Source organism: Salvelinus sp. IW2-2015, linkage group LG4q.1:29 (genome assembly GCF_002910315.2).
Source record: "Salvelinus sp. IW2-2015 linkage group LG4q.1:29, ASM291031v2, whole genome shotgun sequence".
Classification (NCBI taxonomy): Eukaryota; Metazoa; Chordata; class Actinopteri; order Salmoniformes; family Salmonidae; genus Salvelinus; species Salvelinus sp. IW2-2015.
The window spans coordinates 18,915,562-18,987,650 of record NC_036842.1 but is presented as its reverse complement, the minus strand read 5'-3'; the positions used below and the strand labels follow the sequence as shown (position 1 = coordinate 18,987,650).

Sequence of the window (72,089 nt, the reverse complement as noted above, 5' to 3'; positions counted from 1 at the left end):
TGTTCTGCCTGCGGTTATGGAACCGCCACCTGTCCCGGACCTGCTATTTTCAACTCTTGATGATCGGCTATGAAAAGCCAACTGAAAATTATTCATGATTATTATTTGACCATGCTTGTCACTTATGAACATTTTGAACATCTTGGCATAGTTCTGTTATAATTCTCCACCCAGCACAGCCAGAAGAGGACTGGCCACCCCTCATAGCCTGGTTCCTCTCTAGGTTTCTTCCTAGGTTTTGGCCTTTCTAGGGAGTTTTTCCTAGCCACCGTGCTTCTACACCTGCATTGCTTGCTGTTTGGGGTTTTAGGCTGGGTGTCTGTACAGCACTTCGAGATATTAGCTGATGTACGAAGGGCTATATAAAATAAACTTGATTTGATTTGATTTGATTCCTAACATCAAGACAGCAACAGCCCTTGAAGTGGCTCCACAGCACCTGGACATGTGTTGGAGGCCCTGCTGTAAGCTTGGACAGGGGAGGAAGCAGGCAAAATGCATGGGAACCCTGCCAGGGCCTCATAACGGAGAGCCCCTGGTACTATTACAACTATTACTCGGTACCCAGAGCACTAGGCCCTGCAGGATCTCCTGTCCTTCCCACATATGGTGATGCTCACTGGTTAGAGAAAGAGAGCACTGGCTGGAGGCAGGCAGCTCCTCGTGTCCTCATTGCAGGATAATGTGGGGTAATTAGGCAGTTACAGCTGTCCCACTGGTACCTGTGGCATCATATATACAGTATTCATATGTAGAGGATACCGTGTATAGAGGGGGGAAGACAGCTATGGGGATACTGTGGAATAAACGAGTAGGGTGTATGATGAATGGCATTGATTTCAATAACAGTGCAGAGATATATATATACAGTGGGGCAAAAAAGTATTTAGTCAGCCACCAATTGTGCAAGTTCTCCCACTTAAAAAGATGAGAGAGGCCTGTAATTTTCATCATAGGTACACTTCAACTATGACAGACAAAGGAGAAGAAAAAAATCCAGAAAATCACATTGTAGGATTTTTTATAAATTTATTTGCAAATTATGGTGGAAAATAAGTATTTGGTCACCTACAAACAAGCACGATTTCTGGCTCTCACAGACCTGTAACTTCTTCTTTAAGAGGCTCCTCTGTCCTCCACTCGTTACCTGTATTAATGGCACCTGTTTGAACTTGTTATCAGTATAAAAAACACCTGTCCACAACCTCAAACAGTCACACTCCAAACTCCACTATGGCCAAGATCATAATATTTGCTTAAAACATATATTGTTTGCGCTCAATTTGAACCAACACATCAGACTGACAACAAATGGGCATGAGTAATGGAAAAAGGCTTATATTACAAGGGAGGAGATATGAATTATTGTGACGATATACCAGACAGCTTATTTCTTATTCCCTTACTTCAGGGGTTCCAAAACTTTTTGGGGCCGTGATCCCATTTGGATATCCATTTTTTTTGCAACCCCACAATTTAATAAATCAAATCAAACTTTATTTGTCACATGCGCCTTAATACAACACGTGTAGACCTTACCGTGAAATGTTAACTTACAAGCCCTTAAACCAACAGTGCAGTTCAAAAAGAGTTAAGAAAATATTTACCAAATAAACTAAAGTAAAAAAACATTAAAAAAGTAACACAATAACGAGGCTATATACAGGGGGTACCGGTACCGAGTCAGTGTGCGGGGGTAAAGGTTAGAGATAATTTGTGCTTGTAGGTTGGGGAAGTGACTTTGCACAGATAATAAACAGCGAGTAGCAGCATTGTACAAAACAAATGGAGGGGGGGGTCAATGTAATAGTCCAGTGGCCATTTGATTAATTGTTCTGCAGTCTTATGGCTTGGGGGTAGAAGCTTTTAAGGAGCTTTATGGCCCTAGACTTGGCGCTCTGGTACCGCTTGCTTTGCGGTAGCAGAGAAAACAGAGTATGACTTGTGTGACTGGAGTCTCTGACAATTGTATGGGCTTTCCTCTGACATCGCCTATTACATATTGGATTGCAGGAAGCTTGGCCCCAGTGATGTACTGGGCCATACGCACTACATTCTATAGCGCATTACGGTCAGATGCCGAGCAGTTGCCATACCAGGCGGTAATGTAACCGGTCAGGATGCTCTCGATGGTGCAGCTGTAGAACTTTTTGAGGATCTGGGGACCCATGCCAAACCTTTTCAGTCTTCTGAGGGGGAAAATGTTTTGTCGTGCCCTCTTCACGACTGCCTTGGTGTGTTTGGACCATGATAGATTGTTGGTGATGTGGACACCAAGGAACTTGAAACTCTCGACCCACTCCACTACAGCCCTGTTGATGTGAATGGGGGCCTGTTCGGCCCGCCTTTTCCTGTAGTCCACGATCAGCTCCTTTGTCTTGCTCACATTGAGGGAAAGGTTGTTGTCATGGCAACACACTGACAGTTCTCTGACCTCCTCTGTATAGGCCGTCTCATTGTTGTCGGTGATCAGGCCTACTACTGTTGTGTCGTCAGCAAACTTAATGATGGTGTTGGAGTCGTGTTTGGCCACGCAGTCGTGGGTGAACAGGGAATACAGGAGGGGACTAAGTACACACCCCTGAGGGGCCACAGAGTTGAGGATCAGCATGGCAGACGTGTTGTTGCCTACCCTTACCACCTGGGGGTGGCCCGTCAGGAAGTCCAGGATCCAGTCGCAGAGGGAGGTGTTTAGTCCCAGGGTCCTTAGCTTAGAGGGCACTATGGTGTTGATCGCTGAGCTGTAGTCAATGAACAGCATTCTCACATAGGTGTTCCTTTTGTCCAGGTGTGAAAGGGCAGTGTGGGGTGCTATTGAGGTTGCGTTATCTGTGGATCTGTTTCCGCGGTATGCGAATTGGAGTGGGTCTAGGGTGTGAGCCATGACCAGCATTTCAAAGCACTTCATGGTTACTGACATGAGTGCCACGGGGCTGTAATCATTTAGGCAGATCATTCCTTGGGCACTATGGTGGTATGCTTTAAACATGTAGGCATTACAGACTCAGATAGGGAGAGGTTGAAAATGTCAGTGAAGAAACTTGCCAGTTGGTCCGTGCATGCTTTGAGTACACGTCCTGGTAATCCATCTGGCCCCGCGGCTTTGTGAAAGTTGACCTGTTTAAAGGTTTTGCTCACATTGGCTACCAAGAGCGTTATCACACAGTCATCCAGAACAGCTGGTGCTCTCCTGCATGCTTCAACGTTGCTTGCCTCGAAGTGAGCATCTGGTAGGCTTGCGTCGGGTAGAAGTTATGTGATCAAAGGCCAATGTTTAATTTAAAAATTTGGGCTACGACAGTCTTTTACAATTCATTTTGACAGTATTTCAATCTGAAGACAGTATAGTTTGAAGTGACTGAAATGCATCAGAAAGGTATTGGGAATTCCAGAAGATCATCAGGTAATATTTTTGTTACAAATTCTGAGTAGAAAAGAATATCATCAGAATATCATCAGAGATATATCCCAAAGTCTGATTAGTGCCTGGTCATGTCCACTCGGTTCCAACGGCTTGTGGGCATAGTAGAGAGAAACAGCACGTATCTACATGTTCCTGAGACCCTTATCTTTGAGTGATAATATTTTGTAGCTTAAACCATTCAAAAGATAGAGCCACATTTGTAGGAAGAAAACAGAAACCGCTCTGTTTATTACAACCACATCTAGCAGCTACCGGAGGTTACTGATATAACCCCGGTTCTATGAACCACGCAACCCTATTTTAACATCCGGTGACCCCACATGGGGAATGCAACCCCTAGTTTGGGAAACCCTGCCTTACTTCGTCTGTGGCTTTATGCTTTAACCAGGGAATGAAAGCATCTCTTGCTTTCTCGCTCATGGCATAGTGACACAGTCAAAATGTCTCTAGTCATTGGAATCGGAAACGCGGAGACGGCCTAGTTGCTCAGCACAGTGCAAGACAGATCAACACAAACGCTAGCAACGTTTTAAACATTGATCACCCCTGACAGGCAGCACAGGGAATGATGATACATTTATGTGGATCGGGTGGAAAAGTGACACTCAGCTCTTCCCATTTCAGCAGAATGTCTACTGCTTTATTTGTACTCTGAACATTAAAATGGGAAAAATATTCACATTCAGATTTTGTCTGTGTTGCAAATCATACTCGTGTTTCAGTTAAAGTTTGGCAGCTTTTCAGCAAGGGAATTTTACTCTGTAATCTTGTACACTAAAAGGCTCTGTTCAAGAAAACAAACCTTCAGCAGTTCATGCAATCTAGCCTCTGCTGTATGATACATACAGTGGGATCCGGAATTATTGTAAATATTATTGTAAATATTATTGTAAATAATACAAATACTGAGCTATATTGTATGCAAAAAAACGACAAATTATATTATTTTATACTAATACAATTGCTCAGAGAAACAAAAAAATCTCAGAAAGATGGGGGATAAAATCATTTTGACCCGTTTTCAATACTCCAGCACCGTCCCTTTGCGAGGATAACAACACTGAGCCTTTTTCTAAAATGTTTTATGAGATTGGAGAACACATTGGAATGGATCTTAGAACAGTCCACTATACAGAATCTTTCCAGATCTTTCATATCCTTCGTCTGCACTTCTGGACTGTCCTCTCCAATTCAAACCACAGGTCTTGTCACGTTCCTGACCTATTTCTGTTAGTTTGTTGTATGTGTTAGTTGGTCAGGACGTGAGTTTGGGTGGGCATTCTATGTTTTCTGTTTCTATGTTGGTTTATGGTTGCCTGGTATGGCTCTCAATTAGAGGCAGGTGTTTGGCGTTTCCTCTAATTGAGAGTCATATTTAGGTAGGTTGTTTCACAGTGTTCGTTGTGGGTGGTTGTCTCCTGTGTCAGTGTTTGTCGCACCATACGGGACTGTCTCGGTTTTTGTAGTCTGTTCCTGTTCGTGAGTTCTTCGTGTTTATTGTAAGTTCCATGTCCAGGTCTGTCTACATCGTTTTGTTATTTTGTTAATTATTCAAGTGTATTTCGTTTTCGTGTTTTTCCGTCTTTACTTTAATAAATCATTATGTCTTCACAATCCGCTGCATTTTGGTTCAATCCCTGCTCCTCCTCTTCGGATGAAGAGGAGGAGGAAAACCGTTACAGGTCTTCAACAATAATAATAACTTTTTGTATAGAGCTTTTCAATACAAGTAACAAAGTCCTTCACATCATAAAATATAAGTACAAACAAAGAAACAAATACAGGAGGAAGGAGAATTATATAAGATAGCTAATTAAAATCAATAATAAAAAGCATCTTTATAAAAGTGTGTCTTCAGAAGGGATTTAAAAAGAGGCACTGAATCTGCAAGCCTGATCTCCACTGGCAGACCATTCCCAATTCTAGGGTCCCTCAAGGCAAATGTCTGGTCTCCTTTTGTTTTCAACCTAGAATTGGAATGGTCAACTGCCAGAGGAGCTCAGGCGCTATAGAATGGGGCTAAACCAAGCCAAGCCTTAAATGGGATCATTCAAATGTTTCCATCTGTTCTACAAGTGACTGGTAGCCAGTTTAGATAAGTTAAACTATGTGTGATATGGTTACATTTCCTGGTGCCTGTTAAAAGTCTTGCTGCAGCATTTTCAACGAACTGTAGATTGAGACATGTATACTGTACAAAGAGTTACAGTAATCTAGGAGTGAAGAAATAAAAGCACTGGGGTTCAAGTCCGGAGACTGAGATGGGCCATTGCAAACTCTTGATTTTGTGGTCAATTAAGCATTTGTTTGCGGATTTTGATGTGTGCTTGCGGTTGTGGTCATATGAAATGAAAATAGAGGTCTCTGCCGAGGCATACCAGCGGTGGGTTTGGCCTTCGAAAGAACAATGCATATGCAGAAAATACCTCATCCCTACTGTAAAATATGATGGTAGATCTTTGATGTTGTGGGGCTATTTTGCTTCCACTTGTCCTGGGACCCTTGTTAATAAGGTAAACGGCATCATTAGCTATCCTAACTTCCAGAACATTTTAGCCAAAAACCTTGTTGCCTCTGCTAGGAGGCTGAAACGTGGCCTCAAGTGAATCTTTCAGCAAGACAATAATCTTAAGCACAAAGAAATTGTTAACTGACCACAAAATCAACATTGTGCAATGGCCATCTCAGACTTGAACCTCATTGAAAAACAGTGGTTTGAAATGAAGAGGGCAGTCGATAAGCACAGACGAAGGACATCAAGGATCTGGAAAGATTCATTATTTTGTAAAAACATATTTTGCATACAATATAGCTCAGTATTAGTATTATTTATTTTAGGCAAAATAAGACTGTATGTCTTTATCAAGAGATCCAATAATTCCGGACCCCACCTTATGTGTTATGTACCCAATGATCTACAGAGCTTTGAACACATTGCTTTACAACAGTTGTAAATAGCCAATGGGAAACTTAAACCACAATTGTTTGCTATGTATTTATCACAGGATGCGAGTGATATATGCTTGTATGTCCCCGAGGAGAGAAAAACTCTGTTGTTTAAACGGCAATAAAGGCATTGCTGCTGACATGGCTTAATGGATGTGTTGTGAGGAACCTCCATTCGTCTTTGGAAGTGAGATCAACCCTTTTCTTCCCTACCAGCACTGAGATTAGCCAGCTGAATATATTCTCCCCATAGGCTTATACGGGCTTGACATTTGATAGGCTAATGTTAGCGAAGCTATCATGGTGTCTGCTGAAATACCACCGCTGTATATTCCCTGTAATGATGTCAGGGGAATATTCATTCCTTTACCTTTGCTCATCATTTCAAGTGAGGAGAGAGAGACAGAGAGTGTGCAAGAGAGAGAGAGAGAGAAAGAGAGAATTGTTTCTTATTAAGCAGTGTAATTTGAATCTGTCCAAGAGAGACGCCAAAGGGAATAGGAATGGACATAACAATTTTGACTGTGACAAAAAAAAAATGCTGCTTTGGCTGCAAGCGAGCTCAGATACTGTCAATATTGTGCTGCAGGAACGGAAGGCACTGCCACAGTGGACTAATGTGTTTATTTGGCATGTTGTAATTTAAATATCTCCCTCTAATTCAGTGGCTGACTGCTAGTTCTCTCCTTTCTCTCTATTCCACAACAACAAATCATTCAGTCCTTGTCATATGTTCCTGTCAAGGCCCAAGCAAAGCCTGTAAACAAACACTACCAGGGTGTAAACAAAAGTGTGGAAGCAAGTAATGCCTTTATTGACTGCCAAACTTGAGCTCGCCACCATTGGCTCGCACTCTGACCAATGGCACACAACAGCTTGTCATTGGCTGCAGTATTGATACCATTCCAACTTCAATGACTGATATAGTTGCCTTGATGCTTCTGAATTAAAGACAAACCCTAAAATGAAAACACAAGATGGCCGCCATAATCCTATCCATCTACAATACAAATGTGGAGGCTAACAAGTCATTTAATGACATGTCTTACCACAGAACCACCCAATTTAGAATGTCACTGAACAAATATATAAACACAACATCTAAAGTGTTGGTCCAATGTTTCGTGATCTGAAAAAAAAAAGATCTCAGAAATGTTCCATATGCACAAAAATCTTATTTCTCTCAAATGTTTTTGTTTACATCCCTGTTAGTGAGCATTTCTCCTTTGCCAAGATAATCCATCCACTGCCAAGATAATCCATCCACTTGACAGGTGTGGCATATCAAGAAGCTGATTAAACAGAGGAGTGGAACAACATTCCACAGGCCACAATCGACAGCCTGATCAACTCTATGTGAAGGACATGTGTCGCGCTTCATGAGGCAAATGGTGGTCACACCAGATACTGACAGGTTTTCTGATCCACACCTCTACCTTTTTTTAAGGTACTTGTGACCAACAGATGCATATCAGTATTCACAGTCATGTGATATCCATAGATTAGGCCTAATGAATTTATTTCAAATGACTGATTTCCTTATATGAACTGTACCTCAGTAAAATCTTTGAAATTGTTGCATGTTGCATTTATATTTTTGTTCAGTATAATTCAGTCAGATGAAGAGTAATTTTAGGCATAGGTCTGAAGGACAATTATCTCTTCTGAGTAAATCACTTTCCTAATAACACTTCATTCTAGAACTTTACACCCCCGTCCCTTTCAGCTGCTGGCTACTGTGCCTGTTTAATTGATTGATTTGGTATTCATGACGCGATACCATGCACATTTGTAAAATGAAAGGAACCGAAAGGTGGCCGGAACAATTAAACATGGAACAATTAAAACAGAACAATAATTGAATCTGTCCTTGCCCATTATGTCAGCTTGTTTCGGTAAAGCCGCAATTATGGGCAGACACTGTGTGTGTAGGGACCTGTGAGCTCTGTATGCCTTAGTGACCCTCCACTCTCTGACCATCGATCACCACTGACTGGTTAATAATAAAGTGGTGGTTCCTAGCATGTAGGGTGCTCTTTTCCTCTACGCATATCCTGCAGGAGAGTGATGATAAGGATACTATTCCTATACCTTTACACATTAAACGTAATATGAAAGAATGAGCCTAGGAATGGACGGAGTGGTGTGAAACTTTCACCAGATTCATGGTTCTAAAAGAGAAATTAATAATAGTCTGCAGTGCTTGTCTAAAGGGTAGCGTTTCACACATATCCATATTTATAGTATACAAATGGATGCCTTTTCGATTTCTGCTTTGGAAGATACTGTATGTACACTCAGCACTCATGCCAAGATCTAGTCACTTTTACCCCTACCCACATGTACATACTGTATTACCTCAATTACCTTAACTACCTCATAAGACTACATCTGGCCTTTATATTTGTCAAATTGAATGTTATTGTTACTACAAAACAGGATACAAAGTCTTAAAATAAGTAGTTTCACTCACACAGCTTTTGGCATTGGCTCACAGAACTTGTTCTGATACATCCGCCCCCCTATGTTTCTGACCAAGTCGGAAGGTTAATGAAGCTATATGTATGGAATTATACAAATCTAGTGAAGATAGAATGCTGATTTGGACAGGCAGTGTCACATCCATAATGTTTTTGAGATAAGGTTGTTACTGTGGACGCGTTTCGAGTATGATTGTATGCAAACATTCTGTGCAAGCTAACTTTCAACAGTAATTGTTCTAAGCTTAACAGATGTGACCATTACGGACGGTTCATAACATGATCAGTGACTCACTAGTCAGCATCACTGCATAACGAAATCATGATAAAATGTTAATGCCCTTCCTACTGCTTCTGAAGTGTGTTTATGTTAGCAAACAAGCTAGCGGGCAATCTTTATCTGTGTGTGTGATCTATTTCGGGTGTACTCAAGTTCTCATATGAACTGCAATCATACATTGTTCTGCTAACTGGAGCATTGCTCATGATCACATTGCATAATAAAGGTCTTAAAAATCCACGAGCAACTTTCACCGGTCATGTGGAGTTTGTTTACTTCCTTGAGTAAGTACGGGTATCCGCCAGAGTTATAGCCGCTACTGTTATAGCCTCGCTAGTTATTTTTCACTGTCTTTTTACTGTTGTTTATATTTCTTTACTTACCTATTTTTCACCTAATACATTTTTTGCACTGTTGGTTAAAGCCTGTAAGTAAGCATTTCACTGTAAGTTCTACACCTGTTGTATTCGGCGCACCTGACAAATAAACTTTGATTTGATTCTGGTCTGTATATATGTAGTCTGAGGTGATTTATAATCTGTCTAGAAATGTCTACAAAGTACAAACCCTGTGCAACTGGTAGTTTATAATTCAATTAAATGTATTTGTTTTACCATTTCACATAAAGAAAATGAAGAAGTTTAACTCTTTATAGGAAAGACATCAGCATAATGACATTTGTCAAGATAAAGTAGAGATAGTGAGGAATGAGTCCAGCAAGCTAAAAATGAAATGAAATGGGTGTATGAATCACTGAGTCTTGGGTTAGAGGTACAGTGCATTCAGAAAGTGTTCAGACCCCTTCCTTTTTTCCACATTTTGTTACGTTACAGCCTTATTCTAAAATGGATTAAATAAATGTTTTGCCTCATCATTCTCATCAAATTCAATTGATTGGACATGATCCATAACGCTGGAATTGTGTCCCATTCAGTACACCACCTGTCCTCCAAATGAACCCAAACGTGTCATTTATGTGAGAAATGTCCGCCCTACCACCACTATGGCTGACAACAAATAGTTTATTTTTGAAACTAGACAAGAGGATCCTTACTATGCCAGAAACAGATCTACACTCTACATACCTAGTCCTCATATCCTTATACTCCCCACAGTCTTAGCTCAAGATTCCTACATCATGAATGGATTCTGTTCTGGCCGGAAGGGAACAGAAATTGCTTTTGCTCTCTCTCTCTCTCTCTCGGTTGCCGGGTGGTTTTGTTTAATGCACGGCGCAGTACATCTCGCAGGCCTGATCAAACAGCCACTGCGACTCTTTTGTGGCGGCAAAGTGGTTAGCACTAGGTGTTAATAATTCCACGCGCCGCACTTCCTTCTCTGGCTCTGAGGGGGAATGTAAAAGGATCTGTCAGAGACTGCTTCATCACTATCGATTCCATTTAATTCCTATGTGTGCATGAATGGCTCTGTCAGATGGGAGGGAAAACATTCTAAAGTACGCTTTTGTTTCCTCTCCTTCCATTTCCGTCTCTTTTTGAGAGCCCAAAATTATAGCTTGGCAATAGTTGCTCTTCAAGGTTTTCAAATGATCTCCTCACAGCCTTTGCACAATAATAGAAGTATGAAGGCCACCAGAGCAACTGGGTTTACACATAATGCCCAATTACTGGTAAATGGAATGGATCAATGGTAATGACAAGGGAGTGCAAAGCAAGCCATCCTCTTCTCAGTCCCTATGTCAAACCAACCAAGGTGCTTCCGAAGCTATTATTACATGTTAATAACACAGTAGTGGACTGATTTCCAATTAGCTTATTCAGGCTTTATAACTATAGGTCAGTGTTATCTTGACACATGTCAGTAAACGCCCCAAGGTAACCACCCAAAGAGGAGTGAAAAACAAAAGCCTAGCCGACCACCAATACATTCAGTGTGGTACCTTTAATGCGAGTGTTTGATAACTCGACGTCGAGGATGAGAGCAAAAATCAATGGCGTTCCATAAAGCCCTCCAGGCAAGGCTGCTGGAACAAACACAACATTAGCCATGCAGGGAGCGGAGCTGCTGTAAACGCTTATGTAAAGGGAGCAGACGAGTGCTGGCGCATGCTAATGTTCCCCCATACAACCAGACGGTCTCGGACCAGGCCAGACGGGGGGGGGAGGGGAGTGGCTGAGGCGTGGGAGGTCATGACGGGGGGTCTGAGTCAGGACTGATCAAGCTATGGGCTCTTAGTCTGACTGATCCTGGTTGACCAGCCTCATAGCACAAGGAAAATTCTTGGTAACGGCAGAAAAGTTTCCTTGAATTAATAGTCAATGGTTTTAAATATGCCAGTGAGCACTCAATATAGAGCAAAGGAAAACATGGCCATCTTGACCACATTTCTATACTGCATACCAATTCAAAGGTATAAATACATTTTTCCTGAGGGGCCATTTCTCTAAAGGCGTAATTTATGCATGTGTCATGTACCCTTTTCCCTAATCAAATCTTTCCAAATAACTAGAAAAGTTAAGAGAGGCTAATGAGAGAAGCTGGTGGTGGAAGCACAGGTGGGAGCCAAATTAAATCACATTCTGGGCAGCTAATGGCCAGAGGGCCACATGGTTGAGACCCATGATCCGACTCTACTTTTTCTTCATTGAATAACACAACATTTACCTTTTGGCCCTCATGTCCGTAATTTTAACAGCCTGTATTTAAATCCCTTATTTACTTATGAGTAAGAGGAAGCTCATTATCTGAATCTCTAGCTCATACAGCTGCCAGCAGCCTATCATCTGAGACACAGCGAAGGTCTAAGTGAAACCTATAAAATTATCATTATCCTGGCGTGCTTTCGCTAGTTCGACATGATTGACAAGCCAGCCAATTAGAGAGGAAGAATGAAAGCATGTCCTTGTTCCTTAAGTGAGTTTAATGCGACGCCCGAAGCTTCTTGAAAGCAGCTTCAAGTTTAGCATTTTGTGCTGTTATTGGGATTGCAGTTCAAATAAGGGAATATGTATTGGGGGGGAATAGTCGTTGGATGTTAATGTTAAGATCATATACCGCATGTCTATGTTCTTATTGATATGGTAATAGGGATATACAAATATTAGCTATGATCACTGTAGTGCTAAAGTTTACTTTGAAAACAAGAGTAATTGTGTTTGTATTTAGCACACGAAACGACATATTTAACTTGTCAGAGTTAAAAGGTACGCGCTAGAAAACTTCACTTTGCAACTAAGTTGAACAGGAGGCAATGTTTCTACCGTCTAAAGATCTCAATCACTGCCCTTCACTGCTATTGTATAAAACGGTGGTCTTCCATTAACGGGTACGGTAAGTAGAAATGCAAGGTTTGCGAAGGAGAGTTGTTATAAAACCCTGAAGGTCTGCTGAAAGTAACGCATCCCCTGGGGCAGGAAATGTGCCCTTGTATGCTCCATACTGCACATTATTTAAGGTGATATGACGCTTAATGTGAACCCACTGTCCTTGAATAAAGACACATGAGACCAGGGAAGATCTGACCCTTAAACATACACATTAATCCGGGAAGTTACTAAGAATTTGTTATTATATTGTATTACATACGTTTTAACCCTGAGTCAATATTTATTTTGGAACTTTTGGAACTTTGGAACTTTTGAATCTAACATAGCATATAGACAGCAAAAAGTGCAGAATTGAAAGAGTAACATTGAGGGTATATTGGTTTGTCAATTATATTTATACAGTATATATTTCTGCCATTGATTTAATGTGGGAAAACTCCAGAACACACAATCTCAATGTAATTTACACAAAAATGTTATATTAACACAAATAACAAAAGCATTTAAATTCCAAACAATATGGATGATCTACACAAATCAGAATAAACTGCATGATCAATCAACTTATCAGAGTTCCATGTCAATAAGATGTCTTTATGTGTCAGTATTGAGATCTGCCTCTCCCTGACAGAGACGGTGATGTCCACAGCAGGCTGAGGGAGGCCTGTGATGGAGAGACTGAATGGAGGAGGAAGGGAGAGAGTGAGAAATAGACAGCTCTATGCCAAAAGAATAGAGTGCCCCGACTTGAACCTGCCACAGAACTGACAGAATTACACTTCATGACGCTCACTCAAAGAGCCAGGAGACATCCTAGGCCCAGAGGTCACATGTGTACACCTTGACTCCTCATCCCAGCCAGATCTACACTAGATGGGTAAAAGTATGTGGATACCTGCTTGTTGAACATTTAATTCCAAAATCATGGGTATTAATATGGAGTTGGTCCCCCCTTTGATGCTATAACAACCTCCACTCTTCTGGGAAGGTTGTTCACTAGATGTTAGAACATAGCTGTGGGGACTTGCTTCCATTCACAAGAGCATCAGTGACGTTGGGCACTGATAGTGTGCAATTAGGCCTGGCTCGCAGTCCGCGTTCCAATTTATCCCAAAGGTGTTCAATGGGGTTAAGATCAGGGCTCTGTGCAGGCCAGCCAAGTTCCTCAACAACGATCTCGACAAAGCATTTCTGTATGTACCTCGCTTTGTGGATGGGGGCATTGTCATGCTGAAAAAGGAAAGGGCCTTCCCCAAACTGTTACCACAAAGTTGGAAGCACAGAATCGTCTAGAATGTCATTGTATGCTGTAATGTTAAGATTTCCCTTCACTGGAACTAAGGGGCCTAGCTAAAAACACAAAAAAACAGCCCAAGACCATTAGTCCTCCTCCACCAAACTTTACAGTTGGCACTATGCATTGGTGATCTTAGGCTTGTGTGTGGCTGCTTGGCCATGTAAACCCATTCATGAAGTTCCCGACGAACAGTTCTTGTGCTTACGTTGCTTCCAGGGGCAGTTTGGAACTCGGTAGTGAGTGCTGCAACCAAGGACAGACAAAGTTTACGCGCTACGCGCTGTGAGCTTGTGTGGCCTACCGCTTCGCGGCTGAGCCGTTGCTGCTCCTAGACATTTCCACTTCACAGTAACAGCACTTACAGTTGACCGGGGCAGCTCTAGCAGCGCAGAAATTTGACAAACTGACTTGTTGGAAAGGTGGCATCCTATGACGGTGCCACGTTGAAAGTCACTGAGCGCTTCAGTATGGGCCATTCTACTGCCAATGTTTGTCTATGGAGATTGCATGGCTATGTGCTCGATTTCATACATCTGTCAGCAATTGGTGTGGCTGAAATAGCCGAATCCACTAATTTGAAGGGTTGTCCACATACCTTTGGCCATGTAGTGTACTTCCTCCCCCTTCCTTACTATTCAATATCCTTCCCCCATTTCACAGATGATGAGATTCCACACAGACACACATGCTGCCATTCACATCAAGTCCCTGTAGAAGTATCAAAAGAAAACCAAGAGCGGTGACTGAAAGCATGAAATAAGGTCTGCTCTGAGTCTGAACCCCCTTTAGATCACACAACCAGCTGGCCTGGAATAACCTCTGGCTCATCACTCAGTAGAGTGATATCAGTAGAGCCTGCTGATGTTTATGCCCCGGAACAGTGCTGTGCTAGTCAGCAGCGGAACACACTGAGGGTGGGTGAGAGATTTGCAGACTAAAGCATATCAGTGCATTGGACAGCACGGATGGATGAGACACATGATACAGCAGTTCACCTGAGGACAGCGAGTCAAGGAGGAGAGAGTGGTGAAGAGGTGGTAAGAGAGAGAAAGAGAGGATGTGGAGAGATATGAGGATGGGGTGTTGCGGGGTCAAGAGGGGGTAAGAGTGTGTGTGTGTGTGTGTGTGTGTGTGTGTGTGTGTGTGTGTGTGTGTGTGTGTGTGTTTCTTACCATAACAGAGATGTGAAGCAGGTGCATGTGTTCGTGCAGGACATGAGCAGGCTCCTGGGCCGTGGGCACGGTGGTCTGTATCAGCTGCTCAGAGGTGCTCATGGACACGTGGAAATACAGAGTCCCATTCTCCAACCACTGCTGCTTCCAATGCACCTGAGAGATGTCTGCTCCCAAACCTGACATCTCTACAGATAGGAAGAGAAAGAAATAGATTTTGTGACAACCTTAAACAACTGACACTTTTAACCATTGAAACACATTTTTTTGTAGGTGTGTGTATGTTTGCATCGCTATGTGTGTGGATGCGTGCATGTTTAGCTGCTGTGCTGTGTCTGAAAGAGGCACATGAGTCTTTGGGGAAATTGAACGGAAAGTTCAGGGGTGACTTAAGTCTTTGATAAGTTTGCATTAACATTCTAGTGAAGTGCTTGCTCTCTCTTAAGGTCAAGACTCAGCTGCTCCGTAGAGCTAGCTGTATCAACAGACACTCTTAGGAGGGAAAAGCATACATTTCTGTGCAATCCTAGAGGTATTTGGGAACTGAGTTGAATTTCCAAGCAGTTTACATGATATCTGTATAATGATGACTGCTTCCTAACCAATAAGTTAAAACTCTGCTGTTAATCCAAAATTGATTGATCAAAACCTCTAGGTCAGTAAAACGGGCCTAACAAACAACATTAATCATCATGGTGGATAGCTTCGACCTTTGCTTGCACGCTCCCTGTTTGTATGAGCAGACTTAAAATCAGTAGCGTCCTAACTAATGGGGATAAGACAATGGGTATGCCATTCTGTTCGCTATCTGTCACCTAGGATTCAATTTTATTGTCAATAGCAGTTGAGAAAACGCTGCCTCGCTGTGCTCCGTCCTCTCGCTATCTCCACAAATCATCAACAGTCCTGTAAACCTAATGAATACATTAGCGCGAACAGGCCGTCAGCATTAACATAAAGAGCTACGAAACCAGATGGGAAGTGGATCAGTTAAAAAAGGAAGAAAAAAGTCTCAACCTTGAAAAATGTAAACGAAGCCGGGTGAGATCGGACTCAGAGGGCAAGTTGATGGGAGAGAAATAAAGCAGGCAGGGAAATAACCAAGCTGGCCAGATAGGGATCAAAGCACAGGACTGTGATGCTATCGACAACTGGGGCTCTGCGGTCGCTGGGTACCGAGACAGCCTCTGGGAGTTATGTGCTTGATACAGTATTTGTCAGGGGTGGGTGACAAGGTCAGGGACAGGGGGACGGAGCTGCTCCCAGGCTAGTGGCAGGTACAGTATGAGGGATGGCATTCAGTGGCGCTGGTCATTAACCTACTGACTCTGGGGTCAGTGGACACAGCAGGAGAGGATTGCTCTGTGAGCTGCCCTCGTCACTGCCGCTCGAGTACAGGGCACACACATACAGTACATCAGGAGCACCACAGGGCTTTAAAGACCGGGAGAGAAGCAGAGTCACTTGATATGGTACAGTATGATAAGGAAGGCTGACACCACCGGTCTAGACTTCGACACAGACAGATTTGTAGACAAGTTGTTTACTACATTTTTTAATGTATAACCTCACTTCTTTGGAACTTTATTAACAAAGAGAGCATGATCTACCAAGAACACTACAGCAGCAGTACAGTCCACAGTAGATGATAATAGGACAAAAGTTATGGGCTAGGCTCCTCATGGGACAATCAGGTGGAAAACATTTCAAAAACCTTTCAAAAAGCAAGCTTTCAGCATCTTTCCTTATCATAAAAGGACAGTGTGGTAACAGTTCTGCTGACTGTACTGTCGTAGGATCAAAATGTGTAGGCTGTGAAACGTCAAGCACTCATCTAAAAGAACATCATTGTGTGTTATCTGCAGCTTGTCATATTTGGAGAGTGGGCTATTGACCTTGACAGAGGATGTGCTCCTGTGTGCAGGTCTAAAAATGAGGTGGCACTCATTAGAGGTGGCCATTTTAAACCAATAGAGGGGGACAGATATAAGAGAGACACTTTGGTTGCCAATCACTTGCTGACTTTAGAGCCTTATTTGGACTTTCTTTTGTATGCCTCTTCTTGGGCAAATTTAGTGGGCGCTCATGGTGGGTGTCATTTAGGTTCTAGTTGTTGTTGCTAGTCGACTTTCAGTGGACTCTCCCATGAGTGTCTTTCAGAACCCCTCCTTAAACATCACCTCCTTTCCGTTTGAGCAACAATTTTTGGTTTTCTTGCTGGGGAACGTCACAAAATGCTATGAGTGTTGTTATTGGGCAAACATCCAGACGTTCACAGGATACAGAGGTACAGCCGCAGGTCCTTTCGCCATTAACGACACACTGGCGTGCGTGTGTGCGTGTGTGTGTGTGTGTGTGTGTGTGTGTGTGTGTGTGTGTGTGTGTGTGTGTGTGTGTGTGTGTGTGTGTGTGTGTGTCTGGAAAGATGTTGTTGAAGCATGTACGCTCCCAGCAAGGGCATCAGGGATGGAATGTCTACCCTGAGGCGTGCCATTGTACCCACAAGCCACTGAGAGCAGGGGAGAAGCGTGGCTAATTTTACACAAATAGAATGACAAAAGGTTCAACCACGAGAACAACCTTCTCAAGACCTCATGAGTGTGGCGAATGCCTTATCACGTCAATAGCAACCAAGGTACAAATAGGTACGAAGGTAAAAGCTATTGGTTATTCATGCGACAAACCGAAAACAGACTAAAACTGAGTTACTCCATGGCCTTTTTTCACTTTACCTTCTCTGTTAACTCGTGATCTCATTAAGCTTGCAGCACAGAGGGGACGGGATTGTTTGGAGCTTGCCCAAATCCTTGATAAAACCCTGTTAATCTTGGCCGAGGCATCGGAAGGTAGCCCAGATGTCCCTGAGTGAAATCTACTGAACATTGCTGTCAGCATAACACTTATTACCAGCACTGTGTACCCAAAGTGTCTCCCCACGCAGGACCCATTCCCCAGTCTCGGCAGAGCTGCAGTGACTGTATAATATTGTATTTCAGGTATTCATTTCCATTTTTCCCTCATGTTAGTGATCTATGTTGGGCATTTTGGAGAGATTAAATTGATCTAAAATCAACGTGCAAGATTTAATTATGAAGGGAGAATGGACAAATACACATGTATTATTTTAAACTGAGTTTAATTTAAGATCGTTTTCAAATGTAGCATCCAATTGAACTAATCCCTGATGCCTCGGCAGCAGCTAATGGGGATCCCTAAAAAATACAAATACTGTGACCTACATAGCTAAAAGAGTCTGGGACTGTGTCCTCGTGTCTGCTAACTTTACATCATTTACTCTATTCTGGGCTAAAATGAAATATCCTTGATCACAGCATTCAGTTTGTCAGCAGGCTGGCCTTTGTTTTGATGTTGAAATATGTTGGATGTTAAACATAGGCCTGACCTTTAGCATGCTTAATGCAATTGAAATGTCATTTTACAGTTAAAACAGTGACAGCAACTAAGTGAGGATTGGGTGTCATGTAGCTGAGGTGGATTCTGAAGAATGTGTGTTAAGGAATTGTAAATATTAAGGACTATTCATCTATCTCTTTAGAAAAATTAAAACCGGTAGCCCACATGCTGTAATGAAATACTATTGTTTTAAAGCAGATAGGTTGTGGTTATAAACACACACAGACAAGACAGATATACAAATGGGAGTGAGATAAACAAAAACTAGCAGATGTTTGTGAGCTCTCTCTCTCTCTGACACACACACACACACACACACACACACACACACACACACACACACACACACACACACACACACACACACACGCACACACACACACACTCCCCAAAGGTCGTTCTCATCAATTTAAAGGTGATCATAGCTGCATGTAGTCAGTAACTGTGTGGCCTGACAGCACTGTGACAGTTTGTCAGTTCAGTAACAAGGCCGTGTCATCCCCGCTTACCCTGATGAAAGTTGGCACCCTAAAGGCACTTTGCGGCTTGTCATTGCCCATGTGGCATGGCAAGCCAGCCAGCAAGCCTTCCGATAACGCTGCTGCCTAGCCTAGAGCCTCAGCCTGCCATGCCTGTCACAATATTACGGGCAGCTGTACATTTAATCATTCATAAGCGAGGACAATGATAGACTTCATAACCTTTGAGATTAATCTAAATATATCAGCTCCAAATGCAGAGGATAGAAGACGGTGACAGGCAGTGCCTCATCAGTACTGTCAGAGGCTATTACAAAATTGATTACACATACCAAACACATCTCACTGTGTTTAGGCTTTGACCTCGATAATGTCCACTATGAATGGCCTCACATTTGAAACAGAGTATTTAGAGTAAAGTCTAACACAAGAAAACTTCCCCACATATTAGGGGGAAATGAATGAGCTCGTAGAAGTACATTTGATTAGTCAGTCACCAAATGGAGGGATGTCAAGTCTCCCATTCAGAAAATGCTAATGCCTGTAAAGAATGTACCAATTACCATTTCCAAACAAGTTGACGTGAGATATTGGGTATTTAGGCAAATACGGCATTACCGAAAGGCTGCTTCCCATTGAAATGAAACACTTAGCAACTTAATGTCACCCAGACATCTTATTATGCTCCCTAATTAAATAGTTGGCATTCATGGATGTAAAGGTCATTAAAAATGCAAACAATAAAAAGTGTATCGCAAGGAGAAGTAAGGCGCATGTTTCAAGGCATTGTAATATGCTAATTTCGGCTGGCGCCTTGGCACAGTCGGGTCATAACGTAGGGATCCCTAACACTGTGTGTCTGTGACAAAGGACTTATTGTTAATGAGGGTGGAGCAGCAGGGCTTGATTGGCGGAATATTTCTCCACAATGAGTCACCGCAGGACCAGGCCATTAGATAATCTACCATGCCATCTATGTGAAGAGAGAAATCATATCATCCCAGCCAGGACTGAACAGCTAATAATGTTACCCAGGGAGGGAGAGGGTGAGAAAGCGAGCGAGAGAGAGAGAGAAAGACAATAGAGATGAGGGAGGCCATCAATGTCATGTTCAGGTCCTGCCTAAGGCCTACAACTGGCATGGCAGTGTCATTAAAGTCAAAAATGGCGAGTCATCATTAATTAAGAGTCATCGAGACAAGCAACAAATACAAAGATTCATGGCGGTTATATAATAACGGGCCTGATGTTATTGTATTGTGATAAAGTAAGCTCATTGAAAAAGCAATAATTCGATATGTGCACATTAAAGATTCTCCAGTACATTTGTATACTTTTTAGCTAGAAGTTCTGAAAGTAGCTCGCACGAGCCAAAAATGGCCCCGAAAATTGTATACGTCGTCACATACAGTATGTGGAGATATGTACACCTCGTCATTGCGCACTCTTTCGCTCTGCTGTGTGTGCATCTTGCTAGCTGACACACTCAAATAGCGAGGGGCTGGAACTTGAATTGTTAGGGTGCTGGCCCACCTGGGGGAAAATGTATGGAAAATGGCACAGCTTCCAGAAAAACAGTCGCTTTCAAACTAGGGATTTCATGGCTAATTGAGGTAAGACAGTAATTCTGTTCATAGATTATCCATGTATGAACTACACATTGACACATCCAGCCCAAAGCAGGAGGTTTAAAAAATAGACTTAGTAGTCGCCAAAGTTACGGAGTCTTTAAATCTACATCACAGGCAAATGTAATCAGGACTGTTACAATATACCATAAAATGATCTGATATGACGTGGTCATATTCCCTAATATGACATGGACATATGACATGGCCATTGCACAAAGACAGTCAATAGTACCGTCTGTCTCCTGGATAAAAAAGGTCTGTCACCAGGTGTCTCTCCCTGTCCTAGGGGTCTTTGAAGGCTCCTTCTGCTGTGACAGCTGTCTTTAGACAGTCAGGACAGCGGTATCCAATTCTGACGACTCATCACTTCCTATGACCTGGTCCTGACCTCTGTACCACCCGGACGCCATCACCATCTGACATCTCCACAGATGCATTTTTAAAGCCACCCAACCCTAATCATCTTAGCAATGCACTGCTACATTACTGCAGCAACACCGACAGTGTGATTTCACCAAGACATATTTACGCTGAAATGTATCTGTCCAATGTCACAGAATGTCATTTGCGCATCTCGCTATTGCTGATGAGGTACAACGGACAGCAATCACTTTAAATATAATTTTTTTTTCAGGGTCTAGGGAAGGGTCCGGTGAGAATCAGGTGTTAACAATCAGCCGTGCCAGTGGGACTGAAGGTCCATCTGTACCCCGGCGCCCACTCCTACTCCCACGCCAACTCAAACTGTGCTCAATCACAGAGCCAGCAGCTAGCCAGGGCAGTGCCCACCAGCTCCAGTAGAAACCAATCACATTTCAGACACTACTTAAAATGGTCCCTCATGGAGTGAACCTATCTGACTTATACTATAATATAGGTGCTTTATGACAACCAAGATAACAGGGGTAGAGAAAGACCTTATAGAGGTAAACGTAATGATGAACTCAAGATTATGGCCTTTTGTGTAAAACTGGACGAGAGAAAGCACATTTATGATCATATATTCATACAAATACAACATACCCACATGTTTTTTGATAGGCTAGAAACCACAACAGATCCTGGGTTCTTGATGATCATTTCCCATTCATTAGAACGTAGATGTAGACAAGTGCATAGACGCCCATGAATTAGAGAGCAGGATGAGTGTTTGGTTTATGGTAGAACTGACTCATCTTTGGGAGTTTGTTGTGAAAGAGAACATAGAGTAGAGTAAACTAATAGTGGCCTGCTATCAACCGTTGCTGCTGTGCTGCATTGAGCCCTATGTGTCCCTCTCCTCTATAGTGAACACACACACTCCTCCGAGCCCATCGCTCTGCCTCTAGCCCAGCAGCCCAAGGTCACCTCTGTTTTACATCTAATAATAAGCCCCCACACCTTAACAACACTGTAAAACCCAAAGTGCCCCCACATTATGAGATTTAATAGGCAATTGAGTCATAATATCATTTGGTTTCGGCCAAAAACCCTATTCTTACAAGCAAAATTAGTGTCATTATCCAAAACAATGCCACTCTAATTTATGTGCGGATCTATAAATGGTTTGTCTCATGCTATTTGGGATTAGGGAGGCAGCGAGCCAAAATGGGCCTAATGTATTTAAAGTGACACATTAACTGGATAAACAGTCCCCTTATCTACAGAGTACATATACTTTTTTTAAACAGTCCAATCCTATTAAAGGGGCCATTCTCCAACTGATTGCACCATCTTCTGCTCTCACGTGCCTGCCGTCAACCCCCTGCTAAAGAGAAGCCGGGGGTAATCATACACACATTGAGATTGACATATCCATTGTTCTGGGCCCTCCCCAATGAGACCTTGGTCAAATGTCTCTTTCTGTTCTGATCTCGTAGAGGATGAAATCCATTAGCAGGGAAGGTGTAGTGTACTCCCTAGTGAGCAGGAGGAGTTAGTGCCGATACTGCAAGATGGACAGAATCTGTTGTGTACAGTAGAAGCCAGACACATGTAAGCGGTGTTACTGATAGCTACTGTGTAAGATGATTCATCAGCATGGGAGCATATGCTTCCCACTTCACAGAGAGAGTGATGAGCATATGGCACCCCAAGGGGGCAACAGAAAAGGTGTAAGAACCTGCCTTTCCTGTCCAAAACAGGATATTACGGTATGTGCCCTTCACCTCCAGAGAAGCAAAACACACTTAAGAGAAGCAAATAGCACACAAACATACACACAAACACACACACACACACACACCTCTCAGCCTTCCATAATGCATTTGCCATCTTCTCCCCTGATGGATATATATATACATTGGCTGATGTAAAAAGGGCTTTCTAAATACATTTGATTGATAAACGTATTGGATTTCTCATTTCCCTTCTGATCACAGTAGCGCTGGGAATTGCCAGGGACCTCACGATACGATAGTATCACAATACTTAGGTGCTGATATGATATGTATTCTGATTGTCACGATTCTATACGTGATTCATTTCAGGAAACTAGGCATTTGTCGCACGTCACTACTTCACAGGAGAAGCATTTTAACATAAGCATATTTTTTTGTCAAAATACATTTTTGGGCACTAATGCTTTCTGGAACATGTGAACTTTTATGTGCCTTAATAACAAACTTATATTCCATAAGTAAAATTGTTAAATTACAAGCCTAGTTGGTTTAGCCATGGAAACTAGCAGGAACCTTCCCACTAGTCATGATTGGCTGAGATAATGGGTGGGCTGGACATGCTGGGAGATGAGTTTAGATTGGTCTATCACGTAGCAGCAGTGTGAACCGGAGTGACTTGACACAAAGCTGGCCAAACAAGAGGTTGCTACAAACAAAATGGAGTTAAAGGGTTCCATTCTGCCGTGAAGCGTTCATCCATGTATACGGGTAAGAGTCTAGCGACATTTTCAGATATTACAAGATTCAAATTTAGTCAGAAAGTAGTTTTTGTTGCAAGTTAAAGCGTACTGTTAATATTCTTATTTGTATTTAACCTTTATTTAACTAGGTAAGTCAGTTAAGAACAAATTCTTATTTACAATGACAGGTTACCTGTTAGCTAGCTCGGGAACACTAGCTTACTGGCTCGCTAGCTAGCTAACTTCACATGTATGATCTGTGTAGAAATATTATTAAAATCAGAAACAATTTGCATTGCTAGTTATAGCCTATTGTTAGCTAGCTAACATTGAACCTAGTTGTTAGCTTTAGCTACCTGCAGATTCATACTACAGCTATGACAATGTTTGTATTGGTAGTAGTATGAGTTAGGATTATGCTACATGTCTAAACAAAATACTCCACCTCGCCAGATGATTACATGACCCATCAAGTTAGCCGGGTGTGTCTGGGGGTGATTACGACCATCTACTGTATTTTATAAGCATGTGTACATGTCTAGACAACAGTGACCCATCCACTTAGCTAGATGTGGCTGGTGGGTGGTTATAGCATTTCCTTAGCATCATCTAATAATGCAAAAATATTTTTATCCGGACACTTTGTTTTTGATATTGCTACTATGCAAGTAACCATTTCACTGTACTGTTTACACCTGCTGTATCTGTGCATGTGACAAATAAACTTTGATTTGATTTGATATAGTGTGTGTTTACCAGAGACGGTAATGTGAAGAACAACATGACCTGCACCAAAGTCAGATTAGGATATAGGACTAGATAAAGTGTATTTTTACCTGGATTTTTTTGCTCTTATAGGCTACAACTTTTACCACTTTTAGTCTCGAAATCATTGGTTGTTTTCTAAACCACTCACTCTGTTTAGGACATGGCCTCACATGTGAATCCTTAAAGAGATGGGTGGGGCTAAGGCCTAAGAGGGTGTGAACAATGCTGAATGGATGTAGACAAAGAAGAGCTCTCCAGTAGGTGTATCAGACATTCAATGGCCTTTTTTTCAAAAGTGGGGTTACAAGTTTAGCAAATTTCAAAGCAGAATTCTTTTCCCCATTGTTCCTCAACTGCAGTGTATGTTATACCATTTTCTAGCTCAGAGTATCTACCTTTATCCAATGTAAAAAACATAATTTCAAATTTTGCTACATAAGACCGTATAGAGATGGTCGGTCACATATGTATTGCGATTCAATACTGTGATTATATTGCGACTCCATACGGTCTTAATACTCAGACCCCTTGATGTTTTTCCACATTTTGTTACATTCCAGCCTCATTCTAAAATTTATGAAATAGTTTTTTTCTTCATCAATCTACACACAATACCCCATAATGACAAAGCAAAAAGAGGTTTTTAGAAATGTTTGCTAATTTATTCAAAATAAAAAACTGAAATATCACATTTACATAAGTATTCAGACCCTTTACTCAGTACTTTGTTGAAGCACCTTTGGCAGCGATTACAGCCTTGAGTCTTCTTGGGTATGAAAGTACAAGTTTGGCACACCTGTAGTTGGGGAGATTCTCCCATTCTTCTCTGCAGATTATCTCAGCTTCATCAGACTAGAAAATATTGTTTCTCATGGTCAGAGTCTTTAGGTGCCTTTTGGCAAACTCCAAGCGGGCTGTCATGTGACTTTTACTGAGGAGTGGCTTCTGTCTGGCCACTCTACCATAAAAGCCTGATTAGTGGAGTGCTGCAGAGATGGTTGTCCTTCTGGAAGGTTCTCCCAACTCTACAGAGGAACTCGAACTCTGTCAGAGTGACCATCGGGTTCTTGGTCACCACCCTGAATAAGGCCCTTCTCCCCCGATTGCTCAGTTTGGCCAGGCAGCCAGCTCTAGAAAGAGTCTTGGTGGTTCCATTTAAGAATGATTGAGGCCACTGTGTTCTTGGCGACCTTCAATGCTGCAGACATTTTTTGGTACACTTCCCCAGATCTGTGCCTCGACACAATCCTGTCTCAGAGTTCTTGGGACAATTTCTTCGACCTCATGGCTTGGTCTTTGCTCTGGCATGCAGAACAAAAACTGGGGGACCTTATATACGTGTATGCCTTTCCAAATCATGTCCAATCAATTTAATTTACCACATATGGACTCCAATTAAGTTGTAGAAACATCTCAAGTATGATAAATGGAAACAGGATGCACCTGAGCTCAATTTCGAGTCTCATAGCAAAAGGTCTGAATACTTATGTAAATAAGGTATTTATTTTTAATACATTTGCAAAAAATTCTTAAAACCTGTTTTCGCTTTGTCATTATGGGGTATTGTGTGTAGATTGCTGAGTAAATAAAAATAAAATTTGAATAAGGCTGTATGTAACAAAATGTGGGAAAAGTCAAAGGGTCTGAATTCTTTCAGAAGGCACTGTATGTCTGCTGCAGAGGGACAAGAGAAAGTCATGAGAACTAGTACTGAATTACTTAAATCATACAATGTGATTTTCTGGATTTTTGTTTTAGATTCCGTCTCTCACAGTTGAAGTGTACCTATGATAAAAATTACAGTCCTCTACATGCTTTGTAAGTAGGAAAACCTGCAAAATCGGCAGTGTATCAAATACTTGTTCTCCCCACTGTATATCCTGTGTAACATAATGGATCTATTGTTCTGTAGATGACGAAAGGAAAAGCTTAACCTTGCGTACACTATTGGAGATTCTCACCATACTGTAGTGTGGATAAATAATTGTATGGCTAATATGAATGTATATTACCCCTTGGAAAATATACTACTTGCTTAGCACTTTGAATACACAGTAACAACTCTGCTAAAAGAGTGGGCTCTTGTTTGATTACAGGATAAGATACATAAAACTATAGCCCTTACAAACGGCCTCCCTTTAAATATACTACTACTACTAACATTTATGGCCTAGCGTTAAATGTGTTTAGGTAGCACTACAGTACAAAATGCTGCTGACTTCTGCTCACTATATTGCAAATGCTTAAAGGCATGTCATAATGCTACCAGCAATCAATTGGGAGCGAGGTACTATAAAATGCATAATTGTTTTTCCATCTGTGTTTTGAGCGGGAGTACGGTAGTAGTTTGGTAAAGGAGCTTTTCTTTTCTTTTTGACAAGTAACTATTAAAAACCTATCATTTGGAATATATATGTTCCAGGTAGTAATCATAGGTACAAGTGCAGCATTTTTGGAGGAGAGTTAGTAATTGCTACTGACTGAACATATTTGTCACCACTGAGCACACAGTCAAAAACAGCACTTTTCATTCCATTTCCTGAGAAGTCTGGAACTTTTTGAAACCCCTAGAAGCTGGATTTGATCCATTTTAGTGCTGACACTCCAAAAGGAGACACTTACTGTAATTGCAATTTCCAATGTCATTTTTGGGGTCTTTTACTGAAAGTGTGGGAACTTTAACGATTTGAGTGCTTCCATAGCAATTAGTCATACACATCAGAACATGACAACAAAGGAATCAAAGCTCTTTAACATTTTCAAAGCTGTTCTGACAGCTTTTTCACAGCCCGAGCAAATTAGGCAAACAAAGACCGGAATTCTTCATCAATATATCTTTGAATTTGTATTAAATAATTGCTTAAATGGACCAACACCAAAGGTCTGTATATTTGTCAGGATTTGATTCATATAGTAGACCTACCAATATTACAACTAGTAATAGTAGTGTATTTGTCACGACTTCCGCCGAAGTCGGCTCCTCTCCTTGTTCGGGCGGTGTTCGGCGATCGACGTCACCGGCTTTCTAGCTATCGCCGCTCCTTTTTTCATATATCCATTTGTCTTGTCTTGTTTTCATACACACCTGGTTTTCATTTCCACAATCAATCTACTTGTATTTAACCCTCTGTTTCCCATCATGTTTTGTGTGTAATTGTCTTCATGTCAAGTGATGTTCGTTAAGCGATTTTACTTTATTGTTCCGTTTTTTGAGCGCGTTTGTTTTGATGTGCTCCCGGTTTGGAACTATAATAAAGTGTGCTTTATTTAATATTACTCTGCTCTCCTGCACCTGACAAAAGGAATTATCCCTCACTATTCGTGTTGACCTTATCCACAGGTGGCATCTGGATTCAGGAAGAAGTGATGAACATACTAAGCGCACTCATCTAGTTTCACAGACTAAAGAAATGAGTGAAAGTGTATAGTATATCAGATGCCACTCTACAATGGTCAAAATGGTGTCCTCTAGCTGTGGTCACTAAAACATTGTCCGCGTCCGATTCCTATTCAAATTCAGCTTGACAAAGGCCTTTTAAAAAGGGACTAAGTACCAATAAATTCACTTTAGGACCTTGGTAATTTTCTCCAGTCAATAAAATGAGAGCTGAATATCTATTACACTTCTGTTTAGTCGTTGGCCATTCTCTGGTCACAAGTACCTGGGAAATGACAAGACAGGTAGAGCATACTGAATTACTTCTTTAAAGGAGCCTTCCAGACAGAATGAGCGGTGAGATTATTAGACAGTACCGGTCCTCGAGGGTCAGCCAGTTCAGATATTATACTTTTCCATTAGTAACTGATTACGAGCTGGAAAATGGTGGTCTATCCTATTAGTTCAGTAATGAAATCCATTAGACAATGAGATCAGAGGAATAATTAAAAACCTTGGAATTGTCCATTGGAATTAAACAGGTCTGAAATCTTATGTGGTGACCCTGACAGGACTTGTACATTACTTTCTCAAGCACTTCAATAGAGCTTCAGTTCCCATAAAGGAAGTCTCTTGACATAAAGGATGAAACAAATCAATTCAATTGAATACTTCCATCTAGTGAGAACATTTTGTTTGCCGTTTATTGAGCCTTCAGTGACTTGAGAGCTCCATTCGACAGTCATTGAGGACGAGTAGTCCCATTTCATAGAGTGCAACATTTGTGCCCAACCTTGTAATGGAGGGGAACTGAGAAGTATATTGAGAAGTATGCGGTAAGCTGTTAATTAAGGGTGTTCAGCTGGAAAATGGACAGTCTTTCAATCTAGAGAATTGCTTGGTAATTACGGAAGGACACTTTAATATCACATCAATGTTTTAGGTTTTAGTCGGCATGCCAAGGAGCTCTCTCTCTCCTTATCTTTCTCTACAATCCCCCCCCCCCCGTCTCTCGTATATCTCCCTCCCTCTCTCTGAAAGACACCCTGTGCAGGTCTACACCTGCCTAATACCTTTGCAAAGTTCAGAAAGTCCAGTTCCTTGACAAAGCTACACATTAGCAAGTGTGAATAATCAGCCCTATGCTGATTTATAAAGAGTTAATTAATTTCCAGTGCGCTGGGTGAGGTCTTGCATGATTTATAACAGCGATGCCATTGCCATGCAGAGCCAAGGTCCCTCTGTCAGAGGAGATAAATCAATGGTACATTGTATGCTGTCACACCCTGGCCCTGTCCAACAAGCTCCCTCTGGCTGGATTCATGACCCAGGATGTGAAGGGGGCCAACCACAGCCCTGCATGGTCGAGGAACATGCTCTACGATGTCACTCACTGGTCACTGAACCTAGCGTGAACCTAAGCTAATGCAGTTTCTTATGTTGATTTCTGAACTCCGGCTTGTGAAACATTAACCGAGTGTGGTTCCCCGGCTCATGGATGTGATTATCTAACATGACCTCCGTGGAATGCAGAGGTAATCCACTGTGTACTGACATATTCCCTTGATGGAACATTTTTGATGTTCACAAAAAGAGCTTCCAAAATGATGAAAACTGATGAAAGACCAATGATTCAGCTATGAGGATTTCAACTTTCTCTGGGAACTGTCCCCTCTGTCACTAACTCCACATCCACTTCCAGAAGAAACTAATGAATAAAATGCACTAAAATGATTCAAACCGAACGCCTTTCAATTGTTTTTGTATTGTCTGCCTAGCTAAATAAGAGGAGGCAACTTGGCATGTTACTAGTCACTATGACTTTATTAGGCTAAGAAGCTTATCATCAGTATCCAATCCCAGCTTCAATATCACACAGTACGCCATACACTTTTACCCAGCTCACGACGTCAGTAACAATAACAACAATGGAATGAAAAGTAAAAGAAGATTTTATAAAGCAGCAACGCGACTTAAAAAAGCTGCAATGTGCCTGATATAGGCTCAGGGAGCCAGGGAAGCCAGCAGGAGCCAGGGAAGCCAGCATGTGGTAGATCAGCAAACAACCCATCATAACGTATACTCAGAAACAGCTAATGAGCGTTATGTTCCATTTCAACATATTTGCTAAATGGCCATATGAATCACTTATGAATGTCATGAATTAACAGAATTTAATTCAGCAAAGGATTTACCCAGTTTTGCCATTCCCCATACCATGTTGACTGTAAGTACTGGAGCTTCAGAAGGTAGCAGCTCCAATTTGCAATCCCTTTCACAAGTAGACTTATAGGCAGGTGTTATTGATCAAGTGCTCCTATAACATGTGCATAATATTCAATGTTCGGCCCTCCCCAATACTGTAACCTTCAGTCTGTCTGCTATTCAACCAGTGTGTCTGTGATTCAACCTGTAAAGGTATTGATACCCAGCAGGACCAGAGCTGTGAATAATGCGTAATACTCAAACCTACTCAAGCTGTGCTTCTGTGACTACCCCGTCATCATTCTGAATGAATTCATTAATCCCAGATTAACCAGTGGTTCAATACATTTACTCCTAATGACACTGGATACACCATTTATTTCTCTTACCTTAGCTTCAAGTATGACAAAGCCACTTCTGTATGAATGCCGTTAATAAAAACTACCCTTGCGATAAGGAACATTATTTGAAATTCCTTATGTCATTTTGTAACATTTACCCATTAATTAAAAACATAATTTCCCACATGTACTATATGATTGGTATGTTAAACAAAATCACTCATTAGCACTACGGCTAATTGGGAACCCATCGTTAATGGCGGTCTAGTATTGACTGACAGGCCTATTGGATATCAGGGTTTGAGGAGTAGTGACAGGTCTATTGGATATCAGGGTTTGAGGAGTAGTACCAAGTGACCGGAGCATTGATTTGGATTCAGGCACAAATAAAAACATCAGGGGCAAAATGTAAATGTTAGGTTATTGACCTATGCTGAAAATTGCTGAGAGTTCCAGTACAGCCCTGCATCTCTATCACTTGCTCTCCCAAAGTCCCACTGCACTTTTCTTTACTATAGTGCTAGTAGTAGTGGCTAAATGTGGGTCAGTAGAAGCTGTTTCTGGGGGCCACCACTGTTAAATCACCTAACACACTGCTGCGTTTCAAACCTCTGCACAATCCCATTCCATCCATTTCGTTTTAATAACAAGGGATACTTTTCGCGGAAATCCACAAATCCCCTTCCCTGGCACTCCTGGTGCAGTATCTCCCCATATGCACATTACACATTTCTAATAATGTCACACTGTGCTGGTCCGTTGGCCAGAATCTTTCCCAGCATGCTCCATTTCCCAGGAAGGGAGAAGTCGTACATTTCTTTAAGTGATGAAGCAGTCGGCCTGCCTGGCAGCCACAGATAGCGGGCTAACCCAACAGAACAGGGGTACACAGTACACACTTCATATTAAACACCCAACCTTACAAACAAACACACACACACATCTGCACAGTGTGTTCATTTAGTGTGCAGCAGACTGTGTGAGTTATTTTCGCGTATAGCCTCGTATCAAGTCCATCTTACATTGCATTAGGTTACAGATTCTAGATACCAGGCAAAGGTGGGAAGTTTCTCTTTCCACTAGTGGCTATGTGATGTATTCCGACTTCTGATAGATGTTTTCTGAAGCAGGGGACCGTGCACACATTTCATTACTAAGTGACAACAGTGCCCAAGCCATATGTGTAGGTGTGAAATGCAATAACATGTACAGAGCTCAAACTAGTGTACCTCACCATGCACTTATCGCTTAGAGTATAGGTAGGGCCCTTGTTATCACGAAGGGAACTATCCAGGTGAATCAGTCACCTAGCTCCAGAAAGTCTGCCACAGGCCCCTCTCCTCTCCTTCACACCGGCAGGCAGGCTGGGAGGCCATTAATTATAAGTCGGGCCCCTGCAGGCTGCTGGGTAGCCCTGGCTGCTACATCCGGTCTCGGATTACAACAAACAACAGGCCTTCCCAGGCCCAGGGCCCAGCTAGGTGGGTATTAGCAGAGCGGCAGGCCTCCCAACCCAGCAGAGCAGCGTGGAGCCCCAGCACAACCTGGAGATCTGCTACAGAGTACAGAGCACGAAGCCTGGGTTTAGTCCCCATGCACACAGTGCCATACCTGAACCCATGCCCTTTATACAAGACTCACATGCTAATGTGGTCTTATAAGGCACAGAGCACCGCACTTGAATCAAGCCTCTTTGTTTGAGAGTGATGGTCATCATCAAGTATTCTAGGGTTCTTTGTTGGAAACAGCATTATAACTGAATTATTGTGCTTTTTATATGACACAGCATCACACCTGTCAGAAGTCCCAGGTGTTCCCAAACAGGGCACAGCATTACACCTGATCATCCATGCCCCATGAACTGTAGGCCTATGTCTAAACACCACAAACAAAGCAACACCCCATGTTCTCAGAACATCTCACAGTGCCATTTCTGGACTCCTGTGCTCCAACACATCACAGAGAAGCACCATACCTGGCTGAGCCTTTGTCAACTTCCCCCTTTCAACACAGTGTCTCCACAATAGAGCTCCATGTTGTCAGTGGAACAGATAGCATGATAGCTGTTTTTATAACAGCATCATATAGTCAGGAGCCCTTGTGTTCCTTTATAAAACCAGCGTGCAACTGCAAATACCTGAATAGCAACCCACTTGGCTGTATCCATATCACGGCACCATACCTGCCTTGAGACCACATGTGCTTACAATCTAAAGTGCCAATACCCTGAATCAAACCACCTTATGGGTTCTTCAGTGCCCAACCACACAGTCAGAGCCCCCTGGCAGAGTACACAGCTTCAGGGATGTAATCCATGGCTCGCTCTCTGTCGTCCCCCATCGTGACACAGTGGTGTCTAAGGGGGCTTTGGGTTTGAATTATAGTTATACCCGCTGCCAGGAATCTTCCACTACACTGATTGAGATCTGAGGATTCATATCTCTGACAGTCGTCTCACCTGGATACACTTCACTGGCACATTGAATCATATCTCTGACAGTCGTCTCACATTGATTCATATCTCTGACAGTTGTTTCACCTGGATACACTTCACTGGCACATTGAATCATATCTCTGACAGTCGTCTCACATTGATTCATATCTCTGACAGTCGTCTCACCTAGATAAACTTCACTGGCACATTGATTCATATCTACAGATAGAAAGATGCTGCAGGACGGGTGTGTGTGCATTTATTGTGTTCCTATTACATAGTCAGTCTTGTTGATATGAACAGAAAAAGAAGGAACATACACTGAGTTTTCAAAACATTAAGAATATTCATACACTGCTCAAAAAAATAAAGGGAACACTTAAACAACACAATGTAACTCCAAGTCAATCACACTTCTGTGAAATCAAACTGTCCACTTAGGAAGCAACACTGATTGACAATAAATTATAGGCAATTAGCAAGACACCCCCAATAAAGGAGTGGTTCTGCAGGTGGTGACCACAGACCACTTCTCAGTTCCTAGGCTTCCTGGCTGATGTTTTGGTCACTTTTGAATGCTGGCGGTGCTTTCACTCTAGTGGTAGCATGAGACGGAGTCTACAACCCACACAAGTGGCTCAGGTAGTGCAGCTCATCCAGGATGGCACKTCAATGCGAGCTGTGGCAAGAAGGTTTGCTGTGTCTGTCACATAGTTCCAGAGCATGACGCGCTACCAGGAGACAGGCCAGTACATCAGGAGACGTGGAGGAGCCGTAGGAGGGCAACAACCCAGCAGCAGGACCGCTACCTCCGCCTTTGTGCAAGGAAGCAGGGGGAGCACTGCCAGAGCCCTGCAAAATGACCTCCTGCAGGCCACAAATGTGCATGTGTCTGCTCAAACGGTCAGAAACAGACTCCATGAGGTGTATGAGGGCCCGACGTCCACAGGTGGGGGTTGTGTTACAGCCCAACACCGTGCAGGACGTTTGGCATTTGCCCGAGAACACCAAGATTGGCAAATTCGCCACTGGCGCCCTGTGCTCTTCACAGATGAAAGCAGTTCACACTGAACACGTGACAGACGTGACGGAGTCTGGAGACCCGTGAGAACGTTCTTCTGCCTGCAACATCCTCCAGCATGACCGGTTTGGCGGTGGGTCAGTCATGGTGGGGTGGCATTTCTTTGGGGGGCCCCAGACCCTCCATGTGCTCGCCAGAGGTAGCCTGACTGCCATTAGGTACCGAGATGAGATCCTCAGACCCCTTGTGAGACCATATGCTGGTGCGGTTGCCCTGGTTCCTCCTAATGCAAGACCTCATGTTGCTGGAGTGTGTCAGCAGTTCCTGCAAGAGGAAGGCATTGATGCTATGGACTGCCCGCCCGTTCCCCAGACCTGAATCCAATTGAGCACATCTGGACATCATGTCTCGCTCCATTCACCAACGCCACGTTGCACCCACAGACTGTCCAGGAGTTGGCGGATGCTTTAGTCCAGGTCTGGAGGAAGATCCCTCAGGAGGCCATCCGCCACCTCATCAGGAGCATCCCAGCTTGTAGGGAGGTCATACAGCACACGTGGAGGCACACACACTACTGAGCCTCATTTTGACTTGTTTTAAGGACATTACATCAAAGTTGGATCAGCCTTAGTGTGGTTTTCCACTTTAATTTTGAGTGTGACTCCAAATCCAGACCTCCAGGTTGATAAATTTGATTTCCATTGATAATTTTTGTGTGATTTTGTTGTCAGCACATTCAACTATGTAAAGAAAAAAATATTTAATAAGAATATTTCATTCATTCAGATCTAGGATGTGTTATTTTAGTGTTCCCTTTATTTTTTTGAGCAGTGTACTATTGATCTGGGCAATTCATCTGGGCATGGACTCTACAAGATGTTGAAAGTGTTCCACAGGGATGCTGGCCCGTGTTGATGCCAATGCTTCCCACAGTTATGTTAAGTTGGCTAGATGTCCTTTGGGTGGTGAACCATTCTTGATACACATGGTAAACTGTTGAGTGTGAAAAGCCCAGCAGCGTTGCAGTTCTTGACACAAACCAGTACACCTGGCACCTACTATCATACCCCGTTCAAAGGCACTTAAATATTATATCTTGCTCATTCACTCTCTGAATGGCACACACACACACACAATCCATGTCTCAAGGCTTAAAAATCCTTCTTTAACCTGTCTCCTCCCCTTTATCTACACTGACTGAAGTGAATTTAACAAGTGACACCAATAAGAGATCATAGCTTTCACCTGGATTCACCTGGTCAGTTTATGTCATGGTGTTCATAATGTTTTGTACACTCAGTGTACATTACATTTCTACATTATCAACTGATTATCAGCTCCACTACGTTTGAAACATCAAATGATATGACTAAGACCAGGAGTTTACATGACCTGACTAGAGAACTTTAGGGCTATTCAAACACTCCTTTAGCATGCAACATGTTGTTGTGGTCTGAGTCATGTTGTGTAAAGTATTCAAATCAGTCCTAATATGGGTGTCAGGTTTGGTGTTTTGTTTTCCGACGTGGAGGTTTGTGTGGTTTCAGCCCGTATATTGAGCAGGCCTCAGCCGCTCTGAGCCTTGGTATCACATGACCACAATAGATGGCTTCTGTCAACCGTCATTAGCCAGCCACTCTATTTCCTTTAAACATTAGAGTTGAGTCACACACTCATAGAGATAGACACAGACATGCTCACACATGCACGGGCGCACGCAAACACATACACACACACACACACACACACACACACTTGCAATCCTGACACGTTCCACAGTGCACAGCTGTTTTCCGCCTTCAGAATAAACGATTTGTCTGGCCACTTTAGTGAACATAGCTCAAAGGAGAGATAAATTAAAACTTGCTTCTTGCACCTATCAGAAGTAACTTTAAGCAGACTTAAAACTTCCTATTGGCTAGGTAAGGGGGCCACTAGACAAAGGATTTGTTTCACTTGAATGTACTGTCTGTCACTGCACATGGACAAGGGTATAATGTGATGGAGTCATATCTCATTGTGCACCAGAACAAAAATAACTATTCCTGTCAACTATTATGTAATTCACTCAGTATAATTGTCTGTCCAAAAACGAGCACATTTGATGGAGTGTATTATGCAATAATTAATTTCCATTCTATCATTCATCATCTTTCCCAGTCATTGCTGTAGGAGAGTGGTGAGACAGCAGCTGTCCAACCAGACGTGCTGACCACGGGCCCTTCCACTCACATCTTTCAACTACTGCGGGAGCTGTCTGGTGCTGAACTACACTCCAGCTTTCCTGTGGACATGGGAGCTGTCCGGTGCTAAAATGCAGACCAGCACTGGTAATGGCCGGGACGGGAGCTGTCCAGTGCTGAAACACTAGGGCACCATTCAAATAGACTACTGTCAAAGCCACATGCTATTTGCAGAGAGTGCACAGGCTGTGGGGAAAACTATTTCCTCACATACAGCAGGGTGGAAAATCACAGATAGCACAATAAAGGGGCTTCCCGATGCCACTCCTAAGGTTGCTCAAAAGGACTTGGTCTCCCTCAAAGTGTTCAGAATCGGCAGCTGGAAATTGCTTTGGGACCTTTTCTTTAACAGAATCGAGGAGAAAATCACTTGCAATAAGCTGTGTACTAGGAGAAGGAAACAAAACATGAAGTGGATTTAACTTCTTTAGGAAAACAGCCCTAATGATAGAAACAAACATTATGTTGTCATCCAGAGTCACATTTATTTATTTTCCAATCTATAGCACACAATATTTTACATACAGCAGGTTTTTAAAGGACCAAAGAGTTTGGTCTGCTTCATGTTATCATTTTTGATGTTCATTTTTAGAATTTTTTTTGCGATACTGGTTTCGTCCCGGCCCTACTGTGTACCATATAGGTGCAGTTAGTGGGGAGAAAATAGCATATTGTTGAGAGGTGTGTGTGTGTGTGTGTGTGTGTGTGTGTGTGTGTGTTCATTAAGGAGGTGTTGATGGGAGCTGGAGTCCATGCACAGATGTTACAGAGTGTGGTGATGGGAGCTCAATGTACATAAAGTCCCATTTAATTAAAGCCAATCTTTCCCATGCAACAGATATCTAACGAGCAAATACAATATAACACTGAACGCTATTCCTGATTGGAAATTTAGAGAAAGCGGGAGATGCTCATCATATGACACTGATCGCATGGAAATCAACGGGCAATTTAGAATGAAGAAGAAGCAGCCATGGATCCACATAATAAGGAAACAGTGAGAGCATACTGTACAGTAGTTAGGGCAGAGTCAGAGCTGGATTTACAGTGCTACTAACTAGTAGGAGGTCACCCACTCTGCCCACTTCAAAATTATACAGTAGCCATGGAACCAAGTAGAGTGTGAAAGGAAATTGGTGCTATGCACACACACCAAACCTAGAGATATGTAGATGTATTAGGGTGATCCTGAGGAGCAGGGTTGATCCCGACCAGCGCTAGTGTTCACTGCTTACTGTCCACGGGAAAACATGCATCACTGGACACAATCAGATCATGTTAGATATTTGATTACATGTTGGACACTGCTGCACTGTCGGAACTAGAAGCGCAAGCATTTCGCTACACTCACAATAACATCTGCTAACCATGTGTATGTGACCAATAAAATGTGATTTGAAGTGATACAGAGACATTCAACAGCATTGTATCAACAGTAAGTTTACAATTAAATAATAATTAGATATCACTCCATCATAATAATTTTCCAAAGACAGATTATGTCTGTTGTTGCTCGGAACGCTAAGTAACCAGCATTGTTGTGTCAACAGACTGGATATAATAAATAAAAAATCATACATGATTTATTTGATAACGATAAACATGATTACTGTGTATTATCGCTCAACGCCTCTGATTAATTCAAATGAACACAAGCATAATATTATGGGTGAGTCTTTATCGGACATAATTGACGCTCATGAATTAACTTAGAGGGAGCTATCTGATTAACCATTTTTTTGGTTGAGCGATCACTCAAATCAAAACTATGGTAAGATTTAGATAACCTTTTGTAAGTGGTGGGAGAATTATACTGCACAAGATTCTGCACTTGAAAATGTAACTTCTGGATAACACATTGACACAGCTCACTTCTGGCACTTGGGGAAGTCTGTTACTTACACCAAACTGTTAATTACACCAAACCAAGTTTTGGATTGGAAGCTTGGGGAGTGAGCAAGGAGCCGTAGTGTGTGGCATCGTCACAATTAGACAAAAAATATACATGAAGGGGAAGGGTAATTAATCTTTCTGACAAAGCAGGTTTGGAATAACATGTACAGTACCATACTGATAATTCAGTGTATGATAGAATTTATCTCCTGGCCTTAAATGTGAAAGAAACCGATACATCACAAGACCACGTTGATCATCTGTGGTATGTTGAACATTGACTCAAGTCATTGAAGCAGTGACTTGAGAACCCAAATGTAGAAATTGATCCGGCCTCCTAAGAGGAATATACTGTACATTTAGTATCAAGCATAAAGCACATGACATATTAACATAGCAAATATAGCTTACCCTTCATGTTTAATTCATGAAAAAAACTTTCATCATCATCATGTCCAGAAATGTCCAAAAGGCTATGATCTCAACTGAAGTGTCCTGCAGTGGTTACCTCACATGTACAGAACTCATTTGTTCAAATATGAGCTTATTCGGTTTCCAAGTAACTGGATGATTCTTCAACAGCGTATAATTATGATTATGTTAATAACAAAACATATATTGGACATTTTAATAAATACAATATCCCATTCAGAGCACAGCCAGATAGAAAACAAGTCAATCCAACCTTTTGACATGGCAGTACATGCTATATATGAGGCCAAAAGCAGTTTGGGATTCTGAGCCACAGTAATAACAGATAATGCCAGTCTGTCCATTGTCTTTTTTAGTATCACTGCAGGGACCGACATTCAGAACGGTACAACAAAAAATTACGTCCCAGACAGACAGTCAGGGAAGTGTTTGGGTTGGGGTTGAAAAGAGGACCTTGCAGCCAGACCTTCACAGTGTACTGCAGAATCATCAGTGGAAGAAGCGCCAAGCGCTAACAGCTAACCTTCAGGACGTCACATGGCCCTTGGCCACCTGCGGGCTTTGTAGCTCCACAACTGGCACGCAAAGCAATGTGTTTGGAACTGATAGCGTGAGTGGCCACCACATAGGGTAGAGAGAGCGAGTGGAACAGTTATTAAAGGGCTTCTCCATCTGCAGACGTGGGGCCGCGGGGCAGTAAAGGATGACAACAATGAGTGTCAGTCTAGGGAAAACAAAGAAAACACAGATGGAGATAGAGAGTGGGGTAATTACATGCAGACCGCTAGAAACAGACAAGGACGGAGGAGGAAACTTTACCCATAATGATGCACAGTGGAGCATGACAATGTTAAGCTTCCATATCAAAAGGCATAGGTTTTCTGAGGATACAGACCTTTGAAGTAGTAGTGACCTTGTCACTGCTATGGATGGACACCAGAGAGCACAAAGTCTAAGTCACCAGACCAAATATTTGTTTAAATCAAAGGGAAATTAACTTTCTCTTGCATCAGCTCTGTAGCAGAGCCTGGAGAGGCATGTCAACCAATCTAGTCAGGGCCCTCAGCATGCCTCACTTGACAAACTCAATTCTGAATATTAACTTAGTAGGACTATGTGTAGCGTACTGTACCACAACCTTCCTCATCTAATAGTATAACTAGCTAGAGCTGAGATTATTATGAGAGAAAGGGGAAATCAAATGAATGCATTTTAAAATGTTCCATCAGCCATGCATATCTATATACACGCAATGGCCAGTTTATTAGGTACACCCATCTAGTCTCATGTCGGACCCCCCTTTGCCTTCAGAACAGCCAGATTTCTTCGGGGGGTCGATTCTATAGGGTGTAGGTATCGAAGGACCTAACATGTGACTGGAAAACATTCCCACAACCATTACACCAACCCACCAGCCTGTACCGTTGACACCAGGTAGGGTGGGGCCATGGACTCATGCTGCTTAAGGCCAAATCCTGACTCTGACTCTCTGGGGATTTGTCGAAACCAGAAAATGTTTTTCGACTCCTCAATTGTCCAGTGTTGCTGATCCCGTGCCCACTGGAACCGCTTCTTCTTCTTGTTTTTAGGTTATTGGAGTGGAACCTGGTGTGGTCGTCTGCTGAAGTAGTCGATCCGTGAGTTGTGCGTTCCGAGATACCGTTCTGCACACCAACAGTTGGTGTGCCATTATTTGCCTGTTTGTGGCCCTCCTGTTAGCTTACACAATTCTTGCCATTCTCCCTCATCAATTAGCTGTTTTCGCTCACAGGACTACCGCTAACTGGACGTTTTTGTATGTCGCACCATTCTTGATAAACCCTAGACATTGTTGTGCATGAAAAGCCCAGGAGGCCGGTCGTTCCTGACATACTAGAACTGGCGCTTCTGTAACCGATGATCATACCACTCTCAAAATTGCTTAGGTCACTTGTTTTGCCCATTCTAACATTCAATCGAACCTGATGCGTGTCTGCCTGCTTTATATAGCAAGCCATGGCCACACGACTCACTGTTTGTAAGAGTGAAAGATTTTCGTGAACATGGTGGTGTACATAATAAACCAGCCACACGCACGCACGCAGGCGGGCAGACAGACAGACAGGACAGACACACACACACTGCATGCCCCTGTCAACACAAGACCAGCTTGTGAGCTGGATAATAATGCTGCCACCGGAGAGTGATGGCAGCATTATTATCAATATTTAATAAAGGGCTTTCCCTAAGCCCATTTCTTTTCCAGTCGCTCTCAAACAGTCCACAGGAAGACATGAGTGGATAAGGCTTTCCCAAATCATGATCACTCAGGGGGAGTAAATCCCAACTCTCAACTCGCGTGTGGAGATTAACTAAGTATAATGTCCATGTTCTTTCTCTGATGCTAGGACAGCTGCAAATAAGTACAAAACATGTCAAATGTCAAATAACACACAGTTGACTCCAAATGATTAAGCTTTTACTGAACAGCACTGTGCACTCTTTTCCAATACTAAGACGGCTGCTAAGACAGTTAGCATCTGAACTATAGATGAAGTGACACACCCAACTACCACATATATGATGTGGTGATCATTCCAAAGAGAGCGGAATGGTTTGCATGCCTTTCATCATGTAATTGTGTACAGGTGTTGGGATTAGGACTCTAAACTCGTTAGAGATGACGAAACTACCCAATGTCTGTGCCTTTTTTATCCACTCCTCAATGGGTTCCTGCCATAATCAGGATGGAAATAAAAACACATTGAGAAACCATGTTGGAGTTACATACTGTACATATTCATCTATTCCCTGGATGAAATGGAAACAAGCAATCTGGAAAATGAATCATTAACTAAGCGAAAAATAAAAAGTGAGAAGGCGCAGGGTTTGCCAATACAATTCTCAGCACATTGATTGTTTATTTTTAAATGACAGGAGCCTTCCCAGTCACTACTGGGGGGGGGATTAGCTGAGCAGATCAAAGCTGAAACGCCGGTCAGAAATAAACCTGTGGTTAAGAAAGGGTGGATCCGTGTCCACTTCAAATCAAATTACATTTTATTGGTCACATGCACATGGTCAGCAGATGTTATTGCGAGTGTTTTTTTATTTTTTTTATACAAATAATCGCATGCCGAAACCCGGAAACGAACCAGGGACCTTTAGATTGTTTCACATTGTTCTGGCAGCGTCGACATGCTAAGCAAGACAATAGATAAAAATACAAGCAAATACGTCCATCCCATCTTCATGATGACAGCCAGTTAATTGACATGGGCCATTCTCTATTAGCAGAACACGTGAGACGTAAAACCTGTATTGGAACAAGGTTCATCCATAGAAAATAGACCATAGATAAAAATACTACCGACACCCCCCATCTCATCTTCACAGTTTAATGCTCTCAGTTACCTGACAGCCAATGTCAACTAGCAGAACAGGACATAAAATATCTAGACAAATTAGGAAAGACACATTCAAATATGATCCAAGGTCGTTTCCATGCAGGTGAATAAAGTCAATCGCCTTGCACTAAGGGGCACATTTTATTTAGGAGCAAATAAAATGTGTATCCAAAGTGAAGGCCTGTTTATGACTTTTCCCTTCTCTATATCTAAATTAATATGAATATCTGCTGTGTATAATGGAGAACCTAGCGTCAGTGTCAGCCTCATTACTGCTGCGTATCACTGCGCAGGGGAGGAGTCAGTCTATAAAATCATGTGACACCTTGGATCTATCTGACATTATCGTGAATATGGTCCACCACAAATCAAATGGCTTCTGCCAAACAACAGGCAGAATGAAGCCATAGATGGAATGCTATTTAGCTAGATGGCTATTCTGAACAGTATAGAAGCATTAGGGGCAACTGATTATGCAGAGCACTGACTTCTAAATCAAATCAAATCAAATTTTATTTGTCACATACACATGGTTAGCAGATGTTAATGCGAGTGTAGCGAAATGCTTGTGCTTCTAGTTCCGACAATGTAGTAATAACCAACAAGTAATCTAACCTAACAATTCCACAACTACTACCTTATACACACAAGTGTAAAGGGATAAAGAATATGTACATAAAGATATATGAATGAGTGATGGTACAGAACGGCATAGGCAAGATGCAGTAGATGTATAGTGTACAGTCTATACATATGAGATGAGTAATGTAGGGTATGTAAACATAAAGTGGCATAGTTTAAAGTGGCTAGTGATACATGTATTACATAAAGATGGCAAGATGCAGTAGATGATATACAGTACAGTATATACATATACATATGAGATGAGTAATGTAGGGTATGTAAACATTATATTAAGTGGCATTGTTTAAAGTGGCTAGTGATACATTTTTACATAATTTCCATCAATTCCCATTATTAAAGTGGCTGGAGTTGAGTCAGTATGTTGGCAGCGGCCACTAAATGTTAGTGGTGGCTGTTTAACAGTCTGATGGCCTTGAGATAGAAGCTGTTTTTCAGTCTCTCGGTCCCTGCTTTGATGCACTTGTACTGACCTCACCTTCTGGATGATAGCGGGGTGAACAGGCAGTGGCTCGGGTGGTTGTTGTCCTTGATGATCTTTATGGCCTTCCTGTGACATCGGGTGGTGTAGGTGTCCTGGAGGGCAGGTAGTTTGCCCCCGGTGATGCGTTGTGCAGACCTCACTACCCTCTGGAGAGCCTTACGGTTGTGGGCGGAGCAGTTGCCGTACCAGGCGGTGATACAGCCCGACAGGATGCTCTCGATTGTGCATCTGTAGAAGTTTGTGAGTGCTTTTGGTGACAAGCCGAATTTCTTCGGTCGGACCAGCGTTGAACAGACTAATTTCTTCAGCCTCCTGAGGTTGAAGAGGCGCTGCTGCGCCTCTCTATGTAATGTACTTTATGTAGATTGGGGAAAACACAACCCGACCAGAGGGAGCCCCCCTCCCCCCTCTTGGGGAAAAATGCATATGGGGAATTCCATGGTAACAGAATTCCGCTGAGACTCGGATTTTTCACTTAAAAAATGTATGCAAACAAAAATCATTGATTTCAAAGTTTAACAAACCATACAGCTCTATGCACAAGGACGACTTTTAACAATTTACACTGACATGTTTGCAGTAATTCTTATGGTTATTGAATTACAGTATGTGAAGTGGATTTACACCTGGTAACAACATTGCGGTAACGGAATTTCATCATGGGTTCCTGGTCTGTACTATACACAAATGTGAACCAATCATAGACGTCTTCAGTGCCTTCAGAAAGCATTCATACCCCTAGACTTACACATTTTGTTGTGTTACAGCCTGAATTCAAGATGGATTAAATGTATTGTTTTTCTCACCCTTCTACACACAATACCCCATAATAGAGAGAAAACATGTTATTACAATGTTTTGCAAATGTATTGAAAATGAAATACATAAATGTATCATTTACATAAGTATTCACACCCCTGAGTCAAAACTTTGTAGGAGCACCTTTGCTGTGAGTCTTTCTGGGTAAGTCTAAGAGTTTTCCACATCTGGATTGCGCAACATTTGCACATTATTCTTTTCAGAATTCTTCAATCTCTGTCACATTGGTTGTTGATCATTGCTTAGACAATCATTTTCAGGTCTTGCCATAGATTTAAGTCAAAACTGTAACTCGGCCACTGAGGAACATTCTTGGTAGGCAACTCCAGTGTAGATTTGGCCTTGTGTTTTAGGTAATTGTCCTGCTGAAAAAGGTGAATTCATCTCCCAGTGTCTGTTGGAAAGCAGACTGAACCAGATTTCTTCTAGGATTTTGTCTGTGCTTAGCTCCTCTACATTTCTTTTTTATCCTGAAAAACTCCCCAGTCCTTAATGATTACAGTTTTCTCCTATTACTGCCATTAAACTCTGTAACTGTTTTAAAGTCACCATTGGCCTCATGGTGAAATTCCTGAGCGATTTCCAACTAGGAAGGACACCTGTATATTTGTAGTGATTGGTTGTAGTGATACACCATCCAAAGTGTAATGAATAACTTCACCATGCTCAGAGACATTCAATGTTTTACCCATTTACCAATAGGTGCCCTTCTTTTTGAGGCATTGGAAAAACCTCCCTGGTCTTTGTGGTCGAATCTGTTTTTGAATTTCACTGAGGGACCTTACATACAATTGTATGTGTGAAGTTCAAAGATGAGGTAGTCATTAAAAAATCATGTTAAACACTAGTATTGCACACAGAGTGAGTCCATGCAAATTATTATGATTGGTTAAGCACATTTGTACTCCTGAACTTATTTAGGCTGCCATAACAAAAGGGTTGAATACTTTATTGACTCAAGACATTTCAGCTTCAACATTTTTATTCATTTGTAAACATTTCGGAAAGCATAATTCCAGTTTGACATTATGTGGTATTGTGTTGTATTATGTGGTATTGTGTGGTATTACGTGTAGGCCAGTGACATAAAATATCAATTTAATCCATTTTAAATTCAGGCTGTAAAACAACAAAATGTGGAAAAAGTCAAGGGGTGTGAATACTTTCTGAAGGCACGGTATGTTTCACAAGCTTGTACATCAAAGTACAGCACTGTATAGCTCAGTAGAGTACAACACAGCGGAGTAGAGTTCAGTACAGTACATTAGTGTACTCAACTCTAGTGTGCTCTACTGTGTACTGTACACTACTGTACTGTATTGAACTATACTCTACTTTTCTGTACTTTACTGTGCTGTACTGTACATAACTTGTTCTTCTGCTCCACTATCCAGAGTGTTTTGCATCACTGCTTGGTACAACATTGTCAAGGTACAGGCAAAAGCCAGTGTGACAAGTCTGCTTAAAAACTGCCTCAAAAATAATTGGCAAGCCTATCAACCAAACCTTTCTGCACAGCTACCACACAAACATGCTGAGGATTGCAAACAAAACAGCAGAGGATCTCTCCCATGTGCTCAACTCAGAGTGTGCTCCTGCCATCCAGGAAGCGCAACAGACTGGTCCAAACTGGTCCGGAACAAAAACGAATTTGTGCCACACATACACACACTGACCCTTATGAACAAATAAGGAGGACATTAGGGGCATGGGGATACATTCACTCATTCAGAAACAGGCAACAGTGAAAAGTGACATAACTGTGTAAAATAATCATGGACATTGAAACTATAAGGTTGTGCAATAACATTATGTGCAACGCTCAGGGACCTTGGACATTAAGGGGATGTGTAACATTAAGTATAGAAGGGACAGCTATGTGTTGTGGAAGGGAGGGGTAAGAGTACTTACGCTGTCATTTTTTGCCTATGCCATGTCTCTCGCCATATCGCAGTGCATATTATTGTACGTAATCTACTGTACTGTGCTGTCCAAACTTGTGAATCCAACTGTGGTTTGTGCCTATTATAATTTCCTACTGTAGCCCATTCAATTGCAGAAATTCCGTTAAATTTGTTTTGAAATTCTGATTTGGTAAACAAATTTGATATCAGTAAAAACACTAACTAATTGGTAGGTCTACATTTACTTGTTACTTCTGTGAACTTTCATTATCCTCCCTTCTCATGATGGAGAGAACTAAGAAAATATCTTAAAGATATGTAGGTTTTTGGTAACGGAATTTCAAAACACAAAGCAATGTTTCTTAAACTTACAGAAGGCAGAAAAATGTCTCCAAAATGAAATCTAAAAGTGTTATTGTTAGTTGGCCGGGGTCTTTACAACATTGTGTTTTGATGTATTTCTAATACCTGTTAAGATATGTCCTAAGTGTACTGAACATGATGAGAGACAGAGAGCTGGTTTCAAGCGCAGGGCACAGCAGGTGTAAAGGACCACAGGAGGAGGCAGGTAGCTGGGTCCAGGGGCAAGCAGAAGGTCATACACAGGGGGTCCAAAAAGGCAACAGTACAGGCAGGGAAAAGGCTAGTAACGTCGTTCGGGAGATCAGGCAATAGGTTGATAACAGGAAATCCATTAGGCTAAGGTACATGCAGGGAATAGGCAAAAAGGCGTCGTTAGTGAGGCAGGAAAAAACTAGTGAGGCAATCATACACGGGAGGATTCAATTACGGGAAAAACAGAGCTCCGAATAGAAGTGTGTCACAAAAACAATACCTCACAATGATGGGGTGCAAAGAACTGAACTAAATAGTGTGTGATAAGGTGATCAGAATTCAGGTGATTGGGATCTGGAGAGTGAGCTGCGTTCAGGGGATCTATGTGTTTGAGAGTGTGAGCTGGAAGCAGACGTTACACTAAGACCCCTTTTCCATCTTTTTAAACAGAAATCAAAGCCTTTGCTTATTCACATTTTTTGGGGGATGGAAAATGGTTGAAAAATGTATATATAAATTAATAAAAATATATACTCTCAGTTTTCATTTGACACCCAAATTGACATACTCCTATGAACTTCACATGTTGGCGAACGCGTCCTTTTACATGGAAATGGCCATATAGCCTTGGACTGCATTAGGCCATAGGCCTACATGGTGGTGGAATGGACAGTATGTTTAGAGAAGGAGAAATATGTGAATTAGCAGGCTGAAAACTAGGTAATCCTGCAGATAACCTTCAGTCCAATTATCTCAACTTAAAACATGTCTTGAATTCACTGAAGTGAATAGTTGTAGTGCTGCATTGACTGAAACTGTTAGCTGATCATCTCCACCAAAGGTTATGACTGTTACTGAAAATGACTTTGAACTGAAGTAAGAAGAAAAACAAGCAGCATGTCTCTCCTCTCTTCCTGCAGACATATCATTTCAGTTCAAAAATCAATAACCTAAAAATGTATGTTCTTACAAATGTTTTGATCTCAGTCCATTAGGAGGTGACTTCTTTAAGCCATGTAACCTTTCGCTGTCACCGAATCGATAGGTTGGAAACGAAAGACACGTTTAATAAATATACTGACAAATAACATTAAGTAGTACAGGAAGTGAATGTTTGACAAGAGATAAGAAAACATAGCACTTCCTTTTGCAGTTTGCTAGGGAGAGAGGAACTTTGGTTCTAACTAAATTACTGTACATCAGCTGGGGAGACCAAAACACACCGCGAGTAACTTCCATTATCGAGCCGAGATAATGACATATAAATGCAATTATTGTGACGGAAGGGCAGCAACAGCCTGACGTTTATTTGACTCCATCATCATAGTCAGTCTTGCAAGTCCCAATAGATCACTAGCTATAATACTGGAATTCCTCTGGAATGTCTCCATCATACTTAATGTTGAATCGTGGATCATGGACGGTTATCCCTTGTGCCAGAGGAATAGATACAGTATGACAGTATGAGTGGCAAGAATAGAAAAGGATAAGAATTAATTTATTGAATGCTAATGGCTCTCACATCATGTGCTGTGCTCCGTTCACTTAACCAAAACGGTTAGCTACAATGACCATGACATGGATTTTTGGATGAAATGTAAACAAACAATCTAACGTTTCCTTCAACTCTTATCACCCTGAAAAAAACCATGACCACCCCCAGTTCCAGATTGATTTCACACACATGGAACAAAGACAAGCTAGCATCTAATAGCAGTGAGCTGCGACGGAAATTTCACCACCACGGCTGCAGAGCAAAGCATGCCGTATGCTAATTGTCCTTCTCCAGCTTGTGGGGTGTGTTGATGTTAGCAGAGGGGGCTTCCCTGTTAGCTCAGCCCTACCCAAGTCAGTAACAGAAATGCCACTCCACACAAGCACAACAACATGGCATCATAATTTGAGCTACATTGTAAGAAGTAATGTAATTTGGTTTCTCAACGTATGGTACTGTATATTGGTCCATCATTTCTCTCAGCTGACATGACTTATGAAGCATTTTATCTGTACCATGTGTATCAAGGTCCACCACCCAAAGGACATCCAGACAACTACACAACTGTAGGAAACAATGGAGTCAACATGGGCCAGCATCCCTGTGGAACGCTTTAGACACCTTGTAGAGTCCATGCCCAGACAAATTGAGGCTGCTCTGAGAGCAAAAGGCGGTGCAACTCAATATTAGGAAGGTGTGCCTAATGTTTTGTACACTCAGTGTATCTCTTTATCACTGTGTAAACTTGGGCCAAGCAGTACCTAAGACCGTAGTGTGCCAGTCCCTGATACAACATAATAATGAGAAACAAGACATTAGTACTGTAACTAACAATACTATAGAGATCTATAACAAAAGAGCTAGGTGGCAGTTAGGCTGTCCTGTTGCATTAATAAAACAACAATCTACATAAGTGTGCTACTCTCTTACTTTACAGCTCATGTTGCAGTAGTACCCCTGTGTCTCTGTTACTCTACAGTATCTTTGAGACCACAACATGTCACAGCTCTGGTGTAAAATATGTAGTGACACAAATTGGAGGAGAGTGCAAGCTTAAGGGAGTGTGACTATTGGGGGAAACATATCCCACAGTCCCAGTACAGCCCTGAGGAAAGGACAAAGAGCACAAAGTTACAGGCTATTGTCTGTGGATATGCCAAGAACTACTGGACAGAATTGGTTGAATCAATGTCGTTTCCACATCATTTCAACAACAAAAAACTCTATGTGATGATGTTGACTCAATGTGAAAAACTGATTGGATGTGAAAAAAGTCAACATCAGGAAATTGAGTAATTTTTTCACCCAACTTTGAACCTAAATCCAATGACATGGTGCATTTTTGGGGGGATTTCACATTGAATTCACATTACTTGACAATGTATTTCAAAAGTGGACGGGATCAGAATGGACGTGATCTCCACAAGGGTATCTATCACTTCAATAGACAAATACAAATAGTGTAGCAAATTTTATAAGCAAGAACTTTTGTCTTCTCATTTTAAAAGATGTTTATACTGTATACTGTACATATATAGTACATGTCAGCAAAAGGGAATCATTTCCTCATACAGTTAGCATACATAGGGTATTTTTGTTGTTGTTGGAAGAAGCAAAGTTTTAATATAGAAGCCCTGTTAAAAAAGGTTGAATAAATTCCCTTCTATAAAACAAGAATGCAAATCTGTGGAAACAGGTGCAATGTCCACCTCCTTTACTAATTTCTATTCATGTTAGAAGGGAGGGCATGCATGAACATGGCTCCTAGATAAATAAAAGTGGAACAAATAAATGAAGAAAGAGAGGTGCCCTCCATCATTTCCTCACTTCAAAGAGCAGGAGGAGAGACGTGCTGGATCAGTGCGTGTTCAGGTCTGCCTTGACATCGTGTTTCTCAGTATAATTAGCCTACCAACTGAACACTGCCAACCTTCTTTGCCCCATCAAAGACTATGCTCTTCTCTATAGGCTTAATAGTTCTAGAATGTCTGCACAAAGTGTCAGAAACCATCTCTGGGAAGCTCATCTGTGTGCTGGTCGTCCTCACCAGGGTCTTGACCTGACTGCAGTAGGCAAATGCTCACTGTGGCACGCTGGAGAAGTATGCTCTTCACGGATCCCGGTTTCAACTATACCGTGCAGATGGTGTGTATGTAGGGCTGTGGTGGTCAGAAAATTGTCAGCCGGTGATTGTCAAACAAATAACTGTCAGTCTCACGGTAATTGACTGTTAATTAACATGAACTCATTTAGCATCTCCTGGCTTCCACATATAGCCTTCAAGCCACTGATGGAGACCCTTGGAATTTCTACATTTTAAAAAGTCTAATAAATCCATGTAATATAGCCTACACCTTCACAATACATCCATTATTTATTTAAGACAGGTCTAAAGAAGCATGATGAAAATATTTCAGAAGAACAGAATAGCATACTCTGAATTGTCCTTATATTAGTATTGATCTGTCCACGCCAAATGGTTGAGGGCTACACTAGTTGATTTAGCAGAAAATGTCACACCCTGATCTGTTTCACCTGACTTTGTGCTTGTCTCCACCCCCTTCCAGGTGTCACACATCTTCCCCATTATCCCCAGTGTATTTATACCTGTGTTCTCTGTTCCCAGTTCGTTTTGTTCTTCAAGCCTACCAGCGGGTTTACCCTTGCTCCTGTCTGATTCTAGTTTTTCCGGTTTTGACCATTCTGCCTGCCCTTTCTGTACCTTGCCACACCGCCCTGGATTACTGACCTCAGCCTGCCCTTGAGCTATTGTTTTGCCTGCCCCCTGTTCTAGTAATAAACTTTTGTTACTTTGACATTGTCTTCATCTGGGTCTTCCCTGAAACGTGATAGAATTCTAAGTAAATATTTTCTGTGGTATTATTTTATGGTATGAAGAATACAATTGAAAAAAGCGGAATAAAATTGAAAGGATATTTTCTCCAAACATATAGCTAACATTTGTAGAACAACTAAAGATACATTAATAACTCTAAATTAAGCATAATAGGAGTACCTATTTCTTTGTTAACCGCTCAACACAGAACAGCCGCATGTCAGGTACAGTTGAAGTTGAAAGTTTACATACACCTCAGCCAAATACATTTAAACTCAGTTTTTCACAATTCCTGACATTTAATCTCAGTAAAAATGCCCTGTCTTTGGTCAGTTAGGATCACCACTTAATTTTAAGAATGTGAAATGTCAGAATAATAGTAGAGAATGATTTATTTCAGCTTTTATTTCTTTCATCACATTCCCAGTGGGTCAGACACTTACATACACTCAATTAGTATTTGGTAGCATTACCTTTAAATTGTTTAACTTGGGTCAAGCATTCCAGGTAGCCTTCCACAAGCGTCCCACAATACGTTGGGTGAATTTTGGCCCATTCCTCCTGACAGAGCTGGTGTAACTGAGTCAGGTTTGTAGGCCTCCTTGCTCGCACACGCTTTTTCAGTTCTGCCCACACATTTGCAATGGGATTGAGGTCAGGGCTTTGTGATGGCCACTCCAATACCTTGACTTTGTTGTCCTTAAGCCATTTTGCCACAACTTTGGAAGTATGCATGGGGTCATTGTCCATTTGGAAGACCCATTTACGACCAAGCGTTAACTTCCTGACTGATGTCTTGAGATGTTGCTTCAATATACCACATAATTTTCCTGCCTCATGATGCCATCTACTTTGTGAAGTGCACCAGTCCCTCCTGAAGCAAGGCACCCCACAACATGATGCTGCCACCCTGTGCTTCACAGTTGGGATGGTGTTCTTTGGCTTGCAAGCCTCCCCCTTTTTCCTCCTCATTATGGCCAAACAGTTCTATTTTTGTTTCATCAGACCAGAGGACATTTCTCCAAAAACTATGATCTTTGTCCCCATGTGGAGTTGCAAACCGTAGTCTGGCTGTAGTATGGCGGTTTTGGAGCAGTGGCTTCTTCCTTGCTGAGCGACCTTTCAGGATATGTCGATATAGGACTCGTTTTACTGTGGATATAGATACTTTTGTACCTGTTTCCTCCAGCATCTTCACAAGGTCGTTTGCTGTTGTTCTGGGATTGATTTGCACTTTTCGCACAAAAGTACGTTCATCTCTAGGAGACAGAACGCGTCTCCTTCCTGAGCAGTATGATGGCTGCGTGGTCCCATGGTGTTTATACTTGCATACTATTGTTTGTACAGATGAACGTGGTACCTTCAGGCATTTGGAAACTTCTCCCAAGGATGAACCAGACTTGTGGAGGTCTACAATTTGTTTTCTGAGGTCTTGGCTGATTTCTTTAGATTTTACCATGATGTCAAGCAAAGAGGCACTGAGTTTGAAGGTAGGCCTTGAAATACATACACAGGTACACCTCCAATTGACTCAAATGCTGTCAATTAGCCTGTCAGAGCCTTCTAAAGCCATGACATTTTCTGGAATTTTCCAAGTTGTTTAAAAGCACAGTCAATTTAGTGTATGTAACCTTCTGACCCACTGGAATTGTGATACAGTGAAATAATCTGTCTGTAAACAATTGTTGGACAAATTACTTGTATCATGCACAAAGTAGACGTCCTAACCGACTTGCCAAAACTATAGTTTGTTAACAAGACATTTGCGGAGTTGTTGAAAAACTAATTTTAATAACTCCAACCTAAGTTTATGTAAACGTTTGAATATTTTTATTCTGTATAGGCTTCCTTATTTTCATGCAATCAGTTAGTATTGTGGAGTAACTACAATGTTGTTGACCCATCCTCAGTTTTCTTCTATCAAAGCCATTAAACTCTGTAACTGTTTTAAAGTCACCATTGGCCTCGAGATGAAATCCCTGAGCGGTTACCTTCCTCTCCTGCAACTGAGTTACATCATCCAAATTGTACTGAAAAACTTCACCATGCTTAAAGGGATATTCATTGTCTGCTTTGTTTTATTTTTACCAATAGGTGCCCTTCTTTGCGAGGTGTTGAAACATTTCCCTGGTCTTTGTGGTTGAATCTGTGTTGAAATTCAATGCTCGACTGAGGGACCTTACACATAATTGTATGTGTAGGGTACAGAGATGAGGTAGTCCTTCAAAATGTTTTCAAAATGTCCTTCATGTTTAACACTTATTGCACACAGAGTGTAACTTATTATGTGACATTTTCATTGTTACATTGTGGGGTATTGTGTGTAGGCTGTAACACAACAAAATGTGAAAAAAGTCAAGCGGTGTGAATACTTTCTGTAGGCACTATAAATAGCTAAATAAATAAGGCAAATTTTGCAAACTAATGTAACATTCAACCTTAAAATAATTAACATCCATGGCCACATTTTGAGGTTAGTAACTATAAATGTTTTACTATGTAATCATGTAAAGCGTGCATGTTCAAGATAGCATAGGTCATCGCAGGTCTGTGGAGATCTTCACAATTGCTGTAATAATCTGCGCAGAATCTCGAACGGCAAGGATCAATTCCACCATGTACTTTTAATGTACTTTTAATGTAATCTCAACTGCAATCCAGGTCATTTGGTTCTGCTATTAGATGAAGCACATTGATAACACAATCTGTTGTATAAATAAAACAAAATATCTGACATTGTATTCCCATTTGAACTTTGCTGTGCTTTTAAAATGATTGAAAATGCAGTAATAGAGATTTGGGTGACAACTTAACCAAAAATCAGACATTGTTTTTCCAATGGAATTTGGTTGTGCCTTTAGATGGTTGAATCCTAGTGATAACACATTGGAAATTCAACTAACTTTTGGCTGTTGTAATTTCATTGATCTTCCTAGGTTTTGGCCTTTCTAGGGAGTTTTTCCTAGCCACCGTGCTTCTACACCTGCATTGCTTGCTGTTTGGGGTTTTAGGCTGGGTTTCCGTACAGCACTTTGAGATATCAGCTGATGTAAGAAGGGCTATATAAATACATTTGATTTGATTTGATCAACATCTCAAACGAATATTACCCAATTAGCCACGTTGATATGACATATTTGTATTTATTATGGATCCCCACGTGGTGTGTCCAGTTGGTTATGACTGCCATTTTGAATTGTTTCATTAATTATGTTTGTTGAGCCATCACCATTATAGAGTTAAAAGTGCATTTGCACTGATTGCGTTCATGTTATGGAAGAGCGCTCACACGTTTGCTGGGTGCTGATGTGGAGAAGGCACTGTGCATGGTGTGCAACCACCTGTGAAAAGAGCTACAACATACAGCTTGTTTCTGTTTGTTTGGGTTCTTCTCAAGTGTGTGTGTATTACTGTCAGCTAATGGCTCAATAAAGTAAGGGTCTTGGAAATAAGGATATTGAGAAAAAAATTAAAGGATCCACAGATTTTCTATTTGGCAACACTTGACTTTAGTCAAGCTTTCATCAACATCTGAAAGCATATAGAAACACTTTATTTTACAGCCCTCCATCAGCTCCTATTTCCATGGTATGTCTGTATCCTTGAAGTCCAGGCTTAAACAACTGATCATTCTTACTGTACTAATTCAAAATCTCACTCATGCTACACCCAGCCTTTTTAATTCAAAGCACATAAAATAATGTTACAGGAGATTATGAATGGGAGAGAAAAAAGAACGGGGGCTAACAGGACATTGAGGAAGCTCTGGATCGGCTTACAATCCTGTTAGGTATGAAAGGGGATCATTAGCAAATAGCTTACTAATCCTGGGGAAATTTGCTGACTGTGACTCTGGTGCACGTTCAATGTTACAAAGCTAATTTGGGCTCATATGGGCTACAGATAAAGTTATGTTGTGTATTCAAAGTATGCTACACTGGGAAGACTTTACACTTTACAACATCAGTGTTGTTACAATAAGTATCTTTCAAAATATTTTCCCAACAAGATTTTAAAAATACCTATTTTACATAGTTATTTATATAAAGTATTTTCATTCCTGCATATGAGTGCATATCCATTATCACTATATTGCCATTGTTTGTGTCAGTATAATAATATCAGCTTAATGTCAAGGCTGTCAGAAACATAGAAGTAGGAATTAGAATTCAGTAGGAATTTAATAGGATCTCTACGGTCAGAGAGGACAATCCACATGAAGATGTCGGCCAGTCAATGCAACTTGTTAACAGCTTCCACATTTCCACTACTTTACTTCCTCATTAAAGCAAGATGCAAATAACCCAAGCAAATGAAATGCAAATTAATTTAGTGCTTGATTGTGTCCACTAGCTAGCCTTCATGTTTAACAGCAATCAGACCAAATTGCTCTCTGCTGCCTGTTGATGCCACTAGCATTATGTTCCCTAGAAGCTAGGAATCAGAGCAGCAAGTCATTAATATTCCTTCCGTCTTCACCTGAATTCTTTTCACCTGAATGGTAATTGGAGTGTGGTGAATTCTGCATGAGGGCTGCTACTTTCTGATCATGGCTGCTCCAGCTCTTGTTCATGGCCCCGGGTCACTGTTTGATTGCATGCCTAAGTGGCACATGACGCGATTACCACACAGCTCGGCTTTGGCTTTAGTTTGACTCGCCACGGGTAGGGTTTTGTGTGTGTGAGGGGGGGAATCATTTTTTTGGGGAAATGAGAACCTGCCAAGTTGCCTTGGATGCCGTGATGTTCTGTAAACCAAATGCTTGACTGACTCACATCAACTCATTATAACTGAAATTATGATTCACCTCCATCTTGACAGAAATATTTGTTTGTCTCCGTATTGTTATTCGCAACAAAGGTGAGGACGTTCTTGCTAAAAACAAATATGGTGTTACAGTATATACAATGACACAAATAAAAATAGTTGACTCTGCGGGGAGATGGCTAGTTAAAGCAGCAGTACTTCAGCTTAAGCCCCTCTGGCAGTGGGATTGGGAGATGAACACTTTCCTCCTCACCATCAAAGACACAGATGTTCTCGCCATGGGGATTTTAATACACACAGATGGCTGTTAGGACAACAGAATCAAAATAGCCAGTGGTCACAACGACACCACAACTAGGCCAAAACACTTTGCAAACTGGCAATTCAGGGAGAGAGAAGCACAAAATCACTGTTTAATTTAGCTCTGTTGGCATCCTGTTCCTGTTGGAGAGCAACGTTCTGCCAACCAAACGAAGGGTGTCTTTGCAAAGCATGCTGAATACTGCAGATCATATTTCTTTCTCCATGATTTATATTGGGTAAAATGCCAAGCCAGATGGAGACACACTGGTTTATTTTTTTGCGACCCAAGGTACAGTGAGAGATGAGAAATATGAAAGAATATGCCGACGTATAATTGTCGGTGTGCGCATGCATGTGCGTGCATCAACACAGAATGTTTTAGTTATTACACAAAAATCATAATTTCACTAAATTTCAACTACATATGATTGACAATTTCCACTGTGTTTGTGTACAGCCTCCATCAAGAGGATTTAACCATTCTTTGTACACATAATACTCACCAATAATTTAAAAAAACATCAAGCATTCTGTTGTGTTGAGTGGTGATGAAGGACACGCCGTTTCTATCACCAACCTGTATTCTTAACCTCGGCCACACACACACACACACACACACACACACACACACACACACACACACACACACACACACACACACACACACACACANCAGACACACACAGACACACACACACACACACACACACAGAGCTGTAAATTCATGCTATGCACGTAACCGTCTCTCACCTTGACACGGCTCTTAGCCCACTCTAAACACGTGGGACCTACAGGACCTGGGTATTACATAGCTGTGCACTAGAACACTTATTCTACAGGATAATTAGTGCAAGATCCCAGCTAATCCAGAGGCAGACACTATACCTGTCAAACTCACACTGGGAGTGTGTGTGTGTGTGTGCGTGTGTGCGTGCGCACACTAAGCTTCAGAATGGAAAAGAGAGCGAGAGAGAGAGAAAGTGAGAGAGTTTATAGCATACTAATGAGACTGAATTAAAGAAAGTGTATAAGTGTGTGGGGTCCAACTCCCAATGTCCCTCAAGGCTTATCAGAAGTGCATGTTTGGTGGGACTCATTGCAGTAGTTTTTGGCTGTGCTGAATTACAGCTAAGATGGGATCTCACAGAAACATATTGTGAGGGGGGAAATAGAAATGGGACTCTGTAAAATGTCACTGTTAAAAACACGTCGAAAGTTGTGAACTTTCCTAAACACCTCGGTACCTCACCTCATGGTGCCGTTTTCGCTCCAAGGTGTGAAATTAAGGCTGATGTGAATCTAATTGCATGTCTTGTAGCTATCCTTTGTTCTCTGTGTTTAATTTCAAATGAGTGGGTTTTTAGGCAGTTCAATGTTTTTTATTTTTTTAAATGACAGAAACTGATGAGGTAGGCCAGGGTATATCTGAACAAATACATAAACATAGATAAAAGGTTCAGGAGCGTCTGTGGCATCCGTGATCATAGGGAGAATGTGTTGTGGTGGCGGCACTCCAAGGTGTAGCCTAAAGGGAATTCTGTAGGGAATCAAATTATATGGTTCTTTAAATTTACCGGAGGGATAATGTATCTAAGCCAAGACAATGATCAAATTCAATTATGAATCACACTTTAGATTTTGATTCTGTGCTTGTCTAAAAGTCCATTTCTAATGTTACCACATGTTTAAATAATGAAAATAGTAAATACAATTTGTAATAAAGTTTAACCATTGAATTTTTGCAATTACTTTACACACATACTACAGCAAAATATAAAAAACTAAGAGTCAAGCAGGCATCTTGCTTTTAAAAAAATATGCTTGGTCTCCCTGAATCATACTTCTACTCTGTTATACAGCACACCTTCTCTCTGCAGTTTAAAATGAAAGGAGGAGGATGTGTAGCTAAAAAAGACCCAGGCTAGAGATAGAGGTCACCTTAGAATAAGCCAGAGAACAACTGGAGCCCAAAAACAGAGTGATGCACGGTGTTTAATCCTTGCCGTGTTGTAGCGTGTTGTCCTTTGCCTACAGACGTTTTCTGGCCGTTTTGGATTTCATTTTGGTTTGATGCTGAAGATGGAGGTGACTGTCCAACTGAGTGAGTCAGCCACCGAGAGACCATTGATTCCACTGTGCCTTTGATCCTGGTAGAAAGCCTACTCTTCTTCGAACATTAGACATTGTCTAGCTAGCTGTCCGTACTTATGGTGTGGTGAAGCTGATGGTATACTAATACTGTGTAGGCTCTATCTGATATTGATGTTGTTTATTCATGATTACTTTGTTGTCTAGAGAAAATAAATGTATCAAAAGGATTTAGATTATTATCGTCTATGACAAAAATAAACTATGAAAATATTGGATGCTGGAAACGTATTGGGCTTTACTGAAAAAATTGTATTGAAGCTGAATTGTCGAAAGGGAGAAAGAACTAACTGGGACTCTATATGTAATTGCAAAGGGGGAAAATAATAATCTAAAAAAAGGTGTTATGTAACATGAATGCTTTTTGCAAAGCAATATTTTCTATTCCACTTTCATTTCTCATTTTCTCCTAATCCTGAAAAATTGAATTGGCCTTTTTTTCCTGGTGCCATTGTCACGACTTCCGCCGAAGTAGGCTCCTCTCCTTGTTCGGGCAGGGTTCGGCGGTCGACGTCACCGGCTTTCTACCCATCGCCGCTCCATTTTTCATGTATCCATTTGTTTTGTCTTGTTCCCTTCACACCTGGTTTTCATTCCCCAATCAATCCATATGTATTTATTCCTCTGTTCCCCATCATGTCTTTGTGTAAGATTGTTTGTGTTATGTGTATTTTGGAATTGTGAATATTGTTACGCGCATTACTTTTTGTCTATGTTCCGTGTTTGGGCACATTTTATGTTACTTTGTGCTGTCATTTTGGACCGGAATAAAAAGTGCGCCTGTTCACTACACTCTGCTCTCCTGCACCTGACTTCGCCTCCAATACACACTCCTAACAGCCATTGGCTTTTCAGAGAAATGAAACCTACTCTGACAAGCAAAAAAATACTCATACAGAACAAAATACCTTTTTTTTTCAGCAACTGAAAATGTATGTCCTTAGACGAGAGCAGAATAACCCCCCCCCCCCCAAAAAAAAATGACAGTATAAAATAAATAGTGGCATGCTCTGCTAGTTAGAAGAAGCAGGTTTTGACGACGGCATGTGAAAACAACAGAGATGAGCACAATGTCTGAAAGCATCCGACTCCCAGGCAGAGTGGCACAGGAAACATGGCAGGCCGGGGATCAGCAAGGGTACGGAGGGACGTCTGCAGACTAGCAGAGGTGCCCGCTTCCCCTGCCAGGGCTGGATGGATGTGTTAAAGCGGGGGCTGTCTTTTTCTCTGTCTCCAGCTCCGGCCCTGGTCTTTTATTGTCAGTTTATCATGTAAGACAGGCCTCATGTCAGCTATAGAAGGAATAGTAGGAGACAGACTACCCCCAGCATAACCAGTTGGGCTTTAACAACATGCCAGAGCATCGGGTATAGGGCAAAGGAGGCGAGGAGAGCAGACACAAATTAAGTTGACTTAGTTAAAACTCAATCACCTGACACCGTCATGCGCATATCATTATTCCACACTGCAGAGAACTGAAAATTCAATCTGCTTGCCGAGGACTGATATTGAGAGAAATAAAATGTGCCTAGTACAATAGGAATAGGGATTGGAAAACAATAACCCGTCAAATGGCATCGTTGGAGGAAAAGTCAGTGGGTTTAATAGAACATTTCATGTGCAGGCTTCAATCTGTGCCATGGTTTATCAAATTCTACCTTGGGAGTTGGATGACTTTGCTTCGAAGCCACATATTGGCATTCATTTATACAATATACCCAGTAATGAAATGAGGTCCTGTTAATTCTCTGTTTTTACTGTTTGCTGCATTTTCATTCTCTTTTATCCTTTTAAATTCTGAAACCCCCAACCCCCCTCCGTACTACTCTCTGCCTGTCACTCAGCTTTGTCTTTTGTTATCTCAAAAGCAGCCTCTATAGTCATATCCCAAATCAAATTGTCATTGCAGCAGTGATAGTACTTTAGAGGCAACCCAAAACACAGTACAAGCATCATTGAAACTATTCAATTATTCAACATATTATCCAAATAGTGTTTTGTTCGAGGAGGAACACTCTACAGCCTCTTAATGCAGTGACAGAATTCAGCCTAGCACACCCCCTCCCCCCTCTACTCCATACCATGTCCTTATCCTTTGGCTTCCATTGTAAAAATTATTTTATTTTAAGAGGGCATCCATTAGGAAGTCTACTTTTTATTAAGTGGCAGGGGACACCAGAGCAGACCAAAGCGCAAGCGGATTAACTAAACATAATAACTTGTATAAATCAGTGTCATGTTAATATACATCTACTTCCCACAGACTGCACAGCTCTTTAAAGTTTATGTGTAGAACATTTATACATCTTTGGGGAATTAGTTAGCGGAATACACTCTGGTAGAGTAGAGTAGACTCCACCCGGCACAGCCAGAAGAGGACTGGCCACCCCTCATAGCCTGGTTCCTCTCTAGGTTTCTTCCTAGGTTATGGTTTTTCTAGGGAGTTTTTCCTAGCCACCGTGCTTCTACACCTGCATTGCTTGCTGTTTGGGGTTTTAGGCTGGGTTTCTGTACAGCACTTTGTGACATCAGCTGATGTAAGAAGGGCTTTATAAATACATTTGATTGATTGACGTACCACTCCTCCTGTTTCTGACAACGATCCAGACTAAGAAGAGATAAAGCTAAATCATCTGAGATATTCAATCCCCTTACTGTGAATGTTAAAGTTGGCCATAAAGACAGAAGCTGTAACTGAGGGGCTTGGAGGGAGCCAGTTACAGAGGGATAGCGGCATATTATATTATATGATAACCACGGCAACAAAGCCCAACAGAAATCCATCAAAGTGCTGACTGTCAGTATTGGGCTCATCCGGCCAGAGAGGAAGCAAGATTGGCGTGCACTTTATTTTTCTGTTGATGTCATGACATGAGTGTGGACCCCTGGTTTCAATTGACACCAAACAAAGATGAGATAGGTGAAGACGGCAAGATGACCTCTACTGGCTCCATCCCTGGGGTTGTCACTGAAACTCTGGAAGCTTTCAGAGCAAGAACATTCTCTTTGTGGAATACAGATTGACAGAATGGTACTCGATCAGTAACCAGGCAACCTGTCATTAGTTCTACACGTCTCAAGCTATAGCCTATCTTTAATTGTGAGCCGAGTGTCAATGACATCTGCTCTGACAGTCATATAGCCCTATGAGTGGTTGTGGAAGAAGGTGTTAGCTACACAGCAACTGACTGGTGATGATGGGGAACAAAGTCTTCTCTACTCCTACGCCATATCTCAATGTGTTACTATTGAATTCTGGCCTCAGTCACACAAAGCAGTATTTTGAAAGAAATTTCATGCCAAAATCTAAATGCAGAAATAGCTAGCAATTTTATCCCATTTGCACCACGATTCATTTTTTTTTCTCTAGTCAGATCTTCAAACAGCAAACAGCATTTTCATTATCTCCAGCACAATACCAGTGTCTACATTATGTGAAAATGTCACATTTCCACATCCTGTCGAAAAAAATATTAAGTTAAAAACTTCTAACCGATGACATCGAAGGTTATAACTTTTCAAACACTATGAAATTTGCGGTGATGTGGGGAACAAGAAAATACCCTCCCTCAGGCTAGAAACTCATTGCAGGTTTTGAAAATGCGTTTCTTACTTTTAATCATGCCCTATGTTTTTAACCACATCATAGAAACACACCATTTTCACATATGTAGACACTGGTTTGGTGCTGAAGATAATGAATGAGGTTGAAAAGTGGCGGATTTGCCCTTTAAGCTATGCTCATGTGCAGCTATTGTTGGGTTCACCTTGGGGTCATGATAGGGGCTGTACCAAATGTTTGATGTATTATAATAGTTGATTATGCTTATGTTGTATTAATAGAAGGGGAGGGGTTATAAGACCCCTCCCTCCTTACATTTATAGGGTCCTAGACTACAAATATAGATATATAGATATATATATATATATATAGTTATATTCATTATAAAGGTTTAATATTGTTCCACAGTCTTTTCTAGTCTCTGCCTCTTATAAAGAAACGGTCTGAGAAATGTGTGACTGTGAGACAGAACTCTGCAGGGGAGTGAAAGAGATAAGAGACTCGTCAGACATTCCACTATAAATCAACTTGGGGAGTGGACATTTACTGCTGAGCCTTTAGATAACACTGAAACTCTTGTTTGTATAGCTGTGTATGCATGGGCTTGGTCTCATGAGTAGAAGGTAATGACGTAGGCAGTGACATCACTAAGGCTGGACTTCGGGCTTAATAAAATAACTTGGACCCTTTACTATTTTGCAGAACTTACTCGGAAACATGCGTGCTATGTTCCTGTTGTCAACTTCTGTCTGCAATTGCATTAATAAAGGTTTTTGATTGATTTTATTAAAGATATTGTCTGAATGCTAATTTCACCAATGAGCCAATGATTGACAAGGAACGAACCCCAACACTATTATTGACATCCGACAAATACCTGATTGCAAGATAAATGAATGATCCATCGAGATGCATTTTGGATGGAAGGACAAAGGAACGAACAGTACAATACAACATTTGAAAAGCAACACTACTACTAACATGGGATAAGATGGCACAATTGTACCAAAAATGTAAACCCTGCAACATAGCCAAAAGAACCAGCTGATTCCAGAATTGAACAACAACCACAACTTGACAGCGACATGAGCGAGCGGTGCTTCCTGTAACATACTCCATTACTAACACAAGTCATGCTGAGGAGAGATGCAATCATCATGGGTCGCTGACCACAATTCCTTCCTGATTCCGCGGCTGAAGCCATCACTTAGCCCGTTGCAGCCTGGTTAAATTGGCACATTAACTATGAGCTTGAGCCTTGACACTGATTAGTCAAAAACACCCTCAACCTTTCCTGTGTTCACTCACAATGACTGGATGTTTGGCAAGGTGAGAAACAATCTCTGAATTCTTGTGGAACAAAGAGGCTTTTGCTAATAATAAGGGCTTTCTTTAAAAAAGGATTTTACTAAGAGTGATAGTCAATACTGAAAATGAGAATGTATCTTAGCTGTAGCTAGAATACCCGACCAGGTTACACAAAACTGAAGAAGACCAGATAGAACTTGACGGCTTACAAATACAACACCTCAGGCAACTGTACCCTCAGGGCTGAGAGGTGATGTCATTGTTAAGCAATGCTAATCATTTGACTGACATATGACATTGCCGTACTGTTTTACATATTTTCTTATCTTCATAGACAATGAGTAACACCAAGCAACAGATGGAGAAAATTCTGATCACAAACCCACAATGGAACAAATCCAGGGACTCATGGCAGATCCAGGTCCTTTATGACAGGAGGCTTCCAGACTCCCATCTTAGCTCCACAGTGTACCCTGACCCCAACTGCACTCTCAACTCCCCTCCCTGCTCCCCCAGCAGTACGCAGCTCAAACCCTGACATGTGATTGAGACGTACCGCCGTGAGTACAGCACTCTGAGCCACAGGGTATGTACCTCTCCACTGGAGCCAACTTGCTTTTCTATTTATTTTTTCCCCTCCCCTTACTCTCCACAGTTGCTTTCATTCTCCTATCTGCCAGACAGGTTTGAGTGAGTGAGTGAGTGAGTGAGTGAGTGAGTGAGTGAGTGAGTGAGTGAGTGAGTGAGTGAGTGAGTGAGTGAGTGAGTGAGTGAGTGAGTGAGTGAGTGAGTGAGTGAGTGAGTGGTGTGGAAGGGTTGGCGAGGACAAGCCAATAGAGTGATAAGATGGCATACAGAAACATGATAAGTGCTGGAAAGGAAACAGTGTAGATGTCAGAAAAGATAAAGGAGAATTGAATTTGAACTGTTGGTCTTCCACTAGGTGCCTCAATGCTTTATAAGGTTAGTCGGTAATGAGGTGTTTCAAAATCAGCCATGTACCGTACTGAACAAAGTGATTTCCTTTGAGTCCAAGTAGCTCTAAAATCTGTCATTCATCATCTGGATTTGCCAGTAAGAAGTACATAAGGTGCATTATTTATAGCCTTTAATTTTAAACAGGAAACTTAAAACTGCATACACAAACACACCCACACCCAGATCTAAACAAAAACACTAAGGCATAACAAAATGCACCATCTTGCAGATGACAACACAGAGCAGAGCAGTGGCCGCTGCATAAGAAATACCTTTGGTGTGTTGCCCTGCTTTCAAATGATGCACAGAACACATCACGTTGGAGAAAAATGGGGGGGAAAGGATTCCTCTGCGTCCTTTTCCTTCTGTGCCTTCTATGCTCATCCATTCTCAATGACACTCATGGTAATAAATCAAGACTGGGCGCTGTGGCCAGAGGGGAGAGCATCTGAAAGACTGGTCAGTGAAACACTCCCCCTCCAGCCTACCTGTGACCACCATACTTCATTCACAAATTAAAATGCAGAGATGGGAACTGAGGGGGCGGAGTGGAGTCTCACTATTCTGCTTTTGAATAAAGGGAGATGTGTGTGTCCGTCTGCGTCTCTGTCTGTGTTTCATATTGTTATAGCGTGTGTGCAGTAAGGCCTAAGTCTTGGTATCATCCTGGGGCGTCAACATTTTGTCGTTATGTAAGAAAGGAGAGGGAAAACAGATACGGAAAGAAATACTGATGGGATAGTGTGGGATTCCCCTCCCACCAAGTCATTCTGATGTCATAGTTAATGTTTCCTTTCAATCCCCTCTATTTGCTTTATTGCTCAATCAGAAATCAAACAAATATGCCAGCTATATTGTTGGGAGCATCAGGAACATTTCAGCTACTATTACAGTAGACTACACCACTTAGAATAAAAACACAGAGTACAATATGATGGCCTCATGGCATACATACTGTCAGGAATACCACTACATACACTGTCAGTAGTACTACCACTACTTGGAGAAAAAAGAAAATATTGACACATAATATCACTGTACTGTATGGCTATCTATCGTCATGTTGACTTGTCAATACTGTCATACTGAGGTGCCCTTTAGTTAAAAAATAAACCACAACAAGGACATACTGTCGTGTAAGTGGATATCAACTGCCAGTTTGGATACAGCTACTATCCATTTCCTACAAATAACTACAGTTGAAGTCGGAAGTTTACATACAACTTAGCCAAATACATTTAAACTCAGTTTTTCACAATTCCTGACATTTAATCCTAGCAACAATTCCCTGTCTTAGGTCAGTTAGGATCACCACTTTATTTTAAGAATGTGAAATGTCACAATAATAGTAGAGTGATTTATTTCAGCTTTCATTTCTTTCATCACATTCGCTGTGGGTCAGAAGTTTACATACTCAATTAGTATTTGGTAGGAATGCCTTTAAATTATTTAACTTGGGTCAAATGTTTCAGGTAGCCTTCCACAAGCTTTCCACAATAAGTTGGGTGAATTTTGGCCCATTCCTCCTGACAGAGCTGTTGTAACGGAGTCGGGTTTGTAGACCTCCTTGCTCATACACACTTTTTCAGTTCTGCCCACACATTTTCTATAGGATTGAGGTCAGGGCTTTGTGATGACCACTCCAATACCTTGACTTTGTTGGAAGTATGCTTGGGGTCATTGTCCATTCGGAAGACCCATTTGCGACCAAGCTTTAACATCCTGACTGATGTCTTGAGATGTTGCTTCAATATATCAACATAGTTTATCTTCTTCATGATGCCATCTACTTTGTGAAGTGCACCAGTCCCTCCTGCAGCAAAGCACCCCCACAACATGATGCTGCCACCCCCTTGCTTCACGGTTGGGATGGTGTTCTTTGGCTTGCAAGCCTCCACCTTTTTCCTCCAAACATAATGATGATCATTATGGCCAAACAGTTCTATTTTTGTTTCATCAGAACAGAAGACATTTCCCAAAAAGTACGATCTATGTCCCCATGTGCAGTTGCAAACCGTAGTCTGGCTTTTTTATGGCTGTTTTGGAGCAGTGGCTTCTTCCTTGCTGAGCGGCCTTTCAGGTTATGTCGATATAGGACTCGTTTTACTGTGGATATAGATACTTTTGTACCCGTTTCCTCCAGCATCTTCACAAGGTCCTTTGCTGTTGTTCTGGGATTGATTTGCACTTTCGCACCAAAGTACGTTCATCTCTAGGAGACAGAACGCGTCTCCTTCCTGAGCAGTATGATGGCTGCGTGGTCCCATGGTGTTTATACTTGCGTACTATTGTTTGTACAGATGAACATGGTACCTTCAGGCGTTTGGAAATTGCTCCCCAGGATGAACCAGACTTGTGGAGGTCTACAATTTGTTTTCTGAGGTCTTGCATGATTTATTTTGATTTTCCCATGATGTCAAGCAAAGAGGCACTGAGTTTGAAGGTAGGCCTTGAAATACATACACAGGTACACCTCCAATTGACTCAAATGATGTCAATTAGCCTATCAGAAGCTTCTAAAGCCATGATATCATTTTCTGGAATTTCCCAAGGTGTTTAAAGGCACAGTCAACTTAGTGTATGTAAACTTCTGACCCACAGGAATTGTGATACAGTGAAATAATCTGTCTGTAAACAATTGTTGGAAAAATTACTTGTGTCATGCACAAAGTAGATGTCCTAACCGACTTGCCAAAACTATAGTTTGTTAACAAGAAATTTGTGGAGTGGTTGAAAAACGAGTTTTAATGACTCCAACCTAAGTGTATGTAAACTTCCGACTTCAACTGTACGTCTGGGAATTGCCAGGGATCTCACAATACAAGATCATCACGATACTAAGGTGCAGATACGATATGTATTGCGTTTCTCACAATTCTATATGTGTTGTGATTCGATAATAGTGATTTTATTATAATTCAGTGTAACAAGCATATTGCTCACTACATGTCTGCTGCAGCGGGATAAGAGAGAGCCATGAGAAACCGAGTTTTGATCAGTCATGGAAATAAGTGCTAAAAACAAATTTGCCCAATATTTTAAAAAAATATGGAAAACAAGCTATGAAGAAAATATACGGGAGTTTTTGGTGCAGGTAACAAAAAAAACTAGCAAAAAAAATAATTGCGATATTGTCAAGACGATACAATATATAATCAAAAATAACATTCTGATACTTTACCATATCTCCCCCCCCCCCCCCCCCATCACAACAAATAACTTTGGAGCCCCCTTTGACTGTCCCGGTAAGGCTTCTGATGACGCCAGAAAATCCCTCAGTGCATGCTGTGGTGCTTGACGTCTGACTGCTACCCAGCCAGGCTGCCCAGTGAATGAGCTTCTGCTTTGCCTTCAGAAAGTATTCAGACCCCTTGACTTTTTCTACATTTTGTTGTGTTACAATCTGAATTTAAAATGGAATAAATTGAGATTTTGTGTCACTGGCCTACCCACAATACCCCATAATTAATTTTTTACAAATTAATTAAAAATGAAAAGCAGAGTCAATAAGTATTCAACCCTTTTGCTATGGCAAGCCTAAATAAGTTCAGGAGTAAAGATTTGCTTAGTATTTAACATGAGGTCCCTGTAAGGTCCCTCAGTCTAGCAGTACATTTCAAACACAGATTCAACCAAAAAGACCAGGGAGGTTTTCCAATGCCTCACAAAGAAGGACACCTATTGGTGGATGGGTAAAAAAAAAGCAGACATTGAAAGTCCCTTTGAGCATGGTGAAGTTATAAATTACACTTTGGAAGGTGTATCAATACACCCAGTCACTACAAGATACAGGTGTCCTTCCTAAGTCTGTTGCCAGAGAGGAAGGAAATAGCTCAGGAATTTCACCATGAGGCCAATGATGGCTTTAAAACAGTTAGAGTTTAATGGGTGTGATAGGATAAAACTGAGGATGCATCAACAACATTGTAGTTACTCCACAATACTAACCTAAATGACAGAGTGAAAAACATGCATCCTGTTTGCAATAAGGCACAAACAAATTGGCAAAGAAATTAACTTTATTTCATGAATATAAAGTGTTATGTTTGAGAAAATCGAATGCAGCACATCAATGAGTACCACTCTTCATATTTTCAAGCATGGTGGTGGCTGCATCATGTTATGTGTATGCTTGTCATCTGCAAGGACTAGAGAGTTTTTTGGGGGATAAATAAAAATGGAATATAGGTAAACACAGGCAAAATCCTAGTGGAAAACCTGGTTCAGTCTGCTTTCCAACAGACACTGGGAGACAAATTCACCTTTCAGCAGGACAATAACCTGAAACACAAGGCCAAATATACACTGGAGTTGCTGAGTGTACTAATTACACTGTTGGCTTAAATTTGCTTGAAAATCTATGGCAAGACTTGAAAATGGCTGTCTAGAAATAATCAACAACTAACTTGACAGAGCTTGAAGAATTGTAAAAAAGAATAATGTGCAAATATTGTACAATCCAGGTGTGCAAAGCGCCTAGCTCCTTAACCAGAAAGACTCACAGCTGTAATCGCTGCCAAAGGCGCACATTTCTTTTTACCCCTTTTTCTTCCCAATTGGTAGCTACAGTCTTGTCTCATCTCTGCAACTCCCATTCAGACTCAGGAGAGGCGAAGGTCGAGAACCATGTGTTCTCCGAAACACAACCCAACCCAACCAAGCCAAGCTGCACTGCTTCTTGACACAATGCCCACTTAATCCAGAAGCCGGGTTTATTATATTTCAGAGGAAACACTGTGTACCTGGCGACTGTGTCAGTGTGCACTGCGCCTGGCCTGCCACAGGAGTTGCTAGTGCACGATGGGACAAGGACATCCCTGCCGGCCAAACCCTCCCCTAACCCAGGCGACGCTGGGCCAATTGTGCGCCGCCCAATGGGTTAACAGAGCCTGGACTCAAACCCAGAATCTCTAGTGGCACAGCTAGCACTTTGATGCAGTGCCTTAGACCACTGTGCCACTCGGGAGGCCCTGCCAAAGGTGATTCTAACATGTACTGATCAGGGATGTGAATACTTATGTAAATTAGATATTTCTGTATTTAATTTCCAATAAATTTGCAAAAACAAAAAATAACATGTTTTCACTTTATCATTATGGGGTACTGTGTGCAGATGGGTGGGAATATTCTTATATTTTTTCATTCATTTTGAATTCAGGCTGTAACACAACAGAATGTGGAATAAGAAATGGTATGAATACTTTCTGAAGGCACTAATCTAAATCAAGACCTGATTAAATCCATCTCCACCCCCTACACAAAGAGCAGTCATGGCGAGAGCACAGCAAATTTGCTGGCTGGCTGAATGGAAGGACAGAGAGTCCTAACTCAAGAGTCGACGCGTGTCCTTAATGAGAAAAGAAAGTGATTTACAAGCATATGCTCCAGACACTGCAGTCTGTTTAGTCTGCAGTCTCAATGCTGCTGGGCTGAGAGAGAGATAAAGTGAGAGACAGAGAGACACAGAAAGACAGACCGACAGAGACATAAAGAGAAAGAGAGAGAGAGATGGGTTCCACAAAATGTGCGGGTTACTATACGATTCCGGTGTTGTGCATAGTCATAACAAGCAATGTATTGTTCGATTGCCATGGGGTCAAGTTCAAAATGAACGGTATACATCTTTGTTATTGTATGAACCACAACAGAAATCTGGAAAATTAGCACATCTATTGAGTCTATATGATTCATACTCAGGGTATGTGTATGGTTGTACATATCAACTAGTTTGACACAGTCTGTTGACCCACACACAGATGACTACTACCTCTAAATGTGAATATAAAACAGTCATGCTGTTTACTATCACATTGCAATAACACAGGCCTACAGTCGACAGTCACTGTCCAATCACTGAAGCCCCTTAGGTCTTCTAACGCCTATGGTATTCAATTACAGAACCACATGGGTATACACGTGCGCATATATTATATTCATGGGCAGGAGGTGTGGAAAGCCAAAACCTTGTTTTGCATATAGGATTAACTGTGTGTATGTTATCTGAAGATTGACAACTGTGGCCCACTGCTGTGGATACTTTTCTAAGGGACACAAATAAACACTACTCAATCAATGCAAGGCAGAGTCAACCTCATATGTGGGCCCTGGCCTAAACCCTTGCAATTTGCAATGAGAAAATGATGACACTGTAGCAAGTTTACATTATTATGCATTTCTTAATCTAACTTCCTTCAATGCTGCACATGTCCTAGTCTCTGCTATGAATAATGTGTTCATAAAAATACAAAATACCAATTGCATGCAGATTTTCACAGCTAAATTGCAATCTATGCATTCCCTCACTGCCTAATACTTAAGGCTATGCATGTCACTTACAGTCATAGTACACAAAAATGACCCAATTGGTGTGTGTATGTGCGCGCGGTGAGTGAGAGAGCCGTGTACGAATAGTGTCGAGTTCGTTCTTGCGTTTTCATTACATGAGTGGTGTTCAGATACATATATAAGATACATATATAAGTTCCCAACGCTGTTTTAGTCCCTGTACCAGATAGATATGGCACAGTGGCTCTTCCCCTTGATTGGCCAACACACCTCTACTTGGGCTATCATGTCGTTAACATTAAACTGCCATAATGTTCAACCCTAGATGACACTTCACTGTGTAGAATAAGTCTTTACATTTTGAATGTACGAAAACAATTATTGTAATTCAGTAAATATAGCCTATACCACCGGCCAGGCATATGTTAGTGGTCCCTATGAGCAACCATTGTAAATCCGTTTATGGATTGGGGGACAGTAAAGAGGCAGTAAGATTATAATGTTCTTACCCAGTGTGAAGTATGGGAGAGCGGTGTTGTCAAGATCATCCATAACGGAAATTCGTCCAGGTAGGTCTGTTCTAACGAATAAAAGGAGTCGGGACTCCCCTCCTCCTCCGGCCACGCTCCCCGAGCCACCGCCGGTGAAACTGAACTCATTCTCCCGGAGTACAGGCAGGGTAGAAACGGTAACGGTTTTAACTTCACAAGGGCTCTCTGCGTCGTTTTCCTTCTCCCTCTCCTCATCAAACATCGCTCCCCCTCTGCTTCCCCGGACTGTAGCGGTCCCTGTCAGCAAGAGCCCCATGAGGAGGAGGACGTGGTGCTTTACTCTCCCTGCCATCCCGCTCCCAATGCGCGGTTCTCTAGCTTTGAGTGCGGCTCTTAAACTGCTTGTTCGTTTATACTACAGCCACTGCACGCGCTCGGTAGTCATGTCTGTCCAGGAGGCGGCAGCACAGGTGTAGTCAGATCTGTAGCCTAATACTTTTTTTCTCCAACTTGCTTCCTTCTGTGTTGATGTATACACATAATTTCTCATAATGCGGATATAAGATTCTGTGAGACCTCGCCATATATATGAAATGAAGGAAAGAGGGAATACATTTGTCTTGAGACAGCTTTTTCATGCAATCAAGGATATGCTTTTCGAGGCAACCAATGGGAAAAGAGGAAGTCGAGTCTCCATGACTGTTATGAAGTTATAATGCATGCTTTGATGGTAAAGTTAGATTTTTCGAGTAAGTGCATTCATTTTATTATTACAAAGGGCTTTGCATGTGGGAAATAGCATTTTATGTTTGTGATGGATTGACAAATGTCACTTCTATTTTGCTAGGCTGTCTATTTTGTCATGTGTCTGTGAATGCACTTCAACCAGTGGCGGACTGGGACCATCAATCGGCCCTGGCATTTCTAACACATCGGTACACTTTCTTCCTTGAGGCCCCCACTTGAGGCCCATTTGTTTGCTTGAGGCCCCCATTATAAGCCAGATACGATCAGTTTGCGCAAAAAGCCTCCACTTTTCTGAAAATGGACCAGCCCATCTGGCATTTGCCCGAACTTCAAAGGGTGGAGAAAGGATAGTCTACTGCTTAGAGTGGGAATTACACCATGACATTCGGGGGTCTTTATTGAGTGCACACACTTGAGGCTAAAATAAAAACGTAATTTAAACTGTATTAACACAACCAGTCATGATAATTTCATCTGATTGTCAAACAAATCACTTCAAAAAGTAGGCTACCTGTGCATGTTCATTCACTCCAAAATAATTCCATCATACAAACTGCATGTAGCCTAAAAAGACATTGTTACAAAACACCAAAAAGTGTGCCCACACCCCCTCAACGGTCACTTACCTTAAATTTTTTTCTCCCCCTATGGACATTCCCCCCCTCCCTATACTTTCAATGCATCTTTCTGCAGAAAACACTGAATTTATTTGCATTTACCCTCCACTAGGCCTGCACCACTACCAGTGGCCTACCGTCTCAGCCGAGGCAATTTTACACACATTAACACACAGGTAGCCTACATTCAATATAATACATGAGTTGAATCAAAACATGTTTTACACTCTACTTCATGAGTTGTCCATAATTCATGAGTTAATACTTGGAGTCTTCACAGGTCGTGCGACATAAAACACTACGGTTCTTTCCTTACATTAGTTGTCATTATTAAGCATTTAACAATTGAATTAGAACATTGAACTTAAACACTTTATAATTCCTGGATCTTGGACATCTCTGAAAATGCACTGTAAGTGTAATTATACCTATGTAACATTTAATTATGTTTAGACGTGACTACAGTTCATGGGTAGACAAATCCAAAACATGGCCTATGCCATTTTAAAATGGAATGCTTCTAACTGAACGTTAAAACCTCTTCTAACAAAAAGTGTCACCTTATGGGCCTACTGTCATTAACTTATAGACGACTTGTTGGATGGAGTGGATGCACAATGGTGTCTAGCTGTAGGCTAGATGTCTAGTGATATTGTCAACCATCATCATCAGCTGATCCAGGAAAGAAAACAAATATTGATAGAAAATACATAAATAAAGCTAAATAAATGGTGTACTACTTCTGGCCACGGATGGCACTGAGAACACCAGTACTCACACGCACCTGAAAACAAAGCAAT

The 72,089-nt window shown here is 41.6% G+C and overlaps 1 protein-coding gene across 1 annotated transcript; it reads right to left on the bottom strand.

Moving 5' to 3' along the window:
• Nucleotides 1-14,559: 14,559 nt before the first annotated feature.
• LOC111960840 (astrotactin-2-like) lies at nt 14,560-70,392 on the bottom strand. The gene is made up of 3 exons (XM_023983020.1): nt 69,944-70,392; nt 14,887-15,074; nt 14,560-14,622 (listed from the first exon to the last, which is right to left on the bottom strand). Exons 1-3 carry the CDS (start codon nt 70,275-70,277, stop codon nt 14,560-14,562), a joined length of 585 nt encoding a protein of 194 aa, XP_023838788.1. The 5' UTR covers nt 70,278-70,392.
• Between the last annotated feature and the right edge of the window lie 1,697 nt (nt 70,393-72,089).

What these genes read in the sequence shown, in the direction of transcription:
- LOC111960840 (XM_023983020.1), bottom strand. Translation starts at nt 70,277, where the DNA reads ATGGCAGGGAGAGTAAAGCACCACGTCCTCCTCCTCATGGGGCTCTTG. An exon ending in TCTCCCATACTTCACACTGG is followed by an intron (nt 15,075 to 69,943) that starts GTAAGAACATTA and finishes TCCTATCTGTAG; the next exon opens with AGATGTCAGGTTTGGGAGCA. An exon ending in TGCTTCACATCTCTGTTATG is followed by an intron (nt 14,623 to 14,886) that starts GTAAGAAACACA and finishes ACCCACCCTCAG; the next exon opens with TGTGTTCCGCTGCTGACTAG.